Raw genomic sequence first — 72,089 nt, 5'->3', positions numbered from 1 at the left:
GGAGGAAAAACGTTGGCAGATCAGTGCAACTATTTTTCTGAGCTAGTGGTCATTGACGCGAGAAAAGAAAGCATAGGCCGATCCCTTACCCTTGAGGGTTTAAATTTTATGAGCAATTAAGAGGTGGAAAAACTCAACAACATATAAGGCGAAACCTATTGCTGTGGTCATATCTTCATTTCGTCCCATAGACAACCGCAACCGGCTTTCGATGGATTTAAAAATCATTGACAAGTTCATCCGGACCTCTTTAACATGCATCAGCGGCCACTGATACTTCATGTACAGCCAGGTACTAGCGCTAAATGGAACTAGAACGATAATATACAGCCATGTTCAATAAAAGTAGAGTAAAGAAACAATAAACGATGAGCGTGCTACCGCAACCGAATACACAGAACCTCCAGCTGTGCCGATGTCAGAACCACTTCAGGTACCGAAGTCAGGACCATCTAAGGATGTGATGTGGGTCACTAAGGTCAAAATCCCTGATAGATATGCTGCTGGTAAAAGACATTCTGTGATAATGAACGGACACCGAGTTCTAAGGGTAGTCAACACGTACACCGTTCCAATACCATCTTCACATGAGCGAGAGATGTCATTTATTTTCCTTCGTTGACCTAGTTTCTTGGGGGGGGGGGGCTCGCACCCCTGACAGTCGAACAACAAACACCTTAAACAATCGTCCGATCCTTTTCGTGTGGCCATATCAATGCAAGCTGTTTATACTGCCGTGGGCTAAAGACCCCGCAAAACTCCTGTACTACAGAAACATGCTCAGCAGTCTTGAGGACGCAAAGCCCTTGTTAAGAACTAAACTGCCCCAGCTCATCTACCTGAAATTAGAAGACCCAGCAAATGTAATAAGAATCCCTGGGCTGAGCCTTTGAACCCAGGATATGCTAAATAAATAATGCATAATTCATGCTAATATCATTGCGGCTGTCTAATAGCCTAATTTGATCTCATGATCGTCAGTACAATTATTAACGCACTCACATTCTCTAATTCAAACTACCACTTCTCAGTGCAACCAGATGCAGCCCAGCAAACCGCAAACGCAACGCTTAATCTTTGGATAAACTCCCAGCTGAGCAGGTTGAGTGCTAACTTAAAGGCAGAGAATATTTCGACAACTACATGAAATGTTGCACAAACAGCAGCCTAAATAGCCTATGTTGATCCCATGATCGGCAGGACAATTATTAACGCCCTCACATTCTCTAATTCAAACTACCTCTTCTCCTTAGTGTAACCAGATGCAGCCCAGCAAACCGCAACTTCAACGCTTCAGCTTTGGATAAATTCCCAGCTGCGCAGGTTGAGTACTAATTTAAAGGCAACAAACATCTCGACAACTCTATAAAATGTTGCCCGACCAGCAGCCTAAAGAAAAAAAATTAATAAGACGTTAACAAAACAACTCGCGAATATTACCTGGTGATCGGTGGAGAAACAAACAACAATCCAAAGCATGGCAATGAACCTGATTTCTAAGACTTTTACACGAGTCACCTAATCTGCACAAATACAAAATTATTTTGTTATTGGTGATCTCGCTGCAGTGGAGTACGTGACATATAATTATTTCAAACCTGGCCAGTGCAGATATTGTTTGCGCTCGAGTTAGAATGGGAGCTGCGAGTTTGTGATTACGTAAACCATGAAAACGCAACAGATACCTCGCTTAGCAATATAATGCAGTCCGCTAGGTTACTTGAAGAGTCTGGCAGATATGATAAAGCTAATAGAAAACGCCTAAGTAAAATTCTTCGGCCGATTGATGTTTCCAACCCTAATGAGATGCAGTTCAGTGTGTGTAACGTTACAGAAAAGATTAAATTGCTGTTTCTCTTACATGTATCATAGAGATTCGTCCAATAGGCTCAACAGATGTCTTACGATCATCGTATACGTATCTGGAGGATTTGAGAACTTAATCTACTTTGGGATAATATTGGATGAACAACGATGTCAATTTGTCTATATGGGGAAAAACTTGAAAAGTTATTATTTGCTATTGTGCAAGAAAAAATGAAGTCGTTGACGTTGACTAGACCACCTAGTTGTAGAGAATGAAACGAATTGATACGCGAGTGATGTAAATAGTGAACGTAGTGGCAGTCACTAAGATCATCAATAATAAATTAATAAACTAAATGTCTTCAGCATTACAATAAATAGAATCACCAAGGACGCTTTAGCGTAAGAATGAGAATATTTAGAAGATGAAGAATCTAAGAGAACATGCCATTACGAATTCAATAAATCGCATCTGCTTGCGTTACGTGCTAGTTTAGGTGCCCGGCCCTGTCTTAAATGTAGCATCGGAGTGAAGTCGCGTAATCAGCTTCTGCTGACCACGCGTATTTGCTTGCGATTATTATCGCGCACGTCGGCATAGATTCGATAACGCAACAAATACAAAATCAATGATTGAAGACACACTTGACAACGTCAACACCGTCTATCAAAATAGATAGAACTTGAATGCTCCTAGCGTATATCAGTCAAACATAGACTTTGCAGAACATGTATCAAGTATGCTTCCAGGAATTGTATCAACTTTACAGCACGTGGGTAAGACTAAGCTGCCGTCAGGACTCAAGGTTAACATTATCTCAATGTCGAACTTATCATGCCTGGTCAAATAACCAAGATGGCTTTACATCATCTATTACTTTATAGCCTTGATTTTATAGTGGTGCTTGTGTAATTTTTTACCATAAAGACACCATATAATCATGCTGCAATTTCTAAACTCCTCCCTGGACAAACTCTTGAACAGCTTTGCAGCGAAGGGTAATGATCGTTTCAAGATTACTCATCAATATGGTAACCATTTAATAAAGTATTAAAGCACAAATTCAGTTACCCACTTGCAACTGACAGTAACGCTAAAAGGTTTCCTTACTGCGTCGTAAAGGAGTATATCTATACGAGTATATGGATTCTTTCAAACATTTTAGTGAAACTTAAGTTTCCATCATCAAAGCAGTTGTATTCATCATTGATGCATGAAAATCTAGGAGCCAGAGATGAAATGCATCCTCAATAATGTATAGACGGCAGACCCTTGTCAAAAACCTGGTGACTATCATGACTGCCAACATACGTGCATCTTCTCTTGGATGTCCTGTAGGCTTTCTATGATACAACCATGTGTGAAACAAAGCTTGATCCTGTTTAGTGCTTTTCATCACTGGGGGAGTAGCTTGGGACACGCTGCTGTCAAAAATCAAGGTGTGGAGTTGGGATTGCTCATTGATATTAACCAGCATCCATTTATTGAATTTGGTGGTCATGGCGGCATATCAAAAGTAAGCTACCAATCCTCAAGAGCCAACAATCCAAATGTGAACCGATATAAACTTTCTGTCCAAATGGTCACGTCATGTATTTTGATGCCAGAAATTAATCATCATGGATGGGCAATAGTGCACCACATGTGTCATGATGGTTTTGAATGGACTGATCTGTTGCACATAGACATTCACAAACATGTACATGAGAATGATTATAACAGTGACGATGGATACATCTTTGACGCTGATCGTTAGTTTTGAGACAAGCCCAATACACCCTTAACAATTATCTGTCTCCAGAAGCATTAGTGGTACACCATGAATAATTGTCCTTGCATCAGCGTGTAATTGTGGATGAATCCAAATAAAAGTTTACTGCAAACACCAAGCTTATCCTGGATCTCCTGACGAAACGCGTAGTCCGTGTACCAAACAGTGCTGCTGTGTATATGGCCTGGAATGCATGCAAGTCCACCAGTTGCTTTTATTTTGCCAGTGTGACTGGATAACGAGTTTTATAGAAAGAAATATGGGCAGTGAACAAGACACAAACCAATTATTGCAGATCAAGCATTACATTCATAGAAAATATTTGATAGCGGACTTGTAGCTGTCCATAGTAAAAAGGCAAAGCTAAAGTTTACAAAGCTAATTTAGGGTAGTGCATCTGTGTTAGACATGTCTTAGTCGCTCAAGATCAAACCATGATACGATGACAACATTCAGATTTTGCACACAGAAACATACTCACTTTTGATGTACATCACAACCAATGACATTTATGCAGATATGGCTGAACCAAGTTTGGTAAAACAAAATATAACACTAGAAAGCATCTGCAAGATCATCCACTGTTTAATGACACACAAAAGAAAGTTGTAGAAAAATTCAAGGAGTGTACTGGTAAACCTACTGAAGAATATGTGGAACTGCAACGTAAAATGGACTCAGTTGTGGATGATTCAGATAAATTATTAGTAAAGAAAATGCATCTCACCTCTGTCTGTGTGTGTTCGAGTCTCGGATTCAGCCAATGTGGGTATATCAGAAAGCTTACCAGTAGCTTCTCGTGGGTCGGTGGTTCTGTCCAGGGTTTTCCCAGGTTCTTCCTCCACCATTAATACTGGCCGCTATGTATAGCCTATCGTGTGCTGAAAAATAGCGTTAAACCCTACAACAACAATAAATAAATGTATTCCCCAGGATGTTATTGCAAAATGTCAAATATGACATGAATATTGAATGTCTGCAGCAGTGACTTGAATTGGCACACACAGCAAATCTGGTCAGATCTAAGAAGCATCATTTAGGTGTGAATTGGTACACCATATTGAGTTTGTTCCCATTTGAAACCAAGTTTATTACCTCACAGACTAATCACTTACGGTATGGGCAAAATGCAATTTTAAATCAACCTCCAAAAAATTATTCTGCAAGAGAATGCTTAAATCATTCCACTATATCCTGTTCATGATGTACATTATCATGTTCAACAAGTCCCTGCACTTTAAATTGTGTTAACACTGCAGCTTTGAGAAATGTTTTGCCGGAATTGACCTTTTAACACGTGTGGCTATGTTAGTGGTGAAAGTGCATAAATGCGTCTAAGCACGTCTCCGACACTTGCTAAAGTTTTAAAAGTAAACAACTAAGATTCCTTGTATCTGCTGGCAACATCTGCAATAGTAAACCCGTACTTGAATGTATGTCCACATGTCAGATCATGTGGAATAACTAAAGGTCAGCCTGATGAACTTCGTTAGTCGTTCTCATATCAAACCATCCATGGAAAATCGTTCTCAGTGCGGGTAGGTAAATTTACCATAGCAATTATCTAACCATGCTCAGCAATCCCATGGGTGACTTTTGCTGTACCTGCTAACATTTCAATGGTTGATTCAAATTTCCAATAACAGAGAGTACCATAATATATTGCGAATGAAGTCTGCTTGGAACAGATATTCTTATTAATTTTTGATTGCTTATTTATTAAATCAATATATTTTAACTCCAATGAATGCACTTTGTCCACCAATTGGTGGCATCCTAATACAATCTTAGCCTCCACACCTCCTTAAATAATCCAGCTGGCAATTCGTTCTAAGATAACTTGCATTCAAGTCATTGATCAGATTCACATCTGCATGTCGACATTCCTGGATATAAATTTATGCCTGATAAGCAACACAATGTCAGTAACGTGCAGCATTGACACAATTTATATGAGATTCTCTGGGCTTTGGCTGTTTGTTAAATTCACATTGTATATCATGATTCAAACCCACAGTAATTGCATCCAGGGAAGTGCTTTTCACAAGGGTATTTGCTCTCTGGCCTGCTGGATCTTCATTGTCTCACCCACTGGGTTCTAGCTTTTGGGAGAGGGAAGACTTAAGTGGTATACTATTCCTAAACCGCTAAGTCATTTTGGCAAATTACTTTATATCTAAAAATACACATACCAAAGTTCTGTCCACCTCTCTAAGTTCTAGTGCTATTTAGCTACATGGTTTCTTGATATGGTTGGCTGCTCTAATAATATCTCTCTCCATCACTGTCTCTGCATCTATCATCCTCTAATAAGTCCTTTTACAGATACCAAGATTATTCTCCGCCAAATGTTACACATTGTTCTCTACCATGTCCTACCCATTGGAACTTCGTCATCTGACCTGATTGGTTCCAGCTTCAGGGAGAGAGAAGCCCACAGTTGTATAATATTTAAAACAATAAGTCATACTGGAAAACCAATGTTTATGTCTAAAAACACACATACTAAAATTTTGTCCACCTCTCCAAGGTCTGCACGCATTTAGCCACACGGTTTCCTGATATAGTTATCTGCTCTAACAATATCTCTTTCCATCGTTGTCTGTATCCTTCTCTAATAAATCCCTTTATGAAAAGATTATCTATTAAGTTCCCATCTTGTATTGCATAACTCTCTTTCTTCTCTATTCCTGTCTCCACCTGTTTATATATAATCTCTATCATCCTCCTTATCTGGTATATCTCTCTATTATCTCTCAAATATTGTCATGGAATTAAACTCTTTGATTTATTGAATACATGTACTCAGGTTTCGTTTTTTTTTTTTTTTTTTTTTTTTTTTTTTTTTTTTTTTTGTGTACAACGATACCCGAGAGTGATTTATGTATATTGTGTCTTATTTCGAAATAGTGAGTTCGGTTCATTCCATTCTGCACGTACAATGTGCTCTCGATGGGACGAACCGAACGCCTACATTGCACAGACTGTCTGTATATAAATACCTCACCGTTTGTACTTTTCTTTACAATACGAAATAGTCTTGTCAGCGGGCAGTCAGCTTCAAAGACTTGCACATATTCAGCCATAGAGCTGTCTGTGACCAGAGAGTCTGTGTTTGTGACCAGAGTCTGTGTCGGTGACCGGAATGTCTTTGTCTGTGACCGGACTGCACAGACTGTCTGTGTATAAATACCTCACCATTTGTATATTTCTTTACAGTAAGAAATAGTCTTGTCAGCAGGCCGTCTGCTTCAAGGATTTGCACACATCTTCAGCTGTAGAGCTGTCTGTGACCGGAGTGTTTCTGTCTGTGACCAGAGAGTCTGTGTCTGTGACCAGAGTCTGTGTCGGTGACCGGAATGTCTGTGTCTGTGACTGGAGTGTCTAATATCCAGTGTCCGGAGGATCTAATGTCCAGGGTGTCCGAAACGTCTACTGTCTAATGTTTGTGACCGGAGTGTCTCTGTGACATGAGTGTCTCTATGACCAGTCTGTGTCTGGAGTGACCAGAGTGTCTCTGTCTGTGTCTGGAGTGACCAGAGTGTCTGATGTCCGGAGCCTCTAATGTCCGGAGGGTCAAATGTTCGGAGTGTTCCGAGTGTTTCAAAGTATTCCAAGTGTTCGGAGTCTGAAGCAGCTGTGAAGCTGAATCGTAGCAGGCATGGAGCTGAAAGAGTGTACTAATTTTCATAATTAGTTACTCATTCAAGTCATCCATTATTATAAACATTGTATTTATATCATCAAAAGTGTTCTGTTGTGAATCCAAAAGTCTCACCCAGTTATCTTGTTACATATATATCACATACTAACACCCACTTCTATTGCATCCAGAATATGATCGGATACCCATTACTAAATGAAGGATACAATAAATGTGCTGAAACTGCGTTAACATGAAAATTACCCAGTTACCCACATTTGTCACGATGTTGAGCTAGAAGGATAAGACCCAGTCACCCACATTTGTTGGTCCGCTCCGGTGGCCTAGTGGTTAGAGCGTCCACCTTGGATGCAGGAAGTTGCGGGTTCAAAGCAAGAATTTAAATCTAAAGAAAAATACACTTCCCTGCATGTGGCGAAGTGATTTACTAAACAAATTTGATTCCTTGGTATTATTAAATGACAAATTGATATTTTCTCTACTTAAACATGCTCAAACTCGGCAGAGCATAACTGTGAAACTCCGACGCGGATAACGTTCTGAGGTGATTTCAGATGATTTACATTGTGGAATGTCTCTAGCGAGGAATGGGAACAATGGTTTAGAAGTTTTATAGCATCAGTTTCAAAGACCTTTTTCCTTCAAGTTCATGTTGCCCTGAATTCATAACGTTGTACCAATTAGCAAACTCATTTGAAGCTCAAATGATGTAGCCTTAGTTACTGTTCACTAATTATCTGTTTATATCTGTGCTGTAACTATTAAAAGATTACCTGGTGCAAGGAGGAAACCATCAGGTTTCATTGAAGTAAACAGGTAGGCACCAATTTAAGCATCTAGTTATACAGGGAGGCATAGTTTCTCCAAAATGTGGAATCATTTCTAGCCATGCTGACACAATTGCTCAACTCTTTCTTACTTTGCCTGCAGATTTTAAAATTTTAATAAAAGACTTTCAGCGGCAAAGTACTTGGTGTCTTTCTTGCTTTAGTTTGGTGTCACTGCACACCAGTTTCATTTAAGAACTCTTTGTCAAACATTCTGTCCAAAATATGTTTGTCAACCTCAATTCAAATTTCTTTGCAGTTAATACAGCGAAATGCCAAAAAAAAAACTTGTTGCTACTTTTGGTACTCCAACATTACACTGGTCAACATTTTTTAGAAGTCGTCTGCTTCAGAGATAAAATGTGCTATTTATTGTGGATTTTGATGTGCTCAATTCAAATATGACAATTAAAACAAATGAAAATAAAATGTAAACCTAGGTCTTTTCATGTGTTCTTAGTTGCTCTGCATAATACTATTTCACCTATCCTGTTTATGTAACACTCTACAAAACAACAAAAGGGTTATATAAATCAAATTTATTATGAAACAAATGCAAAAGCTATTATGTATATTTAAGGACACAGTTTAGTCTTTATTCAGTGTCTATTTGGTGCTTCTAGGCTTGTTTCTTGTATTCATTAAATGGAGCATCTCTTGTCACTGTCCAGCAATAGTCTGCTGTTGTTGTTGTTGTTGTAGGGTTTAACGCCATTTTTCAGCACATGATAGGCTATACATGGCGGCCAGTATTAATGGCGGAGGAAAAACCCGGGAAAACCCCGGAAAGAACCACCGACCCACGAGAAGCTACTGACAAGCTTTCTCACATACCCACATTGGCTGAATCCGAGACTCGAACCCACGCAGACAGAGGTGAGATGGCAGTGATCCGTAACGGAAAGCGCTGTAGACCACTCGGCCACTCGGGGCCCCCAGAAATAGTCTGCAAGCATTAATGGGCTCCATTTGCCCTGATTCTCCATTGTTGCAATGTCCTGGTGAAATCGTTACGCATGCTTGTCACTCACTGCTCCACAGTTTGGAAGAAAAGAATCTAGATGAGAGTGTAAATTTTTTAGCCTTAGTGACATGTTGCAAGCAACGCTTTTGAATGGCATGAGGTTTTCCACCGACGTCTGCCTTGTTTCCGAGAAAATTTGTTGCCACTCACTGGAAGGCTTTCCATGCTGTCTTTTTCTTGCCATGCAGTGAAAGATCAAATGCATTATCTCTAAGAAGCTCATGAATCTGAGGACCAACAAAGACACCATTCTTTATCATAGCTTCATTTAACCTTGGAAAATTTCCACAAAGCTGATTGTGTTTTGTCCATGGCCTTGACAAAGTTCTTCATCAGACCCAGCTTGATGTGCAAGGGTGGAAACAAAATTTTCCTTGATTCAGCAAGTGGTGGATGCTGAATACTTTTTCTCCCAGGCTCCAATGACTGTAGCCAATCTTTCTTGATGTAGTGGGAATCTCTCACAGGACTATCCTATTCACAGAGAAAACAGCAGTACTTTGTGAATCCAGTCTGCAGACCAAGCAAGATAGCAAGAACCTTCAAATCGCCACAAATTTGCCATAATGTTGGTCATAGTTTATGCATCTCAAAAGTTGTTTCATGTTTTCAAAGGTTTCCTTCATATGGATTGCATGTCCAACAGAGATTGATGGCAAAACATTGCCATTATGCATCAAAACTGATTTAAGACTTGTCTTCAATGAATCAATGAACAGTCTCCACTCATCTGAATCATGAACAATGTTGAGGGCTGCCATCACACCATCAATGTTGTTGCTGGCTACAAGATCACCTTCTATGAAGATGAATGGGACAAGATCCTTTTGATGGTCAAGGAACATGGAAACCCTAACATCATATGCCAAGAGATTCCACTGCTGTAGTCAGGAGTCCAACAGCTCTGACTTACTCTTCTCTTGGATAGTTCCAAACCCCTGACAAGGTTATTCAGTTCACCTTGTGTTGTGAGGTGTCATTCAGTGGAGAAGGATGGGAGAAAATATGGATCATATGACATTGATAGTTCAGGACTAGAAGATTCATCCTCTTCCTCTTCTGACTAAAGTGATAATGATTCTGGTGCATCAGGAACTAGCAGTTCTTCTCCATGGGGTATTGGGCGTATAGCTGATGAAACGAACTTTTTCTATTTTGATGCACCTTTCCCAATTGGAGGCACCATGCAGAAGTAACAATTGTAGATATGATCTGTTGTCTCTCTCCAAATCATTGGCACTGCAAAAGGCATTGATTTCATTGTCCTGTTCAACCACTGGCAAAATATTTGTTGCCCAATGTTGCAGCATACGTGTGGGACCCACCTCTTGCTCTGATCTAAAATTTTGCAACCAAAATAAAGGTGATATGCTTTCTTAACCATAGTGATTATACTGTGTTTCTGTTGTTGCTGTAGGGTTTAACGCCATTTTTCAGCACAGGATAGGCTATGCATGGCGGCCAGTATTAATGGTGGAGGAAGAACTCGGGGAAAACCCTGGAAAGAACCACTGACCCATGAGAAGCTACTGGCAAGCTTTCTCACATACCCACATTAGCCGAACCCAAGACTCGAACCCATGCAGATAGAGGTGAAATGGCAGTGATCCGTAATGATGAGCACTTTAGACCACTCAGCGCCCCATGCATTTGTGATGCAAAAGTCACTTCACCACAAACATAGCAGAAGTTATCTGCATTGTTCACACAAGTATGAGGCATCTCTGCTCAATCTGGCGAAACAGAAATGTGTCCCTTTGCAAAATCAAACACCGACAAATAAGAGAGCATGACAATGTATGATTTCCATAGTTGATATAGGGTAATATGTGCAGCAGAGTGATGCAAGCTTAGTTATGATTGCATCATCCAGGACTTCTAGGAATAACATGATGCAATTCATATCACGTACGATGCAATACCAGCTTCAGATTGCATCATTCACTGTTTTGTCTGAAAAGCAAGTACTGTCCAAACCCAGTCATAGATTTATTAATAGATCCAGTCAAAGATGTATTTGAGTAATTTTTGGTGTAAACTGAGATCCCTTCCCTTTTTAACTCATTTATCCTATGCCATTCCCAAACAAGGGTCATATATGCTGAACCAGTGTCATATCTTTAAAACTAGAGCCAATCAACAATTTTAAGCATTTGACCCAGAATTAGTCAAGTTTGACCAGTGTTATCCCAAGAGCAAAAGCAGCCACTTTCATCCAATATGACTATATTTCTTAAAACTATTAACGTCTGCTGACATCTTTGCATAATTTAAAACATATAGCAATAAATTATTCCTGATATTTTATAAGCGGATAATACGGAATATTTCAAATTGTAAAAGTAGTTCCTGGCTTGGGAGTACAATAAGGAAATATAGGTCTGTGATACAGAAACATGGAATGAACATACATTTTGTCTGTATGATCAGCCATGTGAGATTGTTGTTGTTGTTGTTGGGGGGTTAACGCCATTTTTCAGCACACGATAGGCTATATATGGTGGCCAATATTAATGGTGGAGGAAGAACCCGGGAAAACCCCGGAAAGAACCACCAACCCACGAGAAGCTACTGGCAAGCTTTCTCACATACCCACATTGGCTGAATCTTAGACTCGAGCCGACATAGACAGAGGTGAGATGGCAGTGATCCATAACGAAGAGCGCTTTAGACCACTCGGCCACTCGGGGCCTTCCATGTGAGATTGCAAGTAAATTAATAATTATGTGCATAACAGATTTGTCCAGTCTCAAGGTTAAATTTTATTCTTAAGCAATCCCACCCAGATTTCATCCTTAAAAAGTCTTTTCATCAACAAGACAACATCCCATGATTATATTACAAATTACTCCTATCAATAGATTATAAAATTATTATCAACTTTGTATTATTTGTAACATTTATATTCTATTATTCACAATAACCAATGTGTTTGTTATATTTTACATTTTTTCTACTGAACTTTGTGCTGCTTGCATTCTAAATCTTGGTGGTGCTCTACAGATCTTTTGTGCCTCAGACAGTGACAGGTGTAGGGTTGTTTGCAACGGAAACATGCACAAGTGGAGATTTTTGGCATTCCTCTAAGTTACTGTCATGAGCTGTGGCTGAAATTTCATGACATACTGCAATTGTGAAAATGGTACATGATCTAAGCACACAGTTTGCCCAAAATGGCTGCTTCAGTGTGCTCAATAAATAAGCCTGAACAAGTCCAAAGTATGCTAGCAAAGCTGGGAAAATGAATTTTGCCAGAGACACAATAAAAGCTAAAGTGCAATGAATGAATTAAACAAAATATAAAGCTATCAGCTAGTCTTTCATTCTTTTGCTTCTTTTTTACAATTTACCTTTAAATCCAGGAAGTAAAAAAATGAGCACATAGTAATGGCAGTATTTGATAGATGCACATCTTAAGGCAAAGCTGCATACTCTATAACCCAAATTACATCCATCAATCATATAACAAAATGAAGGGAACTAAAAGTTGTTTGAACAATACCCAAAATGGATGATGTTTTCAAAAAAGCCAGGATAACCAGTCAGTAAAACCTTCGAACATATTTTCTTTAAAACTCAAACCCTATGCATGGTATGAAATTGCTGAGTGAAAACATTAGTCCTTATCATGAGTTAATTCCCTTGTTATCATCAGAAAGTACTGACAAATGCAGCTACAACTCCATGTATATACATTCCTTCAATATATAAGTAGTAGCATTAAATCTCAACTTTCAACAATGTATTTAATTCATTCTTGATCTTGAAGATATAAGCCTATATTATCAAATCTGCAAACATCTTATCAGAAAGAGGGCCTCTCAAGTGATAAGCTGAACCAATCAGGTGAAAGATCACTTCATTAATGTGCATAGACGTTGCTCACAACAAAACTCACCCAGGATCTTGTTGATACAAGTTGGCGCAGCAGTCAAATATTTCAAAAATGTGACTCCAACTATGCTGAGTGGATCAGTTAGATACAAGGTAAGCTAATATGTAGATATCACTCATAATCCAACTTGTCTGATATCTCGATGACACAAGCGTGTAGAGGAACCTGGAAAACTTGGATTAGTAAAGACTACATCTTTTAAGGATTTTACATGTGTTACCTTTATCTTTTATTTTATATACATTTCAGAATTTTAAGCGACTGCTCTAGTGGCCTAGTGGTTAGAACGTCTGCCTCAGATGCGGGAGGTGGCAAGTCATACCAAAGACCTATTAAAATGGTACTAATAGCTACCTTGCTAGGTACTCAGCATTAAGAGGTTAGTGTTAGGATTGGTCAGTCTGGTGTGAGGATATTGTGACTTAGCGGGACATGTCTGCAGCATGATGCCCCAGTGCTAGACATCACTATAAACTGCCACGCTGATGACAATATAGGGATATGATTGACAATTTTTTTAAAGCTATGTTACAACTGCAAATCATAATCACACACACACACACAATTTTAAGTCTTATAGTCATTATTGTATGTTCTATACTTGATGATTACATATATTGGGAAGGGTTTATCTTCGTAATTTTCTTAGCAATTCAAAACTACATTTTCCACACTTTACTTTTGGCTGGCATAATATTTCCCAAGTGTCTCAAACTCATCGCACCCTGAGGGCCACATGAAGGCATTTTCGATAGCCCAAGGGCCACACCAACTTGGTTTTCACTCAACACCTTGTGATGCCAATCATACTGCAGGCCACCAGGATACATCTTAGTAGGCAATATATGGTGCAGGGGTCACGTGTTTGAGACCCCTGCTATAACTACTATTGTGCTGAGGTGCCATAAAATGCTACTACATAAAAAAACAGACATACTGATCAGAAATATGGCCTTTAGAATGTTCAAAAGTCCATCCAATCAGATGCTAGATCACTTCATTAATATGCATGCATATTGCTTAAACTCAAACTTATCTGAGATCTTAGTTATATAGACTTGTCCCAAGTCTGACCGAAATCTGATCAGAAATGAAGCCTCACAAGTGTTAATGCACAATGGACTATGCATAAAGACTACATAACCATACAAAACTCACTTGACCTTCAGGCTGGTGAACTAAAATATTAAAAGAATAAAAGTAAAAAGTTTTGAAATTTTAACAAACAGCAAAGAAATATGGAAAAATATCATTGTAATTAAACTGGACACTGCGAGAAAGTGTTTCCTCATCCTGCCTTTGTCTGTAATTAACCTTTACTGTATTAAACAAATGTCAGTAGAGTCTTTCTTACCAGGATGTAGCAAATTTGAAACCTATGTCTTTAATCAACCATAATCTTATCAATCTATGCAAGCTTTTCAGAATCCTGTAACAGTACACTGGACAGCTGAAATTGCCTCTGGGACTACAATCAACTCAGCGATATCCCATGCTTATACTCTTTAAACATATCTCACTGATCGCACAGGTACATCCAAGACATATAGGCACTAATCCTTCTTGTGATCAAACTGAGTGTGTCAATACTGTTGTATTTGTCACATGGAGCTGGTGACTGATATTCCGAAATGCAGCAAGGAGTGCATCATGAAATCACAAGACAGAAAGTGATGGTTACTGCTTAACAGTCATTTACACAATGTACTAGAGCTGGGTAACACAAAAAATGTTGCACTGCAGTATACTGGTACACGGTGAACCTCCAGTGTACTTGATACCAAGGTCTGTTACAACAGTTACACTTCACTTTACACTGAAATTAGTTAGATTTAAGAGCAAGTTAAGACATCTCACAATATTTTTCTTAACTAATAGCAAAGTCATGTGGCTTTTGACTGAAATATGGTGTGAAAGCCAAGAATACATACTGAACTGAGTGAAGATTGCTCATCCTACTCGTTAAAACTGTATTTGCTTTTTTGGGGATCAATGGACTACATACAAGCATGCATATTTTATTTCTGTAACTTTAAACTTCAAAATTTCAAAACCTGCCCTGCATTTGGTAATCATGTGTAACTGATGAGTTACACTGGAGAAAATATATTTAAATTATAAAAGCAACTTTACAGTACTTGCTTTGCTTTCACGTAATTTATTAGATAGAGTATAACCTGTCATGAAAGACCACTGCAATGAATAACAACTTGTCTTAAAAAAACATTTTTTCAACAAATGGTTGATCATACAGTGATATAACCTGTAATGACAGACAACCCATCTTTGGTCTTTCAATGCAAGTAATCATATATTCACTGCAGAAGGCATTTAAATATGTGATACAAGTTATTAATTATAAAAAAACAACATGTTATTAAAACCAGAAATGAGACATGACAAAAATATTTATCAAAGGTGGTTGTTACATCATTGTTCAAATGTTTACTGTGTGGTCAGTCTTATCTAACAAATGTATGAAAACATGTATTTACAGAAAACATGGAGTAGAATATTTTTATTTCATTATAAAACACGATTACAAAAATCAATCCAGATATTATGAAATGACACAATATATTTAACATGCATAAATGAAATTATTTTTGCCCGTTTTACTTGCATTTTGTTTATCCCTTCTTGACTCCCTGTTCCATTTCCAATGAACATGATGCATTCATTCAATATTTCGATAATTCTTGCTAAACAGCAGTTGGCTACATAACTCCATCAGCAGATTTGGATGCCCAAAGGAAGGTTGTACCAAGTTTCATAATGATCAAATTTTCAAACCTGAGACAAGATGTTTTCAAAATCCTGTCACACTCACACTTTCTGCTTCAGGTCATAAAGAGCTAGAACTAGTATAAAAGTTTCAAAATCAAATTCCTTTGTTTACCATATATAATTACTTAATGGACGAGCCATACTGCAAACTACGTAATGTGCCAGCAGATTTGGGTCTGTGCTGTTTGTTTGGAGTGATCAACAGAAACAAGATGGACCCTGATCTGCAGGCGCATTATGCTAAGGCAGATCTAGCTTTTTGTTGTTTGTAGTTTGACTCAATTTATATTCAAATACATATGATATGTTGACCATAATACTGCCAAGTTTCATCCTTCACAAACTGAAGGACAAGTTACACTAACGAGATTGTATTATACACTTTTTTAACTACAAGACAAGTAACACTAATGAGATTTTATTATACATTGTTTTAAACTACAAGACAAGTTACACTAATGAGATTGTATTATGCACTGTTTTAAACTACAAGACAAAATGGCAGTAACTCAGAAAAAAACCCACATGTGAGTTGTCAACATCTTTAGGTGATGTCCATAATGTTTACCAAAGTTCATGGCAATCAATCCAAAATATAGGATTATTCACACTAACAAGAATCTGTGCAACACAAACGTATGGACAGACAGACACTAGTGGGGATAATATAAACAATCATGCACAGCTGTAATGACATGAAAATCTAACCATGATTTACACAACAAATACATGCCAATTGAATTGCATTTATCTGTCAAGTGTGTTCAGCGTGATCATGCGAGATTTTTTGTCCAAAATATCCAATATCAAAAGGTTATAAAAAAAATTAAAATGAACAATTTTGTATTGGTCTGAAAATTACTCTTGGAAACAACTGTGTCCATAAAGTTTAATTTGCTTCCATCTATTGTCTTTTGCTTCATCATGCTAACAACATGGACTTTTGGTAAAACCAAGTCCCATATCCAATAAGTTAAAAAATGTCTGACAAATTTTAAAATTAGCATAAAAAGATTCAAATCATGTTCTCTGGAAATTCATACAAAAATGCATACCAAATTTCCTTGTGTATGCTGAGTGGTTTTCACACAATTTTTCCAACCATTTTCTAGGGATAAACAGAAGGTCACATGTATATATTTTTAAACAGAACAAAATCAAGATGCTATCAGCTTTAAAGCTAAAAGTAATGATGGCAAAAAAGCAAAACAAAGATATAGGAATTGCATTTATTACACCTAACTGGTCTAGCTCCCTCTTTCTCAACAAAAAACCTGCACACAACCAATCAACACAAAATTTATCCATTTTAACCTTTCAGTCAAATGACAATTAAAAACACTGCCTATCTGGCAGCTAGAAAGTAGTCAATTCCAAACAGACCACTAGCTTTCTCAAAAAGCTGCTGGACCAAAGTCAAGGTAATTTCAAAAACTGCATACAATTATTTGGCATGATGATGTAAATACAGCTGATGTAAAACGTCTTACTAGGATGTTAATACTATGCATGTTAACTTGTACACTGTACACTTTCCTAAACTGCCGACCCTGAATTTTTTCTATACACTCCAACATAATTCTGTTCACATCAAAATAAAACACACACAAAATCTGTTAAGTATAAGGTATTTAAATTAAACTAACTTTTGACACACAAAATGTTCTTGACCCAGCTCAGCTTAATTATAAAAGTAACAATAACACCTTGAACAGCACATTATATGGCTTCCCTGTGTCTGATAGGCACTATGCAGGCACTTACAGGTCTATGCTTATTTTCAGGAACTTTGTCAGATGCAATTACAAACTTAGATTTTGCAGGATTCAGTACAAAGCATTAGTTTATTAGAGTACAGGAGAATACTGAAAAAGGGTCAACCACTTGCACGCTTGGTCAAGGTATTTCAACATAAGCGAAACTTTACTTTGCAAAGCCATAATTTTCTTATCCGACTTGTTAGACATTTTATGAAAGTAACCTCTGACCTTTTGACCAAAGAATGCAAAGGTTATGTAAGCTATATATCAAGTTTGGTCAAAGAAATTATTTTAGAAAGAGAATTCTATTTTAGAAAGAGAATTCTAGTTTCAAAGTGATATTGACCTTTAACCCTAAAATTATCAGGTTCCTTATCTCACATGCAAGTCATCATCAAATTTAGTGAAAATGCATGAATTAAGAGCCATATACAGAAATTAATTTTCTTCTGGCAATCACAGTATCAGTAACCAGGGTTGAAAGTGAAATAAAATTTTATAAATCAAGGGTTTTTAAAAAGTTTCTTCAAGGTTTTAACTTTTTGTTTTGAGATTCAATACACAAAGCAGTTACAATATTATCTTCATAGAATGCATAATATTTATTAAAATTTTAAAAAGTACATTTTGAGTTTGTTTTTAAATAAAATAAAACTACCCCGTAAAGATAAAGTGAAAATTAATCAATAGTTAAAATTACTTTAATTTGCATATTTTCTCAGCCCCAAGGCTAGCCTAATGAAAAACTGCATTTTTTTGTGGAGTTAGGGTGGAGACTTTTATCTTTTTAAAAAAGTTTTAGGGATTTTTAAAAAATTTTGAGATTTCCTTCAGGTTTTTATGCTTTTTTTAAGATTGTATGGCCAAAATGAAATTTTAGGTTTTTTAATGTCTTTGAGGTTCACTTCTAACCCCAAGTAAACTTGACCTTGCACGCCATCCAAAGTTTAGTCCAGGTATGTGATACAGATATAATGGTATTGTGTAGAAGCCTCTTTTCTTCTTTCAGTCACAATCACCTTGACAACGGACCCCAAAATTGACAGGCTTCTTCCATTGTGCAAGTAATCCACAAATTTTGATCCAGATATATGATGTGGAACTGATATTATCTACCAAAACCATTTTCTTCATTCTGTCACAGTGACCTTGACCTTTCACTCCAAAATCGATCGTTTTATGATGTAGTACTAATGTTATTGTGCATTCTGACCTTGACCTGTAACCTTTTCACCCTAAAACAGATTTTTCTTCATGCAAAATGGAAGCCATCCACAAAGTTTGTTAATGTTACTTGCGGAAGAACTCAAGTTACAAAGCATAATTAAAAGTAGTAACAGACGTTCAGATGACAACACCATAACATAATAAATTCCACCATGAGGTATATAAATAAAAATATGCATAAAAACAACAATGATGTTATCTCTTGATTGCAAAGTTGTTGATGTAATTAATAGGTGACCTCTGTTGATTGTTGGTATGCATAATCAAGCACAAATAGCTAACTCTGACAAGGTTTTACTTGGGAAAGAATCTACAACTTACCATTGCCTTAATTCTCATTGTGAGTTTATTTTACGTTTTAGGATTTGGCACATGGCAATACAATAATGAAAGCTGCCATCATAAAAACATAGTTAAAAGCAATTTTAATTTTCATTTCAACAATAAACCAGAGTGTAAATCATTGATTACATAGCTCACCTCTACAAAGCTTGAAGCAGTCTCCAGTAGCAAAGGTTAACATTAATTATCATTCAGACAAAAGTGATCCTGACAATCAAATAGTGGCCCCATTTGCAAGCAAAGTTTTTGTTGCATTTTTTATTCTTACACTTCCTGAGCTCAACTTTAAGTGTTCACTACATAGCCAGTATTGTTCTGAAAAGATCATTTTTATCCATAACGTCTGCTTCTATTACATGTACATGCAAATAGAGGTTTTATAATACACTGATAAAAAAAATATTAATTTAGTTTCCTTGGTGTGTGTTTTAAATAAATAAGTCATTGTAAAATCTGCATCAAAATCTATTATCAATGTTCACCTTCAGGAACCAAATTCTACTAGGTGAGAGTACTTCTGGAGTGATTGCCAGTATTATAAAGTTCATACCACAGTAATTAACTTGATTAGTCATATGTTTTGATGCCTAACATGAAGACGAATTAGTCAAGTGTCCTGTTTCTATACTCTTTCATTTTTACAACACACAGTGATTCTTTTTAATAGGTGTCATCAAGATGCATCCCATCACCAACTTCTCTGATTTAGATACAATCTTATGTAAATCTGCAAAAACCTATTTGGTCATACCAGCATAATGTGAAAGATGGTTCAAAATGACATTTTTCTGTACTGGTGCACAAATAAACGTAGATATAAACAATCTTCAAGGTTGAACAATTACAACATAAAATCTTACCCAAATCAATGAAGCATGAAGTATCTTTTATGCTGACCTTCCTTTCTGTGATGAGTGTGCAGTATCCATAAAAATGAAACCACTCATGTGAGGTATACATGATGCAAAACACCTATGTGGTTATGAACCAGATGCAAAAATATTAACCTCAGCCAGTAAAATGTGAAATATAGGTCACAGTGACTGTCTTCTATTGAAAGAGTATGGTATTAAGCAAGATACATACAAAAATTGTTGGACTTGTCCAATTTAAACTGTTCTTGAGAAATAAACTAAAAGGACAAAACCGAAACCAACTCTGTGAAAAATGAAATGTACACAAGGCGTGATACTAACAAAAATGATACAATCACCAAGCTTCATGATTCTAGCAAGAACAAATCTTGAATAATAAACTTAAAACACCATTTAACCAAGTAAGTGAAGCATGAAATATAGATCACAGTGACCTATTTTTGTGAAAAGAGTGCAGCTCTCATCAAAAATGTATTATTATTACAAGAAAATGAATGATTGAGATACAGTAATGTTGTATGTAATGTACATGTATTCCCAATGCCAGGGTAGTACAGTGGCTCCCCTCTACTTTATAGAGGTGAGCTAAGAAAAAATATAAGATATAAAAACAACAAGGAAACCCTCAGTACAAATTGGATTTACTGCTGGGTTGGCTTACGGTGAATTATCATCTTTTGGATCTTCTAATTGTTCAAATAATGAATGGTATTTCTAGGAATAGTATTCAATCATCTGAGCAAAAGACCTTAAAAAAAATCACACATCTGTGGGATACTATGTTAATGGTTTTCCTGTCTGAGAAGTCCTTGTCTTTAACATTAGCTTTTGAAGTACTTGATAATAAATACACAACTCTACTACAATAGCCAGAACAATTCAAAATGTATCCTGTCCACTAAGACTAGCAATAATCCCTGAGGCACATGGCTGATTATCTGTGAAACCAATGTATCGTAAGTTACATCTCTTTTGATGATTTCTGGCAACTTTTTAACCATTCACTTATCCTCTCTGTTCTGTCCTGGTATGGAATCATCTTTACCATTATTCATGAGGACATCTAACTCTGAAAAATGGAATAAAACACTTTTTCATTTCAAATACAACTGATCAATTCCTAATTTCTCTCACTGTCAAAATCACTCTAGAGTATGATTTGGATGAAACAGTCAGTTATCCTTAAAATATTCTTCAGAATTCATGGAAATAAAAGCCGACTTCACCTTGCCACATTTGGCAATTAACTCTCCCCCTTCCCACTTAAACCTACTCATCAATATTCTGCCTGCAATTGTGAATCTTGCATGGATGTTTAGTTATATATCTCATGTTTATAGGTACAAAACCACAGAAACCTGCTCAAAAATATATAATTTTGTAACGACAGTAATTCTGGTACCCTCCATGTGCAGAGTTATGATTTTACAAGCAACCGTATAAGTTTGAAGCTTAAGGTATTAAGTGAAATCAGAAATCGACTTCAACATGAAAAACTAAATATTTACTCATTAAGTAACTTTCGAGTCTAAAAACCATGAAGAGATCAAAGAATTTATCCCATGCTTCATGTGAAATGATCGAGATGAAATGATTCGCCTTCAGCAACTATCAGTTATCTTTACTTGTAAACAGGAAGTCCCAAAGTTACACTGCAGTTTTCTAATTCATGGTTGAAAATTCTGAATATTTTCATCAAGTATGATAAGTATGCAAAGCAACACAAAAAACACCAGCTTCTGAGAAGCCTAATTTGCTAATACATAATTTGACCTCTAATTTCTCCTTATTTTCCCATCAATTTTCCCTAATTATACAGGAGGGACATGTTACTTTGCCCAAACTCATTAATCATGCAGAACACTTCTTTAGACATATTTAGTCTAGCATGACCCCAGCCAATGTATTTCACCTCTCAATGACAGACCTACAGCACATCTGTATTTAACCTCTCAATATTACAGACCTGCAGTCTGGCTGTATTGTATCCCTCAATATGACAGACTTGCAGTCTGGCTGTATTGTATCCCTCAATATGACATACATACAATCTCGTTGTGTTCTATCTCTCAATGACAGACCTACAGCCTGGATGTATTTAACCTCTCAATATAGCAAATCTACAGCATGTCTGTATTTTACCTCTCAGTATGACAGACTTGCAGTATGGCTGTATTGTATCCCTCAAAATGACATACATACAATCTCGTTGTGTTCTATCTCTCAATGACAGACATACAGCCTGGATGTATTTAACCTCTCAATATAACAAATCTACAGCACGTCTGTATTTTACCTCTCAGTATGACAGACCTGTAGTATGGCTGTATTGTATCCCTCAATATGACATACATACAATCTCGTTGTGTTCCACCTCTCAATGACAGACATACAGCCTGGATGTATTCAACCTCTCAATATAACAAATCTACAGCACGTCTGTATTTTACCTCTCAGTATGACAGACCTGCAGTATGGCTGTATTGTATCCCTCAATATGACATACATACAATCTCGTTGTGTTCTATCTCTCAATGACAGACATACAGCCTGGATGTATTTAACCTCTCAATATAACAAATCTACAGCACGTCTATATTTTACCTCTCAGTATGACAGACCTGCAGTATGGCTGTATTGTATCCCTCAATATGACATACATACAATCTGGTTGTGTTCCATCTCTCAATGACAGACATACAGCATGGCTGCACTTTATCTCTCAATATGACAAACCTACAGCCCCGCTGAGCTTTAGACAATGTTGCATTAAAGGCCAAAAATGAATTCAATCCAGTTTGTACAAAATGTGTTCCAGCACTACAATCATTGAGTAGTGGATACAATATAAAATAATGCATTCTTGAAACCACTGTCAATAACAAGGGGGAAACCAATTTATAAAAGTAAAGTATGCTTTTTCGATAACATTTACCTGATCATAATACATTAGAAGTAAAACCTCTGTCTTATAAATCAAGCCTTTCTAAGTTAGTTTCTAGCAACTAAAGAGCCAGTATTCTATCAAATACATAGGAGTCAGACAAGGGTAGTCTCCCCATGGATAGGGGTGTTGACACTAAAATCCTATCCTTAATTCAGTTACTACTGCAGCAGCAGAAATCCACTCTGTCAGTTCAAGATCTAAGTGGGGGTAGGTTGGGAGAGGCTTACCTTATTTTGATAGTATGAACTGTACTTTATTCCAAAGCATTGGTTTATTATGAAATATATTACTCAATTATAATACATTAAGAGAAAGCAGAAGTTAAATTCCCTTATCCTGGAGAAGATCCCATCTTTAATCTCCCAAGGTGTGTAATACGTCTTCAAATTTGGTGAGTGTGTGTGTGATTTGGATTTTTAACGCAGCTTTAACAATTTTTCAGTTATATCGCTATGATGTCTGCAGTGTGACAGTTTATAGTGATGTCTAGCAATGGGCATCATGCCACAGACATGCAGCATGATGTCCCACCCAGTCACATTATCCTGACACCAGGCCGACCAGTCCTAACACTAACCTGTTAATGCTAAGCACCTAGCGAGGCAGCTGTCAGTACCATTTTTGTAAGTCTTTGGTATGACTTGGCTAGGGAACAAACCCACGACCTACCGCATCCGAGGCAGATGTTCTAACCGCAAGGCCACCAAAGCGATCAAATTTGGTGAACTATATAAGCTAGAGTAATGACTCCATTTGTAATAGGTAAAAATGTTTCCCTGCAAATACAGCAAAGTCAAGTGGCCATATCAGTATAAAGCTTCCAAACTCTGAAGATAGATTCTTGTTCGACGACTGAAAACCGTACCAGATCAAACTGAACGTTTTGGGATCAAAGACCTCCAAGATAAAAGCAAGAGAAAGCCATCTGTTCTTCATTCAATGAATATTATTAGCTATGAAACAGTTGCATTTGAATTCTATGCTTGAAGCTACTGCCCTGCCTCTTGAGCCCAAATATGAAAGATATTCATTTAGTCTTTAGTAAATTCCCTACATGCAGAGTGAATGAGCCATTGTATCCAGAATAATAATACTGACATGCTGACCTCTTCTTTCTTCACTGATAAAAATAAACAAACTCTCTCTCTTCATACTGGTTAAGTTCCCTTCAGGTACCACTTCAGAGCGCTTACAAGGTCCTGTACATGCCCCATGGTGAAGGATTCAACAATAAAGTTCAAAGCAAAATGATTGATTTTCCATGGGCAGAAGCCGATACTTTGCTGTGAAAAGCTTTGGGCCATCAAGACTTTAAATGAACCATCCAGATGAAACTTTTGATCAGACCAACTGTCAAGGTCTACCTCTCACCAATTCTGCTTGATTAGATATAAGGACTAGGAAGGTGGTTTTATACATGACACATACCAAAGAGCCCCTAGATAAAGTTCAAATGGTACTTGATTAAGCTATGTCATAACCCAAGGTAGATGGCATGGTCCATGTTCACAACAAGGCCCAAGAAATTTTTGTTTTGGCCTATATCCCCCTTCCATGGTAACAAAACATGTTTCAGATTGTGAAATGGTAGCCTTTTATATTGGTAGGTACAAAATTATTATCTTCAAAGAGTTACAGGAAAAAGTTTGCTATTTGTGGCAACAAAGTTTTTGCATGAATACTCTCCACATGACCTCATATACTTTAAGAGTGGTAATTATGTCCATCACTCGTTCCTGCATATGCATCTTATGCAAGGTATTGTTAAAATTCGGTGGAAGCCATTGATGCAATAGTAAATACCTGCGGACACTTAAGTCGTGAAGTTGCTATCTGAATGAAACAAATCAGTCACTCAACCAGAGTGACATAGCTGTCATGATTGGCAGCTGGTTTTCTTGGCCAAAATATATATGGCTGTGGCAACATGTAATATTTTGGTATGTAATACTCATCCATCTTTATCGTTCAGCTTTACTCTTTCCACAATGAAATAACCTTCATCAACGCTAGATGCACCTTCTTCCTGTCATGACAATTTTTAGAACAAGTACATCAACCTAGTCTGACTTAACATAGGTCAATTGCACATCTTCATTCTTTTCTAGGACCATGACTAATGATGGACATCAGAGCAGGTGCGGAGGTCATCAAATAGTGACAGCTAAGTATTAAATAATTAGAATTAGTTTTATATCCACAAAAACTACACTTTAATATCAGGAATATGTTACCTGTCACTATAAGTAAGCTGAATTTGTCAGTAAAGAGGGTGGCTAATGGACTGTATTAGAGTAAAAAGTGAATAAAATTATTCACCTTGTAGCTCAGTTACTCAGCTGCTGTTGTGTCCAGTCCGAATGACTATTTGTGCATCAACTATTGGATGGGGAGAATACACTGGCTCTGGTTTGCTAAGGACCAAATGTAAGCAGAAGTTGTGTATAATCACCAAAATGCAACATCCCGCCATAGATGATGGATTAAGATAGGCCAACCCAGGAGGCAGAGAAAACCTGCTTCATGGCTTTTTATCCTTATCAGAGGTCTCTTTCACCAAGAGACCCATAAGCTCTCTATATGGTGAGCAAAATCTAGATTGCGAATACTGAAATATCAGCCTAGCCTCTCAAGGTGAGGAAAGCCTTTCATACCTTTCCTTCTCCCTTCATCAATTACTAAATGGAACCTAAGTGCCCTAAATGGCCAAAGAAGTCTAGTCTAGACTGGTCTTCCCCAGCACAAAGGCAAACATGTAACTGGAGATCTAAATTGGGGATTGAAGCACTGAATGAACCTGGATCTTTGCAAGAAAACATAGCTGACATAACATGGAAACAATTTTAATTCCTAGACTGTGATGAATTTCAGGAGTAATTTTTCTGACACAGCCCAATGCAGAAGGCTCCAGACTTCAATGCAAGCTTAAGGAGCATTAGTATCACCTTGCAGTCTGATGTATGCAACTACTTGTGTAAGATCATGATGCAATGCCTGTAGGCATGATCTATGCACCCTTTTAGGGTAGAGAATATGGCTTTAATTTCTAAAATGTTTGTGTTTAGGAGATTCTTTCCCTGTATACAATGACCATGGAAAAGTATTCCTCAGCCCCCAGCTTCAATCTGACACATTGGTGTTCTGACAGGAGTGGATTTTGACCATGCATTGTAACTTCCATGAGAACCATGACTGTATGACTTGTGGTACTGAGAAGTCAACCATATAAAAATTTTATCTACCAGCAAATCCTTGTGTGGTTTCCGGAACACAAACAGAAAAAAAATGAAGACCTAAATGAAGTCTCACTAAGGATACATGGCCCAACAGAGAATTTAAGGTTCCCAGAAGACAGGTATAAAGGCCAACTGACAATGAAGTCTTGGCCTGTAAAGTCTTCACAAATTCAGGATTATGTATATATTTCTGGGGAAAAATAAACCCGATCCAGAAGGGTAAGGAAATTCATTCCTATGTACATGAAATCCTAAGAAGGACTGGGATCTAATTTCTCTCGGTTGGGAAGAAGTTCCATCTGAGTCACTATGGACAAACGGTTGAAAATACGATGAAACAGTTTGCTAATGTTGAGTAGCAATGAACTACTGAATAAGCAAAGTCCTCAGATACCCAAAGTGCACAGTTACTACACTGAGTGAATATTGCCAGGAAAAAATGTATTGCAATATACTGCAATTCAGCATGCTTGTATTGCAATACAAATTGGTCACTGACAACATTTAAGATTCTAATGTTAGTTTGCTTATATTGTACTATAAGGAGAAATTCCAATGCATGTAATAAAATCTGAACAAGAAAATAAATCATGTTGCATTTTATTTCACCAAAATACCAACTAAATATAATAATTACATGAAAGATTCACAAAATAACACATCACCTTGAGTGAAAACCTCTACAAACAAAAATGTGCATAAGAGTCACAGAATTATGTTGCCTTTTGAAAATATCTTTTGATCAACAAATGAAAAAGATTAACAGGGTAATACTTATGGATTACTGCATTTGTATGGGAAAATATGAACGAGTTTTTCAGATGGAATACTGTATGACCTTGGAAGTGCAGTATATCCATCTGACAAAACAAGTTCATATTTTTCCATACAAATTCAGTTACTTTTTTATTATATGCTCATTTTTCTTATTCTATCTAAGGCTTAATTATATAAACAAAATACACTACAAGAAACAAAGTAACAATGTATGCCCTATTCAAAACCAAATAAACAAGAGCAGATTCATTATTACACAACATTATTAATGCGCATTTAAATCCACCCCGATAAATTTTACGTGCTCTAGACATAACTTTTGAAAGAAAATGGCGTTTTTGTCTACTTAAAATTGAAATTTAGATTCATACTGTGAATGAATGCACATTGTAACAACTTTCCCATTTGATCTGGAATGAATAGATTTTGGTATTTTTGTTGCTTCTACAAAATTCTGTGATTATGGACAGAATTCATCTGTGTAAATTCTACATGAAATACATCGGAATGAAATAGCAAGGGAGAAGCGTGTTGACATCTGCATGTGTTTTTGTTCTGTAACTGAATATTTGAAATCATAAATGTGGGAAAAATATGAAGTCTTTCAATTGCAATTGTCAAAACAACGCTATGGAATTTAATGTTTATTTCATATTGAGTGCAGTAAGGAGGACGTAATTGCACTTGGAATATAGCTGAAATTACAGTACAATTTCGAAATGTGTAATCACGCTTGAGAACCCATGACATGGCTCATATAATTTGGATTTTCAGAGCTAAGAAAGGAAATTCAGGATGTAAAACTAAGTATATTTTTTGCCATTCTTGTTACCAGCTAAAGAAGACAGTTTATGACTTGTCACTTGCATGCTATTTGTAGGTACCCAGCAATTTTGTGAAATCTGGCATCTCCTGCCTAAATCCAAATCAGTGTATCAAAAAAGTTAACGTGTAGCAAAGCAGCTGATATGTAGAACGAAACAGCTGCTTTAGTTCATTCAAAAACAAATGTAATCAACCAAAGCGTAAACTGCCTACTATGTGAGTGTACATGATTTGTTGACAAAAAGTGCTGGCCATCTGCATCCATTGTTTGTTTACAATAGAATGTAGTTCCTTTATGAATGCAATATGAAGTTATGTGCAAGTTCAGCATCGTAAAATACTGAATGATTCTGACAATGCAAAGTTAACAGAAAAAAAAATGAGCATATAATAAATTGCAGTACTATCATGACAAGGAACAAAAATAAGTAAAAATATGTGTAATCATAAATTATTACATCACCAAGTGTCTTGCTTTGATTTGAAGAATGAATAATATAGTAAATTTGTAATATTCCCAACCTGGTTTCAACCTGAGAGACTAACTGCTTAAAGAGGCAGCTAAAAAATTCAAAGAACCGAATCTGGCTGACTAGAAATAGTAGTGGATGTGACTAGCAAAATTAAACACAAATAAACACATTAAATACAACTTGATCAATGAGGAAAATCCTGTATTTTCATGTACAACTTTGCAACATTGTAAAACTAAATTTCTCCAAAACAAGATGAAACAAAATATTTAATGTGACTAGATGAAAAAAATGTCTTTTATAATTGGACAAAAAAAAAAAACTGGAGCTGGACTCTTCAATGTCAGTTTTTCTAGCTGTGTTTGCAACAAAAGATCAGTGAATGCATCTTCCTTAAGAAATATACTTGTTTGTCCTAGAACTTTTAAATGAATCTTTCAAAGTCTAAAGTTCATGTATTCACAAAGAAGACATTAAGGCATGGTCATGTTTTTCTTGAGAAATATTAGCATATCAACATTCACTGTACTGGTTGCTACTCTATGGCTTGAAACAACATCTGCATGCCTAAGGCCACCTTGAGAAAGGAAGGATACTACTGGTATGCAGAGCAACTCCCCTGCATAACTGGATAAGACAAGAAACTGATGATGATCTGTCCACCACTGTAATGGATTTTGCACAAGAAGTATGGTTTCCTCATCCTTGTAGCTCTTGGTTTCTTCAGTTACTTTTTCAAAAACAAGTTTAAACATTTTTTTCACTTTCCACAATATGTACATCTCTAAAAATAGAAGCAAGACCAGTATAAGCTGTCTCTGGTGAAAACGAACTTGCTTTTGTTAAAGCAATGCAGGCATATGCAGACCTGGATGAGACAGAAAAAGAGTCAACTATAGCTAACTGAGATTGGGGATGATTCAAATGCATTCCAGTCCGTTTTAATTCTTTTTAATTTGGTGAGATGTAGCTATGCTTATATCCTTTGCTGATAAGTCTGGTAATGCAAGCTGATTTAGAACATCAGTAATGGAATCCTGTTTGTGTTCCTGTTTAACTTTCATGGGTTGATTCGGTTCATACAAAGTGGATGCAGCCAAAACCAAGCAATTCAGGACTTCAAATCAAATATGGTTAGTCAGAAAAGGGAGCTGGGATCAAGAGCAGTTGCTATCTGGAGGAAATTCTTGTTTCCTACATTGGTGCCCTGACTTAAGGATGATGATTTTTCCCATCCCTCCATAAAAGGGACTAACCCTCTCCTTCCATGGTGACCTCTCCTGAGTAACACAATGTGGTCATCACCCTTACCTGCACAGGATCATATGGAGGTACAGGATGATGCCCCTTTAAATAGGCAACTCCACCTACAATAATGGTAGAAAGGTAATCTGCAGAAAGAGATAACACAAGTCTGGTCTCCTTTCCTGGTTGCATGCATGGATGTAAGTTCTGTCCCTGTAGTTGGGTAGTTAGGTATGTGCAGGTATAGGGGTGTCAATCTGATCTCTGACCATATAATCAATTGTTGAGTTTTTTATGCCCGATGACAAGTGTCCTGTACCAGCACTAGTATCGTGACCAGTGTCTGTACCTGGTGAATGTTGACCACACCTAGAGTCAATTGTTATCTAGATCTGGGGAAAGAACTCTCCTAAGAACTAAATTCACTAGAAAGGCATATTATGGTGGTAACTGGAGAATGCTGATCCTCCTCTAATGGGGGAGGGGTGTGCAAATATACTCCATAGTAAAACTGCTTGTGTTTTGGATGGCACTTCTCATCCCTCCTATAGTTGGTGGGGGAAGGAGGTGCACTTAATCATCGCACGCTTATAGCACTCAACAAGAGATGTTACATTGTATTTTATAGAATACACACTATCTTTGTCGAGAATGATGAAGCTTCTCACTCTTATTCAAAGGAGCACAGTCAATCTGAAGAGACATAGCTGTCACCTCCTCCTGGATTGTAACCTTAGTTTCCTCTTTAATTGGGGAGACACAGCTGATTCCATGCATGGTATGTACAATCTGAGATCTTATTGATTTAGATGGAGGAAGAAAAAAGCTCAGTGTTCCTCTGTCTATATGTATGCTGACTTTAGGCTTATTACTGATACTGTCATATCATTCATCAAAAGAACAAAACAGCATAGATTAAGATCTATTAAGATAAGCAGAAAAGCTTATTTATTCTGACTGGGGAATGTGTTTGACAGTATAATAAAATAATTATCCAATATTTCACATGAAAATCTAATGGAATCAGACGATTTGTCTTCAATATGCATTAGCCATCTATTTTTTAAAGATAATCTATTTCAATGTTAATGTCAAAAGAAATCAATTCGTCAGCTTTTAAACTTTTTAATATTTTTATGATTAGTATTTATTTTAATACTACACAGTTTGCAGATCTTGTAAAACACTATCTGTGGATGAACTGTTTTTCGTCATTACAGAACTGGAACTCGCTTCTCCCTGTTTTACCACCATTTAACCCTTTCATTATTAAAATCTATATCACTGCCTTTTGCAAGCTCTTCTAATTCAGGATCTAACACTCAATCGAGAAAGGCTGGAGAACTCTTCCCTATTAAAGTCTGAAACACTCAAATCTTCATGATTCCATTTTGACATTTCCGCTTTTATACGACATTCATTCCGAGTACAAAAAAATAAAATGTTGTGATGATATAGTACCAAAAATAGTGAAGATGAAGCTCAAGAAATAAAGCATCTGCAATCATACTGTTGCAATAGCTAACTCTACATCATACTTACTTTTCTACTGTTATTTTAAAAGGATAAATAACAAAAACACATTTTTAAATGTACTAGTAATGAGTTTTAATGTGCCCAAGTATGCCTAGCAGGCTAAGAGAGACCGTGAATAACTCAAGAAATCCTTTTTTGTGAAGATTTTGGTTTTAGTTTGGTTTTATGACACAGCAACACAAGTAGATTAATTTGCGCTGAAGCAATTAGAGTAAATTGCCCAAGATGATTATATTTTGTGCTTGACAAATAAATAACATCAAAACTTTATGTTTAATTTCAGTTTGCAGAAAAAAACATTACCTTAGCTATTCATTGACAATGAATTGATGCACAAAGGCTGATATATGAATAACATTAAGAAAAAGTGATGTAAGAAAACAATCTTACAGCACTTCCTGAAATCCACAACATAACATTGTTCAATACATTTCTAACCTTTACAAAAATATTTTTTGCTAAATCTTCTCTCCTATAATATTTACACCTTGATGTTTATGAATTGTACATTTTCCTTTATGTATGTGCCAAAAAATTAAAACATCTAATCTAGAAAAGGTATTTCCAAGGCATCATTATATGTCTGCCAGTATTACTCTACGGCAGGTTCACTTATGGTTTCAAACTGACATTGTGAAGAAAATAATGCAAGCGTAGCAATTAAAAACTTCAGAAAACAGATTTAAAAGGTGTTTTCACTGATTCTGTTCTTCAACACACATTGCTTTTTACATATCGATGCATACAGTTTTGAGACACAATTTGTTAAATTTTCATCTAAAAATGTTAATAAATGATAACTTGCATGATAAAGGATTAATCATTTTTTAATAGGAAGAAGCCACTCTGCCTGCATTCTTTAGTCCAATATGACACTTGACCAGGAATTATTGCACAAACGCATCAAATATAAAACCTATTAAATTTACTGGTAATTATTTAATACAAGCAGACTGTAGAGGTCTCCTTTTGAAATTTCACTTACCTTCCCTGTCACTCAATTTTCTCTCAGGTCTTGCGTCACTCGGGTCATGTCTCGATTTATCAAAGCAAAGATTATATAAAAGGTAAATCACCAAGATCAAAATAGAGAGAAAGCCGTAGAACCGGAATGTCCACACCTGTCCTAGAAGTCCATTCCGTGGGTCAAACAGTTTTCCTGTCACTAGACTCCCTATTCCCTTACCTGAAATAATAGTCATAAATAGGCACTTTTAATGGCACATCAACATGTCAAAAGCTATATCATGCTCAGGCAAGTTTAGTAGGATAAAGAGGACAGGAACATAATAGTGTGGCCAACCTGACCCGATCAAGACAAAAACTAAATCCACTATTCTGGATTCAAGCACAACAAGCTAATCACAGAACCACTGCTACTGTCATTGCTAAAACCAAATAATCACTGTGAAATACACAAAAAAAGCGATTCCTTTTACACAGAAAGGACACAAAAAGCAACAAAATGTTGAGAACATCTATCATACATATATACTCTTTTCATAAAAACCGACTCAGAAGTGGTGATAAGCTCATCATGCCTGCTGTTGACTTGTGTCAATAGTAAAGACTTGTGTATTTGCAGATTTGTTCTCTTTCCAAGATCTTGTAAAAAAAAGGCACTAATTCCAAGTTTCATAAAACTTAATGAAATGGTTATATGCAAAGGCTGTGTAACAGATTATGATGAAGAGCAGAACATTTCCACAGTATACACAGGTCTAATTAGGCTGACATACTAGCAATAAATTAATGCCAATAAATGATGTCAAGGCTGTTTCACAATGCAGACTGTTTGTAACAGATTTTATCTTTATTAGAAAAGGAATTAATATATAAACTTTAAATCAACACTCTGTTAATGTAATAGGCAGGGAAACCTTGTATAGAATGCCAATGCCAAGGTAAGATATGAGATGGCCCGTAAACATAAAACATACTCAACCAACAAGAAAATATTCAATCGATGTGAATTATTACGTAAAATTCAAACAGAAAACAACTTTTCTGCTGGAAATCTAAAGATGGTTCAGTCTTACAAAGAAATACATAAAAATATGCTAAATAACTAAGTAAATAACTAATTTGTTTTTGTTTAATCTATTCTGGTCCAAAATTTTCCCAAGTTGAATCTGGCCCAATTATCTTTCACAACATTCCATTTTGCCACCATGCTGACGTGTGATCCATGTCATTATTGTAATTAAAGGATCGTAAATATAACTATTTGTAATATTCAAATCTTAATCTGTGATAAATACTGTTTTGCAAATAAAATAATTATCTTTTGAACTATCTTGTCTTGAAAAATGAAAACATGCTTTTAGCATCATTAAATTCATAACAAAATTTCTGAGAATTTTCGGAACAGTCCTTACTAATGGAAACTAACAAAGTTCCAGTGCAGTGAAAAAGTACTGTGGTACATGCCACTGGGGAAAAACAAATGCCACAGTAAACAGGTATACCAGTAATACCACACACCTCTAATGGACACAGACAGTAAAACCACAGTGGAGATTACAGAAAACTGCCCTTACTTGCACAGCCCTGTGAAAGGGCATTTTCTTTGCCACTATCAGAAGAAATGTTGAAATGAAGTAATCTGGATTATTATTGTAGATGCAGATGATCAAAATGAATTTTCACGATAATTTCAAAGAATGGTTTCAAAAGTCGACTGCTTTGTCTTTGTTAAACAAAGATCAATCTTTTGAGCTGAATAATAGCATCATGTAGTTTGAGCTTTATGTGAACTAGTATTTGTATCTATTTTCCTTAAAAATAAATATTAGTTTTTGAAACAGTATCAACCATGCTTGCTCTTTTTCCCAGCTGGGAATCTGCATCTCCAGTTTTTGGTGCTTCATCTCCAAAAATCTTGGATATGAAGATTACAAAAAACCTGTTTTTACAATTAGTTTGAATACCTCCATTATCTCATTGATACCGAGAGAAACAATTTGTGGGATTTTCCTATTATTTCTAAAGTGGGCCACAGGCCCATGGAACTGGGAAGATTTGCACACAAATGAGTTGAAATGAAGTTTTGGGGGTTGGTAAAATAAATCTAATGATGCAATACTTACCTATTGCTATTGCATAGCTAACCTTTCCAGGGTGGAAATTATCCTCATCTGTGTGTACAGTCTACTGTCAGATGCAAGTGTTTGTTGAAAAGAGGCTGTGAAAAGCATTTCAGATTTTAATTACTCATAAATGTCACCTATTATAAATGTTCATGTGCTACTGTGAAAATAAAGAGAATGTTTGTTTTCTCTCAGCATGAATGTTTGAGACACAAATTTGGAAGCAGGAGTGGTAAACTTCATTATCTCTCCAACTGAAAGACCACATCTCCTTCTGCTCCACTACCAGGGGTGATGGTTGGGAGAAAGATAGGAACAAAAGACAAATGATCTTAATTGGCATAAGACACAATTAAAGGTTATCTTAACACTTTGGGTGTGGGGGGAATGGGAGTAATCTAACGAAAAGGTTAAAAAAACTCATTTAAATGTCAAAAACTCTTAAAATAAGAGCTTAATTCTAAGAATGAAAACACTATGACTGATGGTAAATATGATCCTGTTGTCGTTGTCTTAACACCTTTTTCAGTACATGATGGACAGTTGATTAACACTGTTATAAAGTATAAAGCTATTGTAAAGAAGACTGAATATTGAGCAATGCTGTACAAAATTCAGTGTTTTAAATACTTCTACTTCTTACAAGCCTTTTCATTTTTACTTAGCTCTTCCCACCTTTTGCTTAGAAATTCAAGAAAAGAACACGGTTTGGTATTTTACTTAGACTGCAACCTACTCTCTTTCTCAAATGAGAATGTTCAGGTCAAAATGAGAAAAATGAACATAGTTTTGAGAACCACTGGAAAAATTGTTACCTACTTCTCACTATCTTCTGAAAGATAGTTCATGAAATTGACAAAATGAAGCACTAAAAAAGACTTACCAAGCCCAAAGTAAACACCTCCAACAAGTCCCTGAACTGTAGCTGACATTCCAGGAGGGGCAATAACACTGCCATATGAGGAAGCAGCAGCATACATCAGTCCAAATGTGATCCCATGCAGAGTCTCAACTGGCAGAGCATACCAAGGGTTGGTAATGAAAGAATGAGCAAAAAATCGGATTGAAAACGCAACAAAAGCCAGGTACAGGCATTTTGTTTGTCCAACTTTTTTGATAATGTGACCAGCAAAGAAGAGCATAACAACCTCAACAGAACAATTTGCCACTAAACAAAGGCCCAGGTTGAGCTGTGTACTGCCCAAGTCCTTAAGGTACCAAAACAAAAACACCTCAATCACTGCATTATTTATTCCAAAGCATGTTAGAATGATTAAAAACACTATTACATTTGGATATTTCAATAATCTGGATATATTCTTAAACATCTGTTGCACAACTAGATTTTCTGACACTCTTAAGAAAAAAGCAGTCACTGCTGCAAAAATCATTAAGCCAATAAATATGTAGAAGCTCAAAGAGTAATCTATATGAGTCTGTGTTTTACTGAGGTGATCCATAATAAAGGTTGAAGTGACAGCAAAGAGAGCAAAACCAATGGTTCCCCACAGTCTCTGTCGACCCCATTGTCCTCTTTCCTCTCCAAGAATGTCATAGGCAAATGCATCCATCAGACTAAAGGCTGGAGATGAGACAATATTTGCAAGAAGATAGATTACAAGAAAGACCCAAAATGTTGTGCTGAGTGTTGCGTTTGCAAGCAAACTACATGCTGGCTCCATTCCCTTAATATGATCACAGTGTACTGTGCAATCAAGGAGAGCTTCCTCATTGCACAAAATCTGGTAGAATCCATTTTCATTATAAACAACATTTTTCAGATTGAAATCTTTGCATACTTCTCCATCAGGGAAAGTCTTGCCACCAATAATTAAACTGAAAGGGACTTCTATGTTCTTAACAGAAAACGTGAAGAACTGATCAGACCCTGAGTTATTTAAAATGGTTTTACAGGCATAATCATCAAACTGACCTGTGCTATTTGTGAAGCAGATACTGAGATCAGGTGCTAATGAAAATTCATTTTCACAAGTTATAGAACAAGCCATCTCCTTGGTATTATTACTATTTTCATACAACATAATCACATCAAGAAAGGACATTGGGCATTTCTTTGATGCATCTGATCTATTACCCACAGCTCTTGTACAGTCTCTAAGAAAGGAATCTACTGGGTTGCACTGGAACTGGACTGGACTGGACAAATGCTGCTCACTATCTCCTCCACCTTTAGTTGGAGTGACAAGTAAAAGACCATAAAACAGGCCTGTTAGTATACAACAAAGACAAAGAATCAGCTTGTGTTTATGGAACTTGTCAGCTACAGCCCCAAAAAGAGGACGAACAAAGAAGGAGAGGAATGGCATGACTCCATAGATGATTCCAGTTTCTGTTGAAGAGAGTCCCAATTGTTTCATGTAGACAGGAATGAAAGGTAAAAGGTCTCCAACAGCTGAAAGGAAAAGAAAACTTGTAGTAGTTTAATGTTTCTCAAAAAGAGTTCGTTACAAAGCAGGGAATTTTTGTGAGTCTTTTTAAGGTTCTAATATTTGTTATTACCACTTTTCTTGTTGGAGAGTGGACTATAAACTGGCAATAATACTGTTATTTTATAGTTAGAAAAAGGAAAGTGTATAGTAAATTATCATCTCCAAGACTATGTACCCAACTACATCATGGACACCCCCAGCAACCAGACATCACAAAAAGATAATAAATTTAGTCTTTCCTGCCTATTAAAATACACACAAATGGTATACAGTCTTTCATATTATCAACACTAGCCGTCACCAGATAGCCATCTATATACAGGATTTTGAGCAAAACAAGAAGGCTTGCATTTGTGGGGGTGAACGGGAGAGCTTAAAAGTGATCAGTCAAGTATTCTCAGAGAAATATCATTTATTAGTTATTTCTTTTTCAACTGAATACATCACCCAATCATATTAGGAGAAGAGGTATGAGATGGAAGAAATGCAGCAGCATCTAAACTCTACCACAAATACCCTTCAAAGGCAAATATAATGGTACCCTCAGTAGAAAAACGAACCTCAATCTCAATAAGAAGAAATACTATAATGTCAGGACAATATTGTCAGTCTTACTCCTTTAGGCCTTGAAATTAGGTTGTTGCCATAAGGATGAAACCTCTCCCAGGTGAATCCAGTAAAAGCTATAAAAACCCATGCTTGGAACAAATATGGTACTGTCATGAACAGGGGCCTTGTGTTGAGGAGTAAGTATTAGACAGCCAATGAGATTCATCTCAGGTCTCTGCAGCACCAAATCACATACTAGAAACTAGAAAAAAAAATGATTGTGCATGCCAGCTAAATGCCTTCACAATATCTAAAGTTGAAAGGCTGCATTTAGATTTATGGAGACCACTCAAATCTTCATCAGGCATTTCTCATACTGACAGAGGTTAGAATACACCAATAAAATGGCCCACTTAAACAATAAGATCATTGCTTGAGAAGTTACATTTTACTATCCCACCCTGAATGGCAGAGGGAGCCACTGCAAGGTCCTGTGTATGCTTTCTGTGTGCCACTGACAGCATTTTACTGTGTGAATTAGGTACTACAGATCTGCATCACTCATGGCATCAGTCAGGGAGAGAGAAAAGATGACTGTCCTCTTATTGCCTGTAGATGACATCCTGTTCTTAGAGACAAAACTGCATAATTAAGAGATTTTTGTTTGTAACCAAAATCATCCAGATCTTGATAAATGTGTGTGTGGTTTTTTTTATTTTTAACGTAGCTTTAATAATGTTTTAGTCATATTGCTACAATGTCTGCAGTGTGACAGTGCATAGTGATTTCTAGTACTGAGGCATCATGCCACAGACATACAGCAAGATGTCCCACCCAGCCACATTATCCTGACACCAGACTGACCAGTCCTAACACTAAACTCTTCCCCTTGTCTGTATTACCACCCACTTTTGTGTAACATAAATGATGTCAATGTTACCAGGCTCAGTAGTTGGGTACAGCTAAATCACACTTATACAGTGTGACCCCACTATAGCACACTCCATTAAAACATGAATTTGAATTTAACAGGGTCATGGTGTGGTTCTCAATTTCCAAAACATGTATTTTTCTCATACACGAAAATGAAAATCTTTCTTTAAAGTACCCCAAAAACTGTAAAAAGTTTATTATCATTTTGGGGAAGAGATCGCATATGAATAATACAAGACAATCTTGGCAAGGCTCCTGTAATTTTAAATGTATTTTTCTCGCACCTGAAAAAATAGTTTTTTCTTCTTAAAAGTACGACAAATAAGGTGTAAAAAGTTTATTTATGGATCATGAAGAGCTTAGCCAATGTTGCAAACTGTGAATTTTTTCCATATTGGCAGCAAAATATAATACCATCAGGCAATTTTTTTTATATTGGCGACAATGTTAACTGTTTACACTTGTATATACAACCAGTGGTTTGGAGTGGAGAAATTCAGAGAACTCCATGAAAGGAAGCTGCAAACTTGACATAATATGCACTGAAATTTATCTATTGTTACATAAACAAGTTCTTTGTCCATATTGACAAAGCATTTTAACAGTGCATTGTTATATCATAATCCACTTATGCTGACATCTAGCATTACCCAAACCAAAATGCATCCTTGCTGAAAGCTTGTGGCAAGCTTGCGGTAAGCTTGCGATAAGCTAGTTTGATGTTTATAAGCTAACATGGATGCTTGCACAAGCTTGTACAAGCAAGTGCAGGCTTAGGCAAGATAGCTGGATATAACCGCAAGCTTGCACAAGCTTTCTTGTTTGCTTCAGAAATTAAAACTAGCTTGCACAAGCTTTCTTGTTTGTTTCATAAAGTAAAACTAGCTTGCGCAAGCTTACTTGTTTTCTTCAGAAAGTAAAATTAGCTTGCGCAAGCTTGTTTTCTTCAGAAAGTAAAACTAGCTTGCACAAGCTTTCTTGTATGTTTCAGAAAGTAAATTTAAACGAGCTTGCAACAAGTTTCTTCATATATATATATATATATATATATATATATATATATATATATATATATATATATATATATATATATATATATATCCATTGCTTGTGAAAGTTTGAGACCATGTATCCAAGTAGCAGGCACCATCACTGTCACGCCCCTACGAAAACAAATTCATGACTTGATGAACAATCATGAAGTGTTCATGAAAGTTCCTCAACTAAGTTCATGAACTTCAAGAAATTTGATGAATCATGTACTTGAAGTTCATGAACACACTGATGAATTTTTATGAACTATTATAATATCTTTGAAGTTCCTGAAATGTCATGAACTAATGGTTCATGAACAATTCAAGTACTTTGATGCAATACCATGGTTTTTCTTAAAATATGTATATTAAATATCTATATCATTATATTCATAAAATTTTCATGAAAATTTATCATACAAACTTCTCACAATATTAGTGAAATTTAAATAAAGGTGAATTTTTTCTTCTTTTTTTAAAATGATATACTGTATAAATGTTCATACAGATCTTTAATTCAATACTTGTGTACTTAACGTGAGTATTTCTGGATTAATATGGGAAAATATTTTCTGGCCAGCATCAACAAAATGTATTTGCTTTAAAAAGCTTTCAATGACTTTGTCCTAATGTTTTTTTTTCTTCTCTCCAATACTGCTATAAACTGCATATTCTATTGACTTAGTCACTGGTTGCCAATTTGCAGTAAAAACCAAAATATATTAACAACGATTATCCTGAGTGGATGATTATGAAAAAAGATGTGATATGATTGGTTAATATACGCACGCGATTGCAACAGTTAAGCTTCCTCAGAAACCAAAGATCATGCAGATGGTTAGGCAAAAACCTCGAACAAAAACCGTGGACTCCATAGAATGGACAGATGAGAATATTTTCAATATCATTTTTTTAAAGTAAGTATTAGTGCAGAGAAGTGATTTTGAAGAATATGAAGGAAATGATTTGGTGAGAGCAAAATTAGGCAGAAAAGCGTACCAAGCCTGGATGACCAAAATTACGGTGAGTATCTTTTTCTTGGTCATTCGTGATTATTTCAGTAGAAGTTATATGGATATTTTAGTGGTTTATATATGTCATCATATTATTTATAACCAAGCTAATGACACGATTTTGTTCAGACCTAATTTAAACTTGCTCATCGAAGTTTTGAAAATCACTAAACATCATCACCCCCACCCCCCAGTTCTCGATACCAGACGTGGTACGATATCGATAGGAGTTGAGATGTTCAAGATCGTTTTCTTTTACATGACATCACTATTTCTATAATCTGATGTAATTTGGTAATTTAAAAAAGAAAAAACCTTAAGGAAATAGTTAATGCATGAAACTGTTCACAATAAAAGTGCAAATAACGTGATGAAACCGGAAGCAGCTATACGCAACATGCGGAGTCGGAGTGGATGCATTAGTGACATACTAAGGGCCTATACCACACAAGTCTGGCGTTTTATCAATAAAAAATGGCGAAAATATTTGAAAGCATGAAATAACCGTTATCTGTAATATATACGGTTATTTAGTGTAACGATGTTGTCAAAAAAATTGTCATATTTTACTGAATAAAACATCCGTCTCCTGTGACTATACCTATGGCTAGACAGATTCAATAAATATAAAACAGTGACAAAATTCTGCAATAATATAAATGCTCAGTATTATGTGTAAGGGATTAAATCATTTTTGAGTTGGATCATATTATTCCAGTAAATAAAGTGGGGTACAATGATAATGTGCTAAAAGCTAAAAACAATGTTGAACAAAGATTATCTGTAATTAACTAACTTTACCTTTTTTTCAGACCAGACAGCAGAAAAGTAAAATTGTTAGAGGATGAAGTTTATAGGTTAAGGAGGAAAATTTGAAAACTGGAGGATCCAAGATGAAAGAGACATTAAATTGTGACTGCTGCAACAATGTTAAAGATCCAAACAGTAATCGGATGGAACAGCTTAAGTTGCAGAAGGAGACATTCAGTAGTGACAATGGACAGGATTTGATTAAATTATAGACCCTGAACATCTTCACAAAAGAGTTATCAGACAGGTCAGTCTCTGGAAGAAGATTGGTCAGGAGAAACCCCAGCTGAAAGACAGCCCCATGACAATGAAATATGCTTCAACAGTTGATTGCAGGCAACTGCCCCAATATCTCTTGAACATTTTTCAAAGAAAACTTACAGAACATACAAAAAGTGTTGCTAAGGGTAAAAAAAAAAGAATATCACTTGTCAGTTTAAATTTATCTGAAATCAAATACAGTTTTTAAGATAATATGTTGCATTTTATACTGTATTAACCCCATCCCCCATCTAAGGTTATTGTATGATTCAGGATGAAATAGGTATTTGTTATTTGTCAGGTAATCATATTTTGTTTTATAGGCACTGTTCATGAAGTCATGAATCATTGAGAAACTTTGTTCATCATAGTTCATGAATATGTTCAGGCACTTGTTCATGAATGATGATGATCCAATTTGTGGACTGTTTTCAGTTCATGCACATTCTAGAATAATTCATAAACCTTTTGATGAACTTTCATGAATGGTTCTTGAACCAAGTTCATGAACAGTTCATGCCAGTTCATTCATTATTCATGATCATTTCATAGGGGCGTGACACTTGCAGCTAGGGGAACACATAAAGCTTCTGCAGCCTTGGGTAAGCTTGCAGTGAATGAATAAACTTGAACAATGGAATTAAACTTAATGTTTTGGTGGAACAGATTTGTTTTCCACTGCATTGCAACTATAAGATTACATTATTTAATCATTAAATATGCAGATTACTTCATTGGAATGAAGTAAAACTTTGCAATATATTATGATAATATAGTCTACCAAGAGCAGTTGAGTCTAAAATGCATTTCTGGACAAGGGCCTTCGGACTCACAGACCCCCCCCTTCACATTTTCAGGGTTTTTTTTGGAAGGGGGGAAAACACAATCATGTCTGATTTTTGAAAGCCCAGATGCCTGTAGCAAGAAATCTCTGCAAGCTTGCAACAAGCTAGTAACAAGCTTGTGCAAGCTTGCAACAAGCTAGTAACAAGCTTGTGTATACTTATTGTACTAGGTAAATAAATAACAAGCTTGCGCATGCTTGTGCAAGCTTAAGCATGTCCAAGCTTGTGCAAGCTTAAGCTTTCACAAGCTTGTGCATGCTTATGACACTTTTCTTAAATAAGCTTGCGCAAGCTTGCTGCAATGTTCCAAATACAAGCTTGCCGCAAGCTTTATAAATAAGCTTGTGGCAAGCTTTAAAACAAGCTTGCAATTTTGGTTTGGGAAGTACTATGTTGTAAGATATCCGCTTTTTTTATATACATTTCTGGTAGATCCCTGGCTGAGTCATACCAAAGACTTACAAAAATGGTACTAACAGCTGCCTCACTAGGCATTCAGCATTAAGAGGTTAGTGTTAGGACTGGTCTGCCTTGTGTCAGGATAATGTGACTGGGTGGGACATCACGCTACATGTCTGTGGCATGATGCCCCAGTGCTAGACATCACTATAAACTGCCACACTGCAGACATCATAGTGTTATGACTTAAAAATTGTTAAAGCTATGTTAAAAATCCTAATCACACACATACACACATTTCTGGTAGCAGAGATCATGACCGCTTTATAACTAAGTACATGATACTATACTCCCTCTAAACAGTCAGTGGGAGCCATAGAGTATACCACCTTATAGTGGGATTGCCTTATAATCAAATACAATGTATAGTACTTGCTCAGTAAAAAGCTGTCTATGGCAGCCACAGAGTATACTGCATTATAATGAAACTAACTTGTAATGAAATACAAGATACAACACTAACTCATTAAAATGCTGTCCATGGAAGCCATAAAGCATACTCCTTTCTTGTGAGACCGCATGATGTACATAATACAGTACTCCCTCATTATAATGATATATGCTGACTGCCATGGAGCATAATGCCTTACTGCAGGACTGCTTATGATGAAGTACATAATACAGTACTCCCTCATTATAATGCTATATGCTGATTTCCATGGAGCATAATGCCTTACTGCAAGACTGCTTATGATGAAATACATAATACAGCACTCCCTCATTAAAAATTGTAAATGTCAGCCATATATTATACTGACAATGTGAGACTACCTTATAATGAAGTACATGATAAATTACTCCTCATTAAAAGCTGTAAATGTCAGCCATAAAGTATACTGACAATGTGAAACTACCTTATAATGAATAACATGATAAAGTAATCCTCATTAAAAGCTGTAAATGTCAGTCATATAGTATACTGACAATGTGAAACTACCTTACAATGAATATGAATAACATGACAAAGTACTCCTCATTAAAAGCTGTAAATGTCAGCCATATAGTATACTGACTTATTGTAGGACTACCTTATAATGAAGTACATGATAAAAAGCTGTAAATGTCAGCCATATAGTATACTGACTTACTGTAACACTGCATTGTAATGAAGATCATGATAAAGTACTCCTTCATTAAAACCTGTAAATGGCATACTTATAGTAAATTGTCTTATTTTGGCACTACCTTATTATGAAGTACATGATTCATAATTTTCCTACTGCCTGATGAAATAGAATCCATGCTCTTTCTTCTCTTATAGCATGATCTGTGTTATACTGACCGGCCTTGTAGTGAGGAGGAAATGTGCTTACAAGTTTTCAAACATCAGGATTTTGTAATGAAAATCTTCAATTTAAATGAAATACTGTGGTTATACTAAAAAGCAGGCCGACAATCTCTATTATTCTCTGAAATCAATTGTTCAAGCTCCAAGCCTCTCTCATTCACGGAGTTTGGGTCTATTTTAGATATTAACATGGGCAAGGTGGGGGAGGGCAATTCCTCCTCCATTTGAAAACAAGGAAAGAATTCTCAGAAAACAGGATGCAATCAATGAAGAAATTATGGATTCAGTTTCTTTATGCAATTCATTTTAGAATTAGCGTGATTCCTACAATCACTCATTATAATCTTGTGGAGTATTAAAAAAGTTCCAATCACAATGCAATGCATTTACACGTATACTTGTACATACAGAATTTAAGCTAACTGTATATACTTGCTTATAGGGTAAATCAAACTGTAAAAAAAGAAGATCCTGATCTGCTGTAGCATAGTGCACCTGCAGACTAGGATCTATATTGTTTGTTCTACTGATTGCTTCTAACAAACTGCACAGATGCAGATCTGCTGGCACATACAACTAAAGATCTGGGTCCGTGCAGTTTGCAGTTGAACTGATCTTATATGCGAGAACATACAGTAGTATTTCTATGAATATCTACATCATCTTCTACTAATTTAAGTCATTATCTTTTACAAAATATTTGAAACAATAACAGAGCTGGCATAAAACAGACACTTGCATTTACTTTAGATACCTGCTATAAAGAAGAAGTAGACTCCCTTAACAGGCAGCAGCAAACGATTTATTCCACAAATCAGTTGTTGATCTCCTCTTGTATCCATTTTTCTTCACCACAGAAAGAGAACAAACATCTACCACTGAAATAGAACAATAAAACTAAAAAAAAATTATCACACTGCAAGGTTGCCATGAATGCATGCATATTAAATTGTCATCTTTCATTTTCAAATAAATTTCATTTTTCTTTCTTTTGCCTTGCATAGCATGTGGAAAGTAATTAAATGTGCATTGTGTTTGTTGTGGAAAGCAATAAAATATACAGTAAAACTCACTGCTAATTTGCATACATGTTGAATATTCATACAGAAAACCCACAAAATATCTAATAGTTTAACATTTCAAACATGTTGAATATCCAGATTCATACAGAAAACCCACTAAATATATGATGTGTTAAACAATTAATACATGCTGAATATTAAGACTCGTACTGTAAAATCATACAAAATACTTGATGATGAATTTCAATTTTATGGTAAACAATTGCCACAAAAAACAAAGTTGCCTCAAATTTCATAAAGTATTTTAGTTACTACGTTCCTGGCAAACATTGGAAAAGGTTAATTACAGTTAACATGTACTGTAGTAGTAGTCTTATCTACGAGGTGAAAGCTCAGAAAATGTCCCAAGAGCACGTGATTTGCGTGTAACCTAAGCAAGTGTATCTGCCAATCTAAGCCAGTGTATCTGCTGCTCTAAGCCAGTGTCTATGCTGATCAAAACAATGTATCTATTGATCTAAGCCAGTGTGTCTTTACTGCTCTAAGCCTGTGTAATTGCTGATCTAATCTAGTGTCTGTGCTGATCTAAGCCAGTGTATGTGCTAATCTAAGCCAGTGTGTCTGCTGATCTAAGCCAGTGTCTGTTAATCTATGCCAGCGTCTGTGCTGATCTAAGCCAGTGTATCTGCTGATCTATGCCAGTGTCTCTCAGATCTAAGCCATCTAAGCCGGTGTCTGCAGATTTAAGCCAGTGTCTACTAATCTATGCCAGTGTGTCTGTGCTGATCTAATCCAGTGTATCTGCTGATCTATGCCAGTGTCTCTGATCTAAGCCTGTGTCTGCTGATTTAAGCTCCATGTGTCTGGTGATCTATGCCAGTGTGTCTGTGCTGATCTACGCCAGTGTGTCTCAGATCTAAGCCAGTGTATATGCTGATCTAAACCAGTGTCTGTGCTGATCTATGCTAGTGTGTCTGCTTATCTACACCAGTGTCTCCGATCTAAGCCATTGTGTCTGCTGATCTAAACCTGTGTCTATGCTGATCTAAGCCTGTGTGTCTGCTGATCTAATCCAGTGTGTCTGTGCTGATCTAAGCCAGTGTCTATGATAATCTAAGTCAGTGTGTCTGCTGATCTATGCCAGTGTGAACGTGCTGATCTAAGCCAGTGTATCTGCTGATCTATGCCAGTGTGTCTGTGATGATCTAAGCCAGTGTCTATGCTAATCAAAGCCAGTGTGTCTGTGCTGATCTAAGCCAGTGTATCTGCTGATCTAAGCCAGTGTATCTGCTGATCTATGCCAGTGTCTGTGCTGATCTAAGCCAGTTTATCTGCTTATCTAAGCCAATGTGTCTCCGATCTAAGCCAATGTATCTGATCTAAGCTAGTGTGTCTGCTCATCTAAGCCTGTGTCAGCTGATCTATGCCAGCATGTCTTTTTGTTCATCTAAGCCAGTGTATCTGCTGATCTAAGCCAGTGTGTCTGCTGATCTAAGCCTGTGTCTCTGATCTAAGCCTGTATCTGCTGATCAAAGCCTGTGTCTCTGATCAAAGCCTGTATCTGCTGATCTAAGCCTGTGTCTTTAAGCCTGTGTCTGCTGATCTAAGCCAGTGTGTCTGCTGATATATGCCAGTGTGTCTCTGCTGATATATACCAGTGTATCTCTGATCCAAGCCAGTGTTTGTACTGCTCTAAGCCAGTGTATATGCTGGTCTATGCCATGTGTCTGCTGATCTATGCCTGTGTCTCTGATCTAAGCCTGTGTGTTTGCTGATCTAAGCCAGTGTGTCTGCTGATCTATGGCAATGTCTCTGATCTAAGCCACTGTATTTGCTGATCTAAGCCTGTGTGTTTGCTGATCTAAGCCAGTGTGTCTGCTGATCTATGGCAATGTCTCTGATCTAAGCCACTGTATTTGCTGATCTAAGCCTGTGTCTGCTGATCTAAGCCAGTGTGTCTGCTGATCTGTCAGTGTTTTTGTTCATCTAAGCCAGTGTATCTGCTGATCTATGCCAGTGTCTGTGCTGATCTAATCCTGTGTCTCTGATCTAAGCATGTGTCTGCTGATCTAAGCCAGTGTGTCTGCTGATCTAAGCTAGTGTATCTGCTGATCTAAATGGTCAAGTAATATCTAAGATCTTGACTGCAAAATGAGGAACCGATACACACAACAGCATGTGACAATGCAGCTAATGGTTCTCATGTCCTTTACAAATACTAGTAGATGTTCTTGCAAGCAATGGTGGTAGTTGACATAATAGCTTTCTTAAATGTTCTACTAAAAGTCCTAACATACAAATTATGTGCTTGCAAAAGCAACATATATATTAGAGAGGATTTTTTTTACATGCAAAGTGTCAATCATAAATAGGAAAATTTTCATGCTGATAAAAACCTCCATGTATCAGTCATGTAGATTCATTCCATCCACAATCCCATCTGCATTTCATATCTATTCAATCTTGGCCTTTTTTCCCTCATTTTTATTCCAAATCATTTATAAATCACTGCAAATGGAAATACACGACAGCATATTTCCACTTCATGCTTTCTATGCAATTAGTTTGATCAACTGGCAACACAGTGATTAGAATTTCCAGGTGTATGTCCTTGACTTAATTCTAACATGTTCCCCTGTTTCCAGCAATGTGAACTAAGAAGCATTAAATTCTATATTTAAATAAAATTCACTCATAAATCAAGACCTAGCAGCATTACTAACATCCCTTACAAATACTCATGCAACTGTTTACATAATAAATACAGTCAATATGTGCAGTCTTGAAACAGCTTGGAGTGACCAGACATGTGGGCTAAATGATCTGATCCTGGAAAAGCCCATTAAGTTTTGCATTATATTACTACATACAGTAATGTCACAATCTAAATTCTTGATAGTTGTAAAATTTAACAAATCTGCCTCTAGTGCTGAATATGATGGAAAATATAACCAGCCTGATGAAATATGTTCTCAATAATTTAAAAGAAAATGGACTGCATTCAGCATGAAGTCTGGCTTGCAGCATTTCAGTGACAGAAGTTAAACATCAAGTTATTTTCTTGAACAAAAACACACATGGGTTCACAAAATTAATGAGGCATCCTCCATAACCAATTTTTACAAATTCCTTATTTTACGAGTTGACTTTTCTGATCCCCTGCATGTTTGTTAGGGCATGCTTCGTTCAATCGTAGACAGGTCACTACCTGGCTGCCTTAGGCATTGTGGCATGGCTGTAATGAAATTGTATAAATCCCTTTATTTATTAAATACATGTACTCGGGTTTTGTTTTTGTGTACAATGATACCCGAGGTTGATTTATGTATATTGTACAATATTTCGAAACAATGAGTTTGGTTCTTCCTATGCCGCACATGTGAAGTGCTTTCAATTGGAAAACCCAAATACTTTCAGCACACAGACGATGTATGGCTGCAACATCTGTGTATAAATGTCTAACCATAGGACTAAACTCAACACATTACCGAATGTCTTATCAGTGAGCAGTCTACTTAAGCTATAAACGTATGTGAGCTATTTATTAAACTTTTTTTGTGTACAAGTTATAATTATTGTACTACCACATTTCTTTTGGATATTTTCTATGTAGCTTTGGCTACGTATCATAATTCAAATATTTTCTATTCTCGTTTGTGACTTAGCAAAAGATTTATATTAGCAATATAAAGTTGTATTTTTAAGAAATGTTTAGTACCGTAGAATTCTTATTGGGCACAGGTAGATTCACATTTTAACCGGTTTATTGTGTTGTAATTATTGTGCCGATAATGTAATCTGAATAGCTTACCATATATACCGGTAATATGATTACGTTTTATCGCATGTTATGTGTAGTACATGGTGTCAGATGTATTTTCAGCTGATTGGACTCGCAGCTGTAGAGCTGATCGGAGTTGACAGGGTACCAGCTGTAGAGCTAACCACAGGAAGTTGACCACAGCAGCTGTAAAGCTGAACCATAGCAGCCATAGAGCTGAGTGAACAGTGTTGCTGGTCGAGTAGCAGGTGATCAGGCGTTGCTGATCTATTGGTAGGCACTGATTGCTTAACTGACCAAGGAATTGAATGGTAGCTGGCGACTACCTGGAATACTGACTGCTTGACTGACCAGTGTGACTGGTTGCCAAGTGTGCTGGTGACCTTGTGTGTAACTCCATACATGTAACCTTTTAGCCGTGGGCTAATTTGGGGGGTTGTACTACCCATTGTTTTGGGATTGTAAATATACTTTGTATATCTGTCCCTTTGTTTTCATCATTTTTCTATTTGAGATTCACCCATGTCATTGTACTAAGGTCATTTATTTGTATTTTCATTTGTTGCATTATTAGTTTCGTGCAGATTATGTTAATTTGTCCAATATTTGAAACTTATATACGCACGTATTAATCAGAACTCTTTTCATTCAAGTCATTCATCATTAAACATTGTATTTGTATCACCATCAAAAGTGTTCTGTTATAAATCCGAAATCCAACCCACTTATCTTGTTACAATGGCAACTACAACAATTACCTAACACTTTCCAACTATGTGTATACCATATGTTGCACTGCAAGCAGCATGTAAAATTTAATTTACAGCTTTAATCTGAATCAGCTGTGAGATTGTCGGATAATACAATGAGTGGCCATCTTTACAATACAAATGGCAAATCAGACCCACAGCCTATAAAAATACTGTTAGATATTTGTTTGTACAAGATCGCTGACCAGTTTAAACCTTAGATCCAGAAAAATGAGGAACACAAATATGCAGAAATTTATAACTGGCAATAAAATTACTATCAGTCTAAATGCAGAAATGACGTTACAGACAAGGTAAATACCTTCCCTCTGTGAATCGGAGGCCTGAAAAATGTTGGAATATGGATTAGATCTAACCTTAAATATTGAATTGATATTCCTGGCCTGAGGCTGAAGCAGATGTTGATAATTCTGTCAGCCATCAAACTTTTCAAGCATCCTATGGCTAACAATATCACAAATGGTACTTGGAAAACTATACTTTTTTTTAATGCTACTTGGAAAACTGTACATTTTTTTAAATGGTACTTGGAAAACTGTACACTTTTTTAATGGTACTTGGAAAACATTACATTTTTTTAATGGTACTTAGAAAACTGTACAATTTTTTAATGATTTTATTATCATGATTATGATCACTTGATTCAAACTGAATGCTCTATTTTAAAGCAAAGTGACAGCATACACCACAAAAATAAGCATGAACATCTTGTACTTTACATCACAATGGCAATTAGAAAGTATGATGGTATTATTCAATGACCTTTTATTCCTGTAAGACTAATGACTGAGGTAAAGACACCAACTTTTCAATCCAAGTCCTATTTATTAAAGAAAAACACTTATAGAGCTTATGCTACTGTGCATCCAAGCAAGTTTTAGTATATAAAAACAAGCAAATTTAGTGACTGTTTGTCCATGCCTGTTGAGACAAAGGTCATAAAAGCTCAGTTATAAAATCTATGACCCTTAAGACCAAATTCTAAAGTTACTAAGCATGCACATTAGGTAATCCATTTTCATTGACCTATCTTGAAGACATAAAGAGGAAATGGTAGAAAAGGGTTAACAAAAATCAATTAGTCATAACATAGAATATAAACTGAAAATTCAAGACACATCATACCGAAATAAATTCCAAATATCTGGTAATCCTAAATGTCCTATTACTGGGCCAGAAGAATATAATGTTCTGAATGAATTACAACAGTCATGAATGTCTTGATGTATCACAATGATATAATCTGCATTGTCTTTGAACGAGTCCTTTATAATCCCAAATTAGTGTTTTTTCCATTAAGTCACTAAGCACATATAGTTTCAATGAAGAATTTCAATAGATTTTTCTAGAATTAGATCTGAACACAACTACAAAGTCTGATCAGTTTCCCAAAGATGGATATGAATCAGGATTTTTCTTTAATCTAACCTCTTTTATATATAAACAGTCACCTGACCTATGACACAAAAGAATAACCTTGAATTCCAAAGATGTGGGTCATTTCTAGTGAAACATTCCATCAGTAAGTTCACTTCCAGAATATTCTACGATGTGAACTAAATTAGGCCTTAAATGCAACTTTTAGTAAACATAAAAAAAATATAACAAAAGTTGTGTTGGCACAGCACTCTACATGATAAAAATCAGGTATGCTATATATATATATATATATATATATATATATATATATATATATATATATATATATATATATATATATATATCCACAATTTTCTCTGCATAAAAAGGATGTCATTTGTAAAACCAGCATTATCCCCTGTGGACTTGGGCCCCAATTCATAATTGTCAATTTCATGTGGTGTTTCAATAAAAGCTGTGAAAGGTTTTTCTATTTTTAGTAAGTTGAGTCACAACTGATGGCAGACATGCATCTGTGTAAAGTTAAAAGTCCTTCATGCTAGAACACTTACTGTACAATTCACTCAAGTTAATTTTTTTTAAATCAAAGTAAGTCAATGAAAAGTTTCTGCATACTTGATAATGGCAATCATATATGAAGACTACTTACCATCATCTGTATCAATTTAAAAGCCATTCATGCCCAAACACTTTCAGTACAATTTTGTCATTATTTTAAAAACAGTTTTCTGGGTTTTACAACTTTTAATTTTCTTCTTGTTGTATATGGTTTAACGACATTTTTCAGCACAAGATAGGCTATACATGGCAGCCAGTATAAATGGTGGATGAATAACCGGGGAAAACCCTAGCAAGAACTGACCCACAAGAAGCTACCTGCACAAGACTCGAACCCATGCAGAGTTGAGATGGCACTTCAGACCACTTGGGGCCCCCTACTTTCAGTAACAGCATCTATATTTAATAGCAAAATTTGAACTTCCATTCAAAGTTTAGTTTTTCACCAAAATTATTTCATCGTTAAAACAAATTATCTGATTATCTCCAGGCAATCTGTGGGCTCCAATGGGTCTGGATAATCAACATTGTCCTATACATATTTAAACTTTACGTTTCTATAAAATTTCAATTTTTAAATTTCTGTGAAAATGTTATCTAAATTTACATTTACACTACTACATATCCATTCCTAAGTTGACTTTCTGGACACACAATGGTAAATAATGTGTATGACATTCATGTCGGCTAATTTTACTTCAGCTGTATTTCAAGTTTTACAAAATCTTAAATGTGACAGGTTAAAAAGCATACAAGTCCAGCTGAAATAAGATTTGAAGGTTCAATATTTAATCATACCAATATCAGCACTTTATATTCCATAAACAATATCAACAGATTACCTCAAGATGTTATCAATATTTTATTACATGTGGCACTCTCACTTTACCAACTCTTTACCATACAGTACTCAATATCTGCCTTGGTAGCAAATTCAAAAGGTTTACTTACACAACCAAGATCAGTATCTCAATCGTTTGCTATTTATAAGTATCAATACTTCATCAAAAAAGCAAAAAACAAAACCAAAATAACAGTTAAGTCCCTTTGGCTTTTACTTAAATCCACAGCTCATAGATAAACAATGCATAATGGCCCGAACAAATTAAGATGTTTTTCCCTACTTGTAATCCAAAGACTGGACAGTTGAAGAAGTGTTAACTACACAATAACCTTCGAGCCCCGAGGTCAGGAACACTTTGAAATAATAGGAAACAGTCAAAAGCTGTCCATATCTAGTCATTCCAACCAAATACATGTATACATTTAAAATATATAAACCACTAACCAAAGTTTAAAGAGGAACTTTATCTCTCCCATCTCTTACTTCCAACAGACTGCTAGGAACATATGCTTCTCATTGTAGTATACTGCTACAGTGTAAAGTGTAAGTATGGGTTCTGGCTAGTGTGCTCTCCTCACAAACAGATACTAATTAGGTGTGAACTGGAACAACTCCAACAAAGCAGTAGCCACCATTGCAAGACAAGCAATATAAATAGCAACATGTAACACTGACTTAGTTTATGCTAAATTACTGCACTTATTAATTTTTCTGGGAGTATAACAAGAACAATTTATATCTCTTTAATAAAACAGAATAACCAATAGGTTATTTGCATAGGAAACTCTGTCGTCAAGACACTTATGGATCACACTATACACCTGCTTACAAGTTCAGCCCTACTGCAAACTTTAAGGTACAAATCTGCAGTCATATAATGTGCCAGAAGGTCTGGGTTTATGCACTTTTTTAGGAGAAATCAGTAGAACAAATAACACACATCCTGATCAGCTGATGCATTATATTGTTTTGACAGTTAGAATTCATTTAGAAGTATGCAAACACATAATTATTTTGTCACAATATTATAAACATGTAGTGTTACAGATTAATATTCTTGGAATTCTTTATCTTATGGTAACAATACCATGTTCAATTGTTTTATTCATTTTGATTTTTAAAAGAAAATTATTCTCCTCGTAAACTTTCTTATTTTCCAAGGGTACTATAGTTATGATTCACAAGGTAAAAGACATTTTAAACTACAAAAATTTAATAGCACATTAAAAATTTAATGAAGCATTGAAGCATGTGGAAAGTAATTACTGTATTTAATCAATTTGTATTGTGTCACAGAAATGAAAACTCTGGTTAAAACTGTGCTATTTATATTTGCCAATTTTGTGTACAACTTTTTAGCTTGCTCTTCCTTCCACTAATTTACAAAAAAATGTGCAATGAAAAATTTCTTCTTTTTCATTTTTTATTTACCAAGGAAAACATATTACAAAAATGCATTATCTAAACCTCTGGAAGTTTGTAACCTAATGTTAACTGGTGATATCAGTCATTGTTGATGCCCTATAGAAGGATTATATTTTACTTGCGACTTTCTTATTTGTCCAATTTCAATTAAAAAAAATCAGATTGGTTTTGGGTTATAAATGGTGGCCAGTATATTTGGTGGAGCGAGAAACAAAGTGCACTCTGGGTAGAACCACCAACCAAATGAACTTACCAGTAAACTTTCTCACATACTCGCATTTGTCGAGCTGAGATTAACACCCAAGTAGACTAAGGTCACATGCGAGACCCGAAAAAGATGAACAGCTTAAGACACTCTGCCAACCAGGCCCAAAAATCTTGCCAGAGAAAATATTTTTTAAATTAAAATTTCACATGGAAGATTTTATCATCCATGATACTAAACAAAATCGAAGAGCACATAAAGGTTTTCAGGTTACACAAGTAGATGATGTAGATGAGCAGTGATAACTAATGGATAATTACTTTACTGAAGCTAATGAGTTGTAGTTCATTCAGCTGGTTGGCTGATTTGGCAACTGTCCTTAAAGCTCTTAACTCTGACAGATGTGCTATCATTAAAAAGCATAAATGGTATGGTGCACCAAGAATATATCACAACACATCATAACAAAAGATCGATTCTACACATTCACAATTTTTTTTTTTTTTACAAATAAGACTTAAATGTCAAAGATGAAGAGCTCCAACTCTGGATTAGAGATTAGGTGTAAGTAAATTGTTTTCACCTACCACAAACTGAATTCTTGACTGAATGCTAAAGTTATGAATTAACATGCCTGGCAAGGAAGGCACCTTTGTAGAGGCAAAAACACTGACTTCTAGTTGAAATTTGTAATTGTCATTAAGAAATGTCTTGCCAAATATTTGCATTGCAATGCAATTTTGCTAGAAGCTTGATACTGATGAGAACTTGGTTGAGTTTCATTGCATATAGCATATCAGCCTATGCCTGTCTGACCCACTTATACTTTCGTTATGCACATTAACTCCCCAAGTATTACTGGTGTGGTGCTTTACGGCACAGCAACACAAGTAGGTTCTTTAGTGCGAAGGCAAATGGAGTAAAGTTCCTTACCCAAGTACACACCATGGTAACTGACCAGGCTGTTCCGATAGTGTGATTCGAACTCGTACCCTTTTGGTCACGAGTCTGGCATGCAAACCACTGAGTCACCGTGGCTCCCAATTATTATTGCAAATTTGTAATGTAGTACATGTATGATATTAACCAGGCCTCAACTCTTTGAGACTGTTAATGTTTGAGATGTTTCAGATTGTCAATGTTAGAGATAGTCAGTGGTTGAGATCATCATTGTTTGAGACTGTCAGTAGATGAGATTGCCAATGTTTGAGACCAACTGCCAGTGTCATCATTACAGATAAATGAATTTGTTGAGTCTATGCTCTTAAAATAAGTAACAGAAAAGAGTGAACGACAACAAGTTTAGTAAAGTTTAACAAATATATTTATTTCCCAAGAATACAAAGTGAAAATGTGAGAAAAACAACTTATGGTATTCTGAATTAAATCCCAAAATAATCGAAGAATTACAGACATTAAGTCTTAGTAATTTAAAGTCCTAGAAAAAAATTGAGAAAAAGAACAGAAAAAAATCCCAAAACTGTAGTCGATGACATGTCTGGTAGCTATTAAAGTGTTGATGTATCAACAGTCTTTTGTGGAATTACAGAAGTATAATACCAGGGTTGAATATACTATAAATTCCAGTGGATGTCTCTATCCAAGAATTTTATCAGAGCACTTTTGCATTTCCAGAGAAACTAATCAACTTGGATTCAATAATGTGAACAAAAAAGATTCCAGCCATATACTACTGGTCACAACATATAATATACAACTTGAAAGTGCTAGATGTTAAAGCACAAATGACCAAGTCCTCAAAATTACAAGATTATATAGCTGTCTACTTCACCTCAGGTCAAAATTAGCATTTTCTATAAATAAAACATTACCTAATGGAAAATAACCTTCTACAATGATCCTGATGTTTGCAAAATCAAAACCATAACCTGTAAAATTCACTTAGAAAAGTCCACAACCCTGACACAAATAAACATTCCCTTCTTCTATTAATAAGATCCTGATATTATGCCCATACACAGAGAATAATTTAGCTATGTATGAGTTGTTTACATAAAATGAAATAAAAATATAAAATAATCAATCAGGTCAAGCAGAAATGAACTCAATTTTGGGCAAGGTCAAGTCCAGCACACAATGTTACATTACAAAAGAACGTAATGAAATTTAAAAAAATTTAAAACTTACAAACAATTAAATTAAATATACATAACAGAATTATAAAAAACTTTATAACTAAATGCCACACTGTTTTGATAATGCACGTTTGCTTCAGATGTTGGCCTGCAATGTAATCCAAGTTATAAGATTATATTTACTTTTGGACCATTTTGATACCCTATGTTTTCATTCGATTTTAAATGCTAACTCTCAACCTTGAACCATCAAAAGTGAATAATTAGTAATCAATAAGGTTTGTTTGTTAGTCCACCACTGTTTTCAGTACATATTTCTCTTATATTTGTAGATACTGTCAAATATAAAAAGATGTGTGAGAAGTTTATTTTCATTTTTTCACAGCTAATGATAATCCACAAAACTGAATCCACTATGAAAAATATTTGAAGTTGTTTTGAGTTTAATGCCATTTCTCAGTGCAAAACAGACTAGTACAACTGGTAGAGGAAAAACCTGTGAAAACCATGGTGAGAACCACCAACCCACGTGAAGCTAATGGTAGACTTCTCATGTACACACAATGGGTTAGCCCAAGACTCAAACCCACGCACAGGTGTTAAATGGCAGAGATCAGGAAAGGTTTACACTTTAGACCACTTGGCCATCCAAGGCCCCATGAAAAATAGTATTGTTGAACAAAACTAAGATAAATGGTGTGATTCCATACAAAAGCCATTAAATATAAGCAGCATAAAAAAATAGCAAATATAAGTAGCATCAAGTTTCAATGAAGTTTGATGAGAATCTAAAATTTTAGCAGCTTTTCTTTTTGGGATGCAAATTTTCAAAATCAATCAAATTCATTCAGAAGATAATTTCACAGATTACTTGGATCAATATTTTCTCCATGATTCATCAAATTCTTTCAGTCCAATAAATGTTATAACTTATTATGAATCATAAATATATTATGCTAAGAAAAGAAGAAAATTTAACTTAAAAATGACATCCTAAAAACTAAAGTGAATAAAACAATGAAATAATTCAACATGGTAATGGTACAGTAAGATTTAATAATGAATTCACATGAATATAAAAGTAATCTATAACTTTCAACACTAAAAAGACTGGAGTTTCTTTTGCAAATAACTTATTTGACACTTTTTAATATTCCAAAGTGCATCTGACCTCAGAGCTAGGATTTCACTGTACAATTACTAACACCTCTTTGAATGCATAGTCCTAGGGTCAAAAGTAAGAAATAATCAGTTTTTTTACTATGAAGTATTGATAATTATGAGTGGCAGACAATTAAGATGATTGATCCAGACTGAGTAAATGAACCTTCTGAATGTGGTATAAGGGCTGATATGTTTCAAGTCTGCTCGTGGGCACTGAATGGCAAAGATCAAGTAAAGTTGAGAGAGAAACACTTATCATACAATGTTGATAACATCTTGATGAAGACAGCTACTGTTAATATAATATTTTTTGTATTGTTTTTGGAATATAATATTAGTGAAATAAGTACAGGCAGTATTTAAATTCTTAATATGTTTGGATTTGAATTGATCCGGACATGAACGATGTGAAACCTCTCAAATTACCCCCAGACTGCTATCTTTCCTTTCAGTGTGAAAAACATCAGAACTCTAGACACCACCACTACAAACACACACACATACACATAAGCACAAAAAATTCTTAAGTTTCCCCCAGAAATTAAATAAAATATGAGACAGCAGAAAATATTAAATCCTTATTGCACATAAATTAATATAACAGCAAATCAGATAAGCTCGCTCCTGAGTCTGCTCTTAGAACCTGACTTTTTGAAATACCCTCTTGTGCTATATATTTCAAAAGAGAAAAATCAAATTTAAGATAGAGAAAAAAGTTTTATCCTGATTGCACATCTATTTTAAAAACTTATTACATGAAAATAATCAACAATAAAAATGTTCCGTAACTTTTACAATGAAACACAATAATGACAAATTATTACCATTGTTTTAATAGAAGCCACTTTTTTAATTAATGCCTACCCCGCCTTTAAAAAAAAAATTCTAACCTTATCGAGGCTTATAGATTCGTTATGGTATTTCCAATAATTGAAACAGTAAATAAGTAATCCAACAATTGTTAGAAAAATCAGAACAACTTAATTGACGAACTTTTTCAGTCAAAAAGCGATGCACAGTATTCAATGCTCCTACCCCCTTTGAAAATTGCACTGCCCCAGGGCATCTATTATAATAACTATGGCATATTTACAAAAAGTAATAGCAATAACTAGATGGCTGCCATGTTATATCATTACCATTTAGGACAATCTATGTAGAATGAAAAGTCTTTAGTGAAAAGCCCATGTCCAATTATATGCACATGTTCACGGTGAATAGTGTGTGTGTGTGTGTGATTTGGATTTTTAAGTCATATCGTTATGATGTCTGCAGTGTGGCTGTTTATATTGACGTCTAGCACTGGGGAATCATGTTGCAGATATGTAGCGTGATGTCCCACCCAGTCACAAAATCCTGACAACAGGCCGCCCAGTCCTAACACTAATCTCTTAATGCTGAGCGCCAAGCAAGGAAGCTGTCAGTACCATTTCTGTAAGTCTTTGGTGTGACTCGGCCGGGGATCAATCCCATGACCTCCAGCATCCGAGGCAGACGCTCTAACCACTAGGCCACCAGAGCGGTTTCATGGTGAATAGCAATAACAAGATCTTCAAGTTGGCCAATATGGTGGCCACGAAGATGTGAGACTGGCACCATATTCATTAAGGGTGAATGGGTGGAACAATTGAATTTTCTGAATGTGCATTAGCTGGACAAGTGTGTGGAGGCAAAATCTGATCCACCCCTGTGATGGAATTTAATATCTTCTCACTCTCTCGCTTGAGGATTAAAAATTAATGAATGATGAAAAATATGGCACAGTAATGACATTTTTCACATAATGCTGTTTCAAAATCAATCAATGTGGAGATAGAAGTGTTCCAAACCATAATAAGTCATCTCATTTTGTAATCTTTTGTTCAAATACTAGGTTAATTGCCCATCCTAGGATAGGAATACAAAAAGTTAAAAACAAAATTAAAAACTGGGATGAGCAAGTCTGAATGTTTGAACATAAAAATAGAAAAAAGTAAACAAAAATATGGGATTCTGTTGTGAGTTTCGAAATCATAACCTCCTGTTTGGCAAGAGGGATACATCGAAAGACAGACAAATATGGGTGTTTATATCACAAGATTCATTTTCCTTTTAGAGAGTTATGTAGCTTATCATAATTAATGGGGAGATCAATTAAGCAGTGTGAAAACTGATCAAACTGCCATATGAAGTGATGTTATTGCATGTAGCTGATGCAAGCTTAATGTTTAAACAAAAACCAATAACATAAAGGAAACAAATCGTACATGGTAACACAATTACCTCAGATTACTCTTATGACCCCTTCTGACAGGACCCTATCTATCATACTAAATAAGAGACAAAGTAAGTAACTTCTAAACACCTCATTTCACACCTAACCCTCCATGTCAGGCTGCTATTCCCATCCATGATAGCATTCTGCAGGCAAAATTTGCACAATTCTTACATTTCAGAGCCTACAACTTCAGTTTGCCTCAACGTTTGTTGACCATTAACCTTTTTCCGAGTAAGGTAGCAACTATCAAATTTCTGCATGATATCCTTTGATGATAAAACATACAAACATGTGTTTTAAGATCAGAATCGGTGATCTGGATATATATATATTAACTGCCTCTTGTACACTATTTCGTCATAAAATTAGTTTGAAACTGTAAGTGAACCAGTAGGCCTAACGGGAAATAATGGCGGACTTCGCTAAGTCTGGGATGTACCAGTTTATTAGATTGTTTTCGTAAATCAACAGGCAAATATTTTCAGATAAATATACAAATCATTGAAAGCAAATCCAAGGTATTATTTTATTACAGATTTAACTTTAAAATGCAAATTATGTAGGTCAGAACCATATGGGACAATGCTATGTTGTGGAATTCACAAGATGTGCTTTAAGGTCTAAGCTGTTTTCCAACTTGACATGTATTTGCAAAAATACAGGAAAAAACAGCAAATCAGACACTATTTAACAATTGCCTAAAATGACTAAATGGACAAAGACAAATAAATAAAACATAAATTTGCGATCCTGTCAATGGACTGTTGTAATGAAGCTATATGGTGGGACTCATATTTTTACCAAAATGGGAGTCCTGGACTCCTAATTTTAAAATCCTAGCGAGACCTCTGAATGCTCTGCACCTTAACTGTCATCAATAAACTTCCAGGTGAAAATTATCAATCGCTATGGACTTGGTGGCCAAGTCCTAAACTAGGGCAAAAAAAAGAGCATGTCGGGTCAAATATCATCACAAGATAGGGTAGAATTAATTTTTTTATGAACATGTGCATCTTTCACTGTGGCATCACAGCACATGACATTCAATCTGAATTGTACTGGATCATACCTTTATGTGATCTCACCCAAAGGAACATGGATGTATGAAGATCTAAATAAAGTGAACAACTGCCATTTAAGGGTATGCACAATCAATTTCTAAAAAATGACACCCATAACTGAAATAGTCAATGCTGAATGCCTACAAGACCTAAGTGACTTTTACTACAGTATCTGCAAACCCTTCTATTTGTTTATACCCCCTGTGAATTTTAAATACAAAACACATCAAGGATATAGAAAATGCACAAAACTTAATCATTTCATTCACTGATGTAAAAGTTCTAACCTGATTGTCACCAGCAGGTCCTAAACACTGTCAAGTTGTTGTCACTTAGAATCAAAGAGTTTTTTTAGTAATACAGTCACGATACACAATTCAGTCAATATTTTCAAGTAACTGATGCGATGCAGTTCATTTTTTTAATAATCTCAAGAAATCCTTAAATTCTGGAGTTACAACCCTTTGAATAAATGTATACTAGTTTCTTCCTTTTAGTTGTTCAGTTTGTTTTATAAATATTTAAACAAGACATCGCAATTATTTAACAAAAAGTTTTTACTGAAATAAACTATCAGGGATGGTCCTGGCTTTTAAAAAGCTGTCGCCAAAAAAATCGCCAACCTCAATATTTGGTCGCCAATTTTCAAAAAGTGTCGCCAGATCAAGTAGTGTACATTTTTTCAAGTGTTAATTTAGTCTATTAATGTAACAGACAATGAAAATTACAAAAGATGGGTAGTTAATACTCTAATGACAACAAGCATTAACAAAATGTTACACAGTGTTACATGAAGATCCGTCGCGATTTTAGGGCTGCCCACTTGTTGAATGCAGTTTCAAAGTCTAATTTTTCACACCTGTACATGCTGATTCTCATTAAATTCTCAAGAGATGAGATGCAGAGTTTATTTCTGATGTCAGTTTTTATGAGGTTCCTCTTACTGAATCCACGTTCACAGTCTACAGTGCTGACAGGTGACACCAGTAGTCTCTCAGCAGCCCCCCTCCCCTTATGGCTAGCTTCACAAAGCTTGTAGTGAATTGCTTCCTAATTCCCAAGAATGATCACTGAATGCTGTATAAATTTTCTTGACAAGCAAAATATGATCTCCATTCCCACGAATGAAACTTACATGAGTCAACACCTGGCAATATTGGACCGTATATATAAGCATAAATTCACACCCAATTTAGGGATTCTTTCACTCCTGTATTTTGAGGAATAAATAATTGTTATTAATTATGCAAAACTGTTTTTTGTGCTATTTCTTGTTGTGGAGTTTAAGTCTCTGCAGCCGTAACATGGACTGATGGCAAAAGGAAAAGATCAATGAGTAAAATGCTGCACTGGCGACAGATATAATTGTGACTGGGATTTTTTCCATTTGCTTTGTATTTATACGCAGTAGTCGGTACTTCAAAGGTTATCAGTTTTCTATGAAGGTTCAGCAAAACTATTATATTGGTATATGTAAAAAAAAAAACAACAACAGAAGGATTAGCCATTCAATTAATTGTATCTGTTCTATTTGCGTCTTCAGAAGTCGGTCAGTTGTAGGTATAGTTCGGTAGCATGACTGACAGTATCACAGCATACAGTACTCAGCCCAGATGTCAGCATAGCAGATTATGATGTAACAATACACTGTAAAGATGGGGTTGTCAATACGAACAAAGGATCGTTTGTGTAACAGATTGATTTCAATGCATTGCTTAGTCAAGTTTGTGGCTTCCTTTCGTTCTCCCTTTTAATGTATCCAGTCCAAATCCATGATTGTATGTACAAATTAAATAACCAAAAAGTCTGTCGTCAAAAAAATCGCCAGATGAGATATTTTCGTCGCCAATAAGGAAAAAAAATCACAATTTGCGACATTGGTGAAGCCCAGGACGATCCCTGAACTATTCTATTAACCAGAAAAGGAAAGTGAGCAGTCCGTCTTCTTGTTTTCATTGAAACTTTTCATTTAGTATGAAACGTGAATAAGCTGACAGTTAAGGACCTCCTGATGACAATCAAGTTAGAAATTATAAATTGATGAATGAAATAACAAAATTCTATGCACCTATTTATATCCTTGATGTTTTTCATTTTGTAAAATTGGTAGTGGAGTACAAACTGGACAGTTGTTGTTGTTGTTGTTGTTATAGGGTTTAACGCCATTTTTCAGCACAAGATAGGCTATACATGGCGGCCAGTATTAATGGTGGAGGAAGAACCGGGAAAACCCCGGAAAGAACCACCGACCCACGAGAAGCTACCGGCAAGCTTTCTCACATATCCACATTTGCCGAGCCCGAGACTCGAACCCACGCAGATAGAGGTGAGATGGCAGTGATCCGTGACGGACAGCGCTTTAGACCACTCGGCCACTCGGGGCCCCACAAACTGGACAGAATGTGAATACTATAGGAACTCGAGAGAGAGACTAAGCCGTCTGCTTGTTTACATCAAAAGCTTCCATTTGCTTTGAAACGTCAACAAGTCAACAGTGTTAAGAAACCCCAAGGTGGCAATTGGGTTAGAAATTATAAATCAATGAATGAAATAATTTTGTGCATTTTTTTAACATCCTTGAGGATTTTTGTTTTTCAAATCGGTAGAAGGGTGCACATAAACGGGAGGGTGTGCGAATACTATATACCTGGTATCCTATTAGTCCTACAATGTAGGATGTTATTATCACATATTTATGTTTGGGTAGCACCAAAATAAAAAAAAATATAGAGTGATACGTCTTACTTTGTAGAACTAGTCTCTCATATAGTATGACAGTGTCCGATATTAAAACGGGTCATAGATAATTATGTCACTTGGAATAATATATTTCTTTAATGTCATTGCTTTTTTTTCAACATAAAGCTCATGTCAGGCACTGGAGGTTGAATGAGTGGTGGCAATGCCAAGAAGCAACTTTTGGTTATTTTGCTACGGTAAAAAGATTCCTTTGTTTTTTAATATACCCTGTCCCAAAATACACCCTAGGTTTCAATATTTCCTGACAAAGAAGACCCCAATTTTTGTTACAGGTACCTCTCTGCAGACCACTTAAACTTGGGCCCCTAGCACAGGTGACCTCGTGGTGTTTACAAGTTCGCACTTCGTGTATTGAATATCCAGTCTGGTTCCCTGCTTCGGATGTGACTTTATCTTTAGTCTGGTTCCCGGAAACTATATATCTACACTCTACTGCTCCTCCGTTCGTGTGTATCGTATGTATAGAGTGCCTGACACCCAGCTGATTGTCAACATTTCGGAAAATCAAAAGTACACCATGTACACCAAATTCCAACTTTAATTAAAAAAAGTAATGAAATTTCACAACTCAAAGGATTAGGAAAATAACACGAGTGGCTTACACACCATTGGAATAGATTTCTGTCCACTAGTACAACTGGACTTGATTTGATCTTACGCGCTTTGCCGTTTCTGGGCGTACAGCTTTCCTGTGACGTTTCGCGTCCCGCAGGCCCCTTGTCTCCTTTCCTCGGCCGGACATGTTCATGAATTAAAAAGTGCGACATTCGCACATAAAGCGGGACTGTAGTGGCTCCATTCCTACAATCCCGATCAATTGAAAATCTCGACCTTCGAGACTTAACCAGTCGCGAAAGCACTAGTTGCGTAGGCGACTTAAATCCTTTAATTGATTGATTGATCGATCCTCCGTTGCGTGACTCACGGTCATTTCCAATAGTAAACCTGTACAAACACAATATTAAAAATTCAGTAACTTTAAATTTCTGAGTGTTCATGATCTATTTTATATTTATCAGTATATACACATCCTTTATGACATATACTGTGCGGAAAAAAATACGAGCCGCGGCATTTTCTAGATTTTAATACATGTATTTGAACCAAATGCTTTTAATACCGCACCAAAGAGTCAGGTTCTGATTTTAGTAATTAGTCTTCCAAACTCGAGTCTGTAACGGGACTGAAATTCTATCAATAAAACAATGTCTCTGTTTTTCTAGTTACAACATGGATAAGCTCTCAAAGATTCTTTCTGCTAAAATCTTACGTTAATTATCAACCAATCCTGGGAAGCCAAACCAATGTTTAATATGTTTTATCCTCAACCGTTATTCTATGTTTTATCCTCAACTGGGTTTTGTTTGTTTGTTTTATTCTGCTTCTAAAGAACGCTCTTTCCATTGTTCCGTTTTTTTCTTGATACACTCTGAAGACCACTATAATTTGCTCTTCTGATTCATTACGGTTATCTTTACTTTTGTCTGTATTTTCTTCTGTACTTGTGGCTCCTTTTATTTGACGCTGCGGGTATTCTGGACCCGACATACGTAGCAAACATGTTGACCTTTATCTGAGTGCAGTAACTCTTATTCTTACAGAAGGTATGCGTACTTTCGAAATGACTCAGAAAATCTTCGACGAGAAGAGCAATCTGTTGTGATTCTTTCATTTTCACAGACTGAACGTTGAATGAGCACGTTCTCTTAGGGTGAAAAGCTGTGTATATAGGGAGAAAGTGTCTACCCTAATCAAATCAAATATTTAATTTTTAATACAAACCGATGACACCTAGCTGATGAGAAAGCGTAATAAACCAAGATACAACGAAGACTTTCGGTGTCACTCATACTTAAATGATGTGTTAGCTCAAGTACGTACTAGCAATTTTGAAGACAACATGGATGACTATGAATTCAACCAACACCATGTACTTCTACCACAAAACCAAAAATAGTCAAGACGGAAAGTGGTTCGGTAGCTCCTGAAGATTATTTTGGCCGTCGAGCGGCCCATAAAATGACTTGCAGAAAGTCTCGAACGACAGTTTACATGTTCACAGTGAAATTTAAAGATTTAAAGTCTAAAATGACACCAGAGAAAAAAGCGGGTTTGATTACATATTAATGGGAATCATTATTAGACGCATTGAAACGGTATGAATGAATCGCGCAGTAATCTCCACGACAGTTTTATTCCACATTTTTCGAATGATCCAACCATTAACCATTTACAAATGGTTTAAAATTTGTGACATTTATACATAATTTATATTATTTAATTTTAAAAAAGTTCATTTAAAGGAAATGTAATTATATAGCATGGGTCGGTGGGACGAAGCTAGATTACTACAGCAACAATATTAGGATCTCACCGGGAACAAAATCATATTACAAGAATCAAAAACAGATTTAAATCTCATCATAATACATAAGATCACTCGAAGCAACACAAGAAGAGTTTGTAAGGTTGTCTGCGATTGAGCCGTCAACATCGAGATTTGATTTTGACAGATTAACCAAAGATAAGAAACAAATACCATTTGAGTTACAGCTGCATGATTGTATGAAACAAGCAAAGAATGAGTTTTACAACGATGGTGCTGTTTATGTTTGGTCGACGTTTAAAATAGATGGTGATGGAATATTTATAGATTCGAAATGAATCAAAAGGTTGCTCATAAAATAATACAATATCAAAAGGACAAAAAGAAGTATTTTTCAAGAAGAATTTTTTCAGGATAATTTTTTTAGTTCAGCAACAAACACCACATGGATCACAGTGGATCATACGTGATAAACTCGACCCTGTTAAAATATCACGGCGACATAATAATGTCGTCATAATAGATAAAAAAATACCAAACCAGGAACATTTAACGGGATAGATAACATCTACTACAAAAACGCATATCCTGCTAGAGCCGTTGTTTACGCAGTTTATCACATGTATGAACCAAACATATCTGTTCATGTTATGACGAAAACAGGCTCGAGAAATTATATTGTTCAACGTGTCAGAGAACATTTTGTAAATTCGAGACGAGGAAAAGGACTTACAAAATCAAGATTGAAAAAATAAATAGCTGGGAAAACTCTCTTATTAACGAAGCTAAAATAAATGACGTTGCCACGCTTGAAAAAAAAAACACTGAATATTCCAATAATTGTGAAAACAAATAACCAATGAGATTTATTACGTAATTAACGTAGCAAAGGTGCTCCAATAACATTAATTGATCATAATTGTCATGAGTGGACAGAGTCTGTAACAAAATTACCACAAGAAAGAAAGATACGATTTTACAACGGTGATAATTTTGAGGAAATTCACAACATAAGTAAAAACAAACCTCTATCAGTCTGGTTATTTTACAGCGGCTGCATCAGTAGTGAATGGGGTCACTTTAGCGTCAAGGGGAATTAGCATTAAAAAACACCCTGGGTCACTTTGGCGTCAATGGGAAATTTAACATTACGAAAACCCCTGGGTCACTTTGGCATCAAGGGAAATTTAACATTACGAAAACCCCTGGGTCACTTTGGCGTCAATGGGAAATTAACATGGGAATAAATTGTTGGTCTGTTGAGCGTCAAGGGGAAATGGAACAGGGTCGGGACCCTATTTTAATAAGGTTCCGACCTGATGGGTCTATGGAAATGGAACAGGGGAAAAGATTGAAACAGGGAGGGGTCTCTATTTTTTTTTTTAAAAATAAAAAAATAGAAAAAAGGGGTAGGCAATTGAAAGTCTATCTCTTTTCGAGAGATTGGAATGGCCCTGAAAAGGGCCTTTGGGTTTATGTTAATATGCCCTTAACATAAAGGGTATCTGCAAGATCTTCTTCGTCTTAGGCTTCGTCTATGGAAGGTCCATAGACTAAAACTCTTTTGAGGCATCCTTGCCTCTCCACGTAAATCCTACGTATCCATAGGCTTGTGGCGGTCCTATGGACAACGGTCCACTCGGATCGGACATACATCGGTATGTCCGTCCTGAACATCATCGTTGACACAAGCGTAGAAGATTGCACATCGGTCCACATGTTGAGGCGCCGAGAACAAGTGAAGGAATGCAGTGAACTGCACTTATTTATAGGGAGAAAAAGGATTGAAACGGATTGAGTTTGCTGACCAATCCAAACACGCGTTACAAAATTCAGTCATCCCGCATCCAATCCGAAGAGAGCAGTCTGTGACGTCACGTGGTTTTTATAGATTCGCTAGCGCCTGTGCGCAGTCAATTCATGCGACAGTTATTCAACATGACGGAAACTCAGAAAACAATAAATTGGGGTGCACCAGCAGTGGAGACCACCCAAGGGAACCCGGACATACTTTCTGAAGAGGTGAATTGGGATCTTGTGGATTTTCTTACCTCGCAAGAATTTGTTCCGGAACCTTCGTCACCTTCATTACCGCACGTGGAGAATTTTAGACAGAGACAGAAAGAAGAATTGGAGAAATTTATACAACAGCAAAAGGAAGCGGAACAAGCTTTTCTCCTACAGCAACAATAGCAAGAAGAAGAGGTAAGAAAAAAACAACAAGAAGAAGAAGCAGCAGCAAAGAAACAAGGGTGTGAAAATCAAACGGTCACGGTACTGTTAGACACTTTAGCGGAGTTAAAAAGTCTGAAACAAATGTATCAGACTTCTTTATTACGACCGAAGAGAATACGACCTTCCCGAGCTAAACACTCCAACCCTGTGACTAAGCCTACCGTGCCACCCTTAGTGATTTCAACCAAATCATCATCATCATCATCATCAACAGTACGCAGTCCAGAAGTAGGCCTTGGCCGTGGCAAAGGCTTAAGACAGTTAAAGTTGATTGCTTATACTTACCCCTACACCAACAAAAGGCCCTTTTCAAGGCCACCCACGTCTCTCGAAAAGAGATAGACTTTCAATTGCCAATAACTCAAAAAAAAAAAAAAAACCATTTTACCCCTATAGTACGTGTGTATTAATGTGTGAGTGTACGTTCTTATTTTAAAATCAAAACCCAAAGACACTTACCATTTTATACCTAATTTATTCTTTTATAAATATTTACAATCCAATTCACAATTCATAACAGAGCACTTTAAAAAGTTCATAGACTTCTTCTGTCTCATTGTTTAGTCTCTCTGTTTTTTGAATTTCTTCACCGTCACAGTCTTTACCTCCTCTTCCTCCTCACTTTCTTCCCTTCTTCTTTTCTTCTCCTGTTTTTTTTTTTCTTCACCTGTCTTCTTTCTTCCTTCTCTTCTTCTTCCTCCGAAGAATCCCTCTCTTCTTCTGACTCCTCTTGTTTCTTTTTTGGGCAATATGGAGACCAATGTCCTATTTCTTGACAATAATAACAGGTATCTTGACTTTTGTCTTTTCTAACCCCTTTTTTTCTTTTTTGACTGTCTGGACACTCTGAAGACCAATGCCCTTTCTTCTGACAGATATAGCAAGTATCTTGACTTTTATCTCGCAAGTAAGGAGAGTAGTTCGTCGGCTGGTCTGAAGAGAATTTTCTAATGACCCCTCGCAAAGCTCTGATGAAACGTTCGATTTGTGTAGTCTTTTCCATCGTTGTGCTCGGTTTGAGAGTGAAATAAATAGTGAAAGGACAAGACAAACACCCTTTTATATACGCTGGTCTGCCATGGCTATAAATTAGTCCACGGTGTTTAAACTTGAGTCATTTGACATTTTGCTATCAAGATGAAACGATCCAATTCATTTGAGAAGAAAGAAGAAGCAAGTAAGAGGCAGAAACGTGATCTATCGCCTCGTACCAGGGCTGAAGTCTTGGCACAAATTCATGCCAGTGATTTTGAAGAGGACATGAGTGAACCAGAATCCAAACCCTCTAAACAAAGTTCACCACCCTTAGTCAACCCTGAAAAGTACCTTTCCATTCAAGAGACGGAAAAGAGTCCCTCTAGAAAATTTAGAACCACGGCTTACAAATACACGGTGAAGTTTAAAGATTTCAAGTCCGAAGTACCGTTAGAGAAAGCAGAAGGGTTCATCACCGAGATGTGGGATTCTTTGCTCACCACACTTAAGCGACAATGTCAACCCAAAGAAGACGATCGCTTGAGACTTTCCATACAACACGACGGCTTGAAATCCCCTGTTTGGATCGAGTTTAGCAGCCCTGCAGAATTGACCGCTTCCAAAGTCATGGACAAGATTCAACACGTGCAACAATCCAATGACCAGTTTGACATCACCGATGGAAAAGCCACACTGGACATGACCCACGTCTCTCCTCCTCAAGGGACTGGCCGCAAAAAAGTCTTATTGGTGAACGACCTTCGCAGCACCAAAAAGAGTCTCGTCCGAATTCAGAACCCTCAAGACCAGATGTGTTTAGCCAGGGATATCGTGGTGGGACGAACCTATGCCAACAAGAACGACACGGCAGAATGGAAAAGAGCCTGGAAAACTATTCAACAATTGGATCGAGCCAAACAACGAAATGAAGCAGAACTCCTGTTACAACAAGCCGGCCTGTCCAAAGACACACCTTGCGGCATTCCTGAAATGCAAACATTACAAGATGTCCTAGCTCCACGCTACACCTTGAAAGTGCACCCTCAAGAAATGCGTGGGCATCTGTTGTTTCGAGGGAAAGACTTTAAGGATGGAAAATACATTCATGTTTATCATCACGATGAACATTTCGATACCATTACCAGTATCACCGGATTCCTGGGATACGTTTATTATTGTGAGAAATGTGACTATGGCTATAACAATCGAGAACAACACAAGCATTGTGGATCGAAATGCTCATGATGTTTGGCCTCTCCACCCTGTCTGAACGAAGGGCAAGAACCAGTGCATTGTCCAGCTTGTCTGCGTACGTTTGTCAGCCCTGCCTGTTACCAACAACATTTGAAGATGCAAGGTTCACAGAAGAAATGTGCTTGTCAACTGCTGAGATTGTGCCCTACGTGTGGACAAGGTCTACGCACCAATAGTACCAAGGCACACGTATGTTCAGGAAAGAAAAAATGTCACATTTGTCACCACATCGTGGACTTGGAACACCAATGCTACGTGCAAAAATACCAACCCCAACCAGAGAAAGAGGATGGACACAAGAAGAAAGGCAATTTCATCTTTTTCGATTTCGAATGCATGCAAGAAACCGGCATTCACGTTCCTAATTTCTGCGTGGCTCATCGAGCGTGCGAGAAATGCATTCAAGAACCTATTTTCAGTCATTGCCCTCACTGCAGCAAGATTCCTGGAGGACGTGAAAAAATCTTTCGAGGACCAAAGACGCTAGACGATTTTGCCCGATGGGTCTTACACCCCATCGACGAGACATGGAGCCAAGAGGACATCGAACGTTACGGAGATTGCCATCGTCATGCCACGGTGATGGCTCACAATTTCTCCGGATACGATGGACAGTTTCTTCTCAGATACTATACGGAACATGGTACCGAGCGTCCTAAAGTGACTTTGAACGGAGCCAAAATCATTTTCATGCAAGTGGGACAAGAACAGTTTAAAGATTCGATCAGCTATTTGGCCATGCCTTTGAGTCGAATGCCTAAAACGTTTGGAATGACAGAAATGGCTAAAGGGTACTTTCCACACTTTTTCAATACGGAAGCCAATCAACATGCCGTTCTACCCCATTTACCTGAGGCTCACTATTACGACCCCGACAACATGCGTACCGAACAACGAGAAGCTTTCTACGCTTGGCACCAGGCTCACGCCTCGGACCCTTTCGACTTTCAGGAAGAAATGCTAAAGTATTGTCGTTCCGACGTGGACATTTTACGGCGTTGCTGTGGAAAATTTCGAGAACTGTTCATGGAACACGGAGGGGTCGATCCTTTGAAAGAAGCTTGCACCATTGCCAAATCGTGTTCCTTAGTGTACCGGCAACGATTCATGCCTGAAAACACCGTGGCTGTCATCAGTCCTCAAACGACCAACTTTGTCAAACGTCAATACTCGGTCAAAGCCCTACGCTGGTTACATTACTTGTGCGACAAGGAAGACAAATGGATTCAGCATGCCCGCAACGGAGGGGGCGAAAGACCATCGGAACGCATTCGGTCGATGGCTGGGACTTAGAAAACCCCAAGATCGTGTACGAGTTTAACGGTTGCTTTTTTCATGGATGCCCCGTCTGTTACCCTGACCGCGGCACTAAAAATCAGTTTTTACAACGAACCATGGAAGACTTGTACCAGGCCACTTGTCAGCGACGCCTAAAGTTAGAACAGGAAGGATACCAAGTGGTGGAAATGTGGGAACACGAGTACGATCACCGTTTGAAAACCGATCCCGAGTTTAAACGTCTCGTAGAAAGTTACCAGTTCATGGACCCGCTGAACCCGAGGGATAGTTTGTACGGAGGAAGGACCAATGCCACCTGTTTGCTGTACCAAGCCGACGAAAAGAAAGGAGAAGAAATCAAATACTTGGACGTGTGTTCGCTGTATCCTTACGTGTGCAAATATTGTCGCTTTCCTGCAGGGCACCCGCAATTGATAACGGAACACATCGACCTGAAAAACATTCGACAATACGAAGGCTTGATCAAGTGCAAAGTTTTGCCTCCCACGAACCTATAACATCCCGTGTTACCTCACCATTGCCAAGGCAAACTGATGTTTCCCTTGTGCCGTACTTGTGCCGAAACGTGCAACCAAGATCAGCCTTGTCAGCACACCCAGGAAGAACGTGCCTTGACGGGGACGTGGGTCAGCGTAGAATTGTTCAAAGCTCTGGACATGGGATACCAACTGTTAGAAGTGTACGAAATTTGTCACTTTCCCAAGACAGAACAATACCACAAGGGTGACCCCACGCCGAAAGGCATTTTCGCAGACTACGTGGATGCCTTTTTGAAACTGAAGCAAGAAGCTAGCGGCTATCCTTCCTGGTGTCACACTCCCGAAGATCAAAAGACATTCAAAGAGAAATACTGGGCACAAGAAGGCATCTGTTTAGACCACATCGAGAAAAACGAAGGCAGGCGATCGTTTGCCAAAGTGATGTTAAA

General features: G+C 36.5%; 1 protein-coding gene across 1 annotated transcript; it reads right to left on the bottom strand.

Annotated features, from left to right (window-relative positions):
• Positions 1–15,491: 15,491 nt before the first annotated feature.
• On the bottom strand, positions 15,492–63,479 carry LOC149796254 (major facilitator superfamily domain-containing protein 6-like). Its single transcript, XM_089960893.1, has 5 exons — positions 63,349–63,479; positions 44,504–44,627; positions 34,991–36,520; positions 32,004–32,204; positions 15,492–21,048 (listed from the first exon to the last, which is right to left on the bottom strand). The coding sequence occupies exons 2-5, from the start codon at positions 44,589–44,591 to the stop codon at positions 20,981–20,983; spliced, it is 1,887 nt and encodes a 628-aa protein (XP_089817019.1). The 5' UTR covers positions 44,592–44,627; positions 63,349–63,479; the 3' UTR covers positions 15,492–20,980.
• Positions 63,480–72,089: the final 8,610 nt, after the last annotated feature.

Source organism: Sinohyriopsis cumingii, chromosome 6 (assembly GCF_028554795.1).
Source record: "Sinohyriopsis cumingii isolate HCF-2022 chromosome 6, ASM2855479v2, whole genome shotgun sequence".
NCBI classification, from domain to species: Eukaryota; Metazoa; Mollusca; class Bivalvia; order Unionida; family Unionidae; genus Sinohyriopsis; species Sinohyriopsis cumingii.
This window is presented reverse-complemented; position numbering and strand designations above follow the sequence as displayed.

Coding starts and splice junctions, on each gene's coding strand:
- LOC149796254 (XM_089960893.1), bottom strand. CDS start 44,591: ATGGATACAAGAGGAGATCAACAACTGATTTGTGGAATAAATCGTTTG. Junction 36,521..44,503: donor CTACTTCTTCTTTATAGCAG/GTATCTAAAGTA, acceptor TTTTCCTTTCAG/CTGTTGGAGACCTTTTACCT. Junction 32,205..34,990: donor AGGTGTTTACTTTGGGCTTG/GTAAGTCTTTTT, acceptor CTATTATTTCAG/GTAAGGGAATAGGGAGTCTA.